This window comes from Clarias gariepinus, chromosome 1, assembly GCF_024256425.1.
Source record: "Clarias gariepinus isolate MV-2021 ecotype Netherlands chromosome 1, CGAR_prim_01v2, whole genome shotgun sequence".
NCBI lineage: Eukaryota > Metazoa > Chordata > Actinopteri > Siluriformes > Clariidae > Clarias > Clarias gariepinus.
This window is the reverse complement of record NC_071100.1, coordinates 28,728,288-28,800,376: the sequence shown is the minus strand read 5'-3', so window position 1 is coordinate 28,800,376 and position 72,089 is coordinate 28,728,288. Positions and strand designations below refer to the sequence as shown.

At 42.8% G+C, this 72,089-nt stretch overlaps 1 protein-coding gene across 1 annotated transcript; it reads left to right on the top strand.

Annotated features, from left to right (window-relative positions):
• Positions 1-12,832: 12,832 nt before the first annotated feature.
• LOC128520866 (uncharacterized) lies at positions 12,833-41,809 on the top strand. The gene is made up of 7 exons (XM_053495298.1): positions 12,833-13,040; positions 13,936-14,852; positions 15,376-15,495; positions 15,840-16,334; positions 37,925-38,001; positions 39,896-40,371; positions 41,538-41,809. Exons 1-7 carry the CDS (start codon positions 12,833-12,835, stop codon positions 41,807-41,809), a joined length of 2,565 nt encoding a protein of 854 aa, XP_053351273.1.
• The last annotated feature ends 30,280 nt before the right edge of the window (positions 41,810-72,089 follow it).

Genomic DNA, 72,089 nt, shown 5'->3' with positions numbered 1-72,089 from the left:
ATAGCTTTTTTACGCAGCATCGAGTGTAGCCTTTAAAAGGGAACACACTCTGCTCTCTGAAGAAACGTTGTCGCAAATCTTTTTAGAGGTAAGGTGCTGGGTCATTTGTTTGTTTTACTTTACAGCAGTGATTCTGTTAGTTTGCGCTCACATGAGTGTCTTTAGCGATGTTTATTGCTTTTTTTTAGATACAACGGTGTAGCGGGAGAGAGACGTTGATTTATGACCGCTGTTTACGGAAGTGTAGTCCAGTTCGGGTAATGCAGCCCGGTGTGTGTGAACGTGAAGGCCAGATTTAAGTTAGGATATAGGGCCTGAGTGTTGTTCTTCAGTAGTTTTTTTAGTTGGATTTAAGTGCAGGATCCACGGATCGGATTTGTACTATAACCTGACAATGCAGAAAAAGAAAAAGGCAGGCATCGGTGAGTTTGTTCATCTGATCATTACACGAGCATGAATTAACGGGCTGTTACGCTGTCTCGAGCAACATAAAAAAAGTGAAAAAGCTTTAATAATTACAGTCTCTCTGTTAATGTGTGTGTGAGTGTGTTTAAACGAGAGGAGAAAGTTTTAATGTGTAAGATGAGGAGGGGGAGACAGGAAGGGCTGAAAGCAAGAGTCTCCACTTACTTCTAGCCTCACACACACATACATAGCACCTGCGTGCACAAAAGGGAAACGCTTACCTGCCGGGATTTATTTTTTACTTTTTTGAAAGGTAACGTGCAGGTTAATTTGTTTTATTTGTACTTAATATTTTGTATTAATAATTTTTATGTATATATATATATAATAAGTACAACAAAGTATTGTGTATAATTAGTTAGCCTAAAACAATATTGTTTCCAATGCTGTAGCAAACATTAATTTTATTTTGTTTTACAACAGATATTTCATGATAAATGTGTGTATATGTGCTTCATATTATTTTCATAATGATGAAATGAGATGCCCAAATTTGCGCTTTAAAATTCCTAATAAGTTTCTTATATAGTTTTTGTAATGTTTTAACAGGGACAAATAATTATATAAAAATTAAGGGAAAAATTATATATATATATATAATCATATTAAGTAAATATTATTTTATGAACACGAAGGTCTTTGGGCTTTTTGTGTCCAGCTTTGAATAATTATTTTATCCATTATTTAACCACGGCTGGAAATAATAGCTGTGATGTGATTGTGAATTTAGCTGTTTGTCTTTTGTAAAGTACTTTCACTTTACAAAAGGCAGCATTTTTATTAAAAGGTTGATAAACGTGTGTTGTACAGTATATACAACGCGACAGTGTGCTCAGTTACTCACTTCTCACCTTTCATGTAGGTCTGCTCGGACTTATTAATTAATTTTAAACCCCTCAAAAATGCGTGTGCATACAGCTCAAAACCTCAATCAGTTATTAAAGATAGCATCTATTTAGAAAAAATGCCCCAGTGATTTCGGAGCTTCAGGAAATCTCCCGGCGCTCTGCGCATAACACCAGGCCAACTCATGTCGGAAAGAAGTTATAAACGGTTTCTAAACGTGGGCTATTGTTTTTTTACTTATAATATTTGTTAATTTAATTTAAATGAGGTTTGGGCTCAGGACTTCGATTCGGCATCGTGATTCTCCTCTTTAATTTACTCTATAGTTTTAATCAGCGCTCAGCCGCATGCATAAAGTTTTTCAGGCCGCACCGGCAGAAGTAGACTAATGATTATGAATGCCCTCAAGTTCACCAAAAACAATACAGAACATCACACCTTATTTGCTTTCAAACATTTACAAAATCACAACGTTTTTTCGTTATTGTGATTGCGCTTAAATAAAAGTTGAGTCTTATAAAGGTTATGTAGTCTTATATAGTTTTGTTATATAGTTTTTGCACATTAATCTGAGTCCTCATCTGTTACAGTTTTGAGGACAATAGTTCTTTCAGAAGTGCCTTATATTCCTCTTAATCCTAAATTGTTGTTCTTTTAGTGTCACTGCGCTTTACAATGCCAGACAACATTCAAATGCAAATTATTCAGTCTCCCCAAGTGTGAATCAGCTGTTCTCACCTCTACATTCAGAGGAACTTTAATGCACCTCTCCACACTTTAAAAACCTCTTGAATCTGGAGCTCTTCTGAAGACTTTCAGTGATTAAGGCCTCTTTTTAAATTTGTGTAAATTTAATCTTCTGGATTCTGGATTCTAAAGTTGACATTGTTACCGTTGTTAATCCTTGGAATAAAAGAAATTGAGATTTTCCTTATGATAGCATAAATTGGATTGTTTTTAATCACTCTATACACAATTATATTCTTTTTTTTTTTTTAACAGGTATGGGGCTATTCTGGTTTATTAATCCTTGTGCCTGGTTTAGGTTTAGTGTTCACTGTGCACCGTACATCTGTTATTTAACAACTATATCCTAACATTCCGAAAAACCTTTTATTTGGGGTTAAGTGACTGATGTGCCTAACATTTTCCTGTAAATTATATATTTTAGCAGTATTGTCTTGCATCTTTTGAAATAAATAAATTTAAAAAATCACAATCACAATACTCCGAAAATGTCACATCTGGGCCACCTCAGTCCCGGGGAGTAAGATCAGGCTCACCGGATTACTGAGCTGTGGCTTTTGTCTCCCCCTAGTGTGTCGGTATTGTTCTCCCATTTTGATTTAATCAAACACCAAACAAATATCACCTGTGTCTACCTCCTGTGTCACTCTATTTAACCCAGCCGAACCCATACCACCTCGTCTGGTCACTGATATGCACGTTAAGTTTGTTTTTTCACCCTTTGTATGTTCTCTCTCTCTCTCTCTCAGGACTGAGTGGCGTCTGCAGGAGGTGGCGGTGGATCTTAAAAGACTTTCAATCAGGTTATACGTATGTTTGTGGAACGTCAGTCCACCTATTAGTTATCTCCCGTGCAAGAAGGGAGTACTTGCAGTCTCAAGTGTGCCTTACACAGCCCCCTGCAGACCCAGCCTGGGACACGGTTGCTGAACCGTTCAGTTTTCATTTGGTTTTGTTCTGTTGTAGTTTTGTGCTGTTAAGTTTATACGAAGAAGATAATAAACCTGTGTTTTTCTCATCTAACTTGCACCTGCGTTCGCCTCCTTCAGTATGCAAGACATGACAGATGACCAGACCTTACAGAACGCAGCAAGGACCCCCCTCCCAGAAGACGAAGTCCCCATCCTTGATTACATCCGCCGGCAACAGGGGCAGATGGACAGTTTGGCCAGGGCAGTAAGTGACCTGGCTCGCAGCGTGCGCGACATCGCCGTCAACCGCCCTGCCCCTGCCTCTCCTCCACAGCGCTCCACACCATCACCACCTAGAGCCACCCCTCCGGAACGATACGCCGGAGATCCGGAGGGGTGCAAAAAGTTCCTCATGGCATGTGAGCTGTACCTCGCTGATTACCCCGATCTGCCGGATCAGAAGAAAATCAGTTTCGTCATACAACAGCTCACCGGACCAGCGATGGACTGGGCCACCGCCGTGTGGAGCGCAGGTGGGATGGTGACGTCTCACTACGGCCGGTTCCTCCACGCCTTTCGCACGGTGTTTCAACATCCAGATCATGGCAAGACGGGGGAACAACAGCTATTGAGGATTAAACAAGGACACCTCGCGGTGGCAGATTACGCCGTCAAGTTTAGAATTCTCGCCGCGGAGAGTGGCTGGTGCGAGAAAAGTTTACTCGCGCGATTCCGGGACGGGTTGCAGCCAGAACTCCAGCTAGAATTAGCCTGCCGAGACGCGGACCTCGACCTGGATGAAACTATTGAACTCGCAATCAAACTGGACCAGCACCTCCGCGGACGACGGCGCCCCCTCCTTTCTAAAGGTATAGGGGGAAAATCCGACTTTTCGCACAGAGACAGCCTCAATAAAACCCCCGTCGAACCACGCCAGGGGAATGAGGTCGAACCCATGGACGTCAGCACCTCTCGCCTGTCGGCCCAGGAGAGACGCAGGAGAATTTCGTCGGGACTTTGTCTTTACTGCGGAGGGGGCACGCATCTTCTTACGAACTGTCCTTTAATTCGAGTAACTGCACACACACCCCCACGCACACATCATACTTTTTGTTTACATGCATCACTTTCATACCTTAACCAATCTGTTTCTGTTTTCCCCTTAATAGATTCCGGTTCGGCTGGGAATTTCATTTCCTCCTCTCTTCTTTCCGCGCTGCGAGCTCCTGTGTCGAAGCTTCCAAACCCGATTCAGATCAAAGCTCTAGATGGCAAACCATTAAAACAATCGCCAGTTAAACTTCTGTCCGTGCCCCTGCGGTTAACATTCCCCGGTCACTCCGAGGAATTAAAATTCTTTGTAATTTCACGGATGGACCAAGCCGTCGTGCTGGGTCTCCCATGGCTAAGCTCCCACAATCCAAATTTTGATTGGGCAGGCTCACGCATCATTTCTTGGTCCCCCAGATGCAAGAAATTCTGTAAACCTTCCACGTTGAAGGTCCAAACTACCACCATTGAAAGCCCTATCGCCCTAATGTCTACTACAGTGCCATCTGAGTAAGTAAATTTCAGTGACGTGTTTAGTATTAGGGCAGCCGCACGACTCCCTCCTCACCGTCCGTGGGACTGCGCGATCGAGCTTCTGCCGGGGAAAACACCGCCTTGCTCGCGCATTTATCCATTGTCTGTAGCAGAAACACGGGCAATGGAGGAATACGTGAGTGAAGCTCTCCGGCAGGGACTCATCAGCAGGTCCACGTCTCCGGCGTCGGCAGGTTTTTTCTTTATTGAGAAAAAAGGGGGGGGTCTTCGACCTTGTATTGATTATAGGGAACTCAATACTATTACAGTAAAATATAAGCACCCACTGCCCTTGGTACCGGCCGCTATCGACCAGCTCCGCGGCGCGTCCATCTTCACGAAACTCGACCTCCGCAGCGCTTATAACCTCGTTCGTGTTCGCAAGGGCGACGAGTGGAAGACTGCGTTTAGCACGACATCAGGTCATTACCAATACAACGTAATGGCTTATGGACTGGTAAACGCACCTGCGGTGTTTCAGGGGTTCATGAATGACGTGTTTCGTCATATGTTAAACCGGTTTGTCATAGTATACTTGGATGATATCTTAGTATATTCTCGGTCATATGATGAACACGTCCATCATGTAATCGCCGTTCTACGTCGGCTGCGCGAACATGGGCTCTATGCGAAGGCGGAGAAATGTGAATTCCATAAGACGGAGATCGCATTTCTCGGCTATCGCATAGGACCACAGGGGGTCGAAATGGACGTCGCCAAGGTAACGGCGGTGCAATCATGGCCGGAACCTACAACAGTGAAGGCGCTACAGAGTTTCCTTGGGTTTGCCAATTTTTATCGGCGCTTCATTAGGGGATTTAGTATGCTGGCAGCGCCGCTCACAAATTTGTTAAGGGGAAAACCCCAAAGACTAGGTGCGTTCACGCCGGAAGCGCGCACGGCATTCCAGCGCTTAAAACGAGCTTTTTCCTCTGCGCCTATCTTAAAACTGCCTGACCCCACCAAGCCTTTCGTAGTGGAGGTCGATGCGTCAGAGGTAGGACTCGGAGCGGTGCTGTCACAGCGTCAGGGCCACCCAGAGAAACTCCATCCCTGCGCCTTCTTTTCTCGTAAATTAACACCTGCCGAGCGCAATTATGATATCGGCAATCGTGAACTGTTGGCAATAAAAGCGGCGTTAGAGGAGTGGAGGCATTGGTTGGAGGGAGCCGAACACCCGTTCACGGTGCTTACAGATCACCGGAACCTAGAGTACCTCCAACAAGCAAAAAGACTAAACTCTCGTCAAGCCCGATGGGCGCTGTTTTTCACGCGTTTCCACTTCATCATCACTTATCGCCCCGGCTCTAAGAATAAAAAAGCGGACGCACTTTCCCGCTGTTTTCCCACACCGGACCGAAACCACGATCCGGAGCCGATACTGCCCTCGTCACTCGTAGTGTCTCCGATCGCATGGGATATCGACTCGGAGATCGCGCAGGCGACACGGTCCCAACAGGTGCCGCCTGGCTGCCCTCCGGGTCGGACGTACGTACCGGAGACATTACGAGAACGCGTCATCATCGAAGCACATACCAACTTAGCTTCCGGTCACCCCGGTATATTAAAAACAGGGAAACTATTAAAACCGAAATACTGGTGGCCGAATATGTGGAAATCCGTGAAAACAGTAGTTTCGTCTTGCGCAGTTTGTGCACAAACTAAAACCCCTAGAAATCTACCTGTTGGTAAATTAATGCCCCTTCCGATACCGAACAGGCCGTGGTCACACCTGGCGGTGGACTTTGTGACGGACCTGCCGGTATCACGAGGGTACACAACGGTCCTGGTAGTAGTGGATCGTTTTTCTAAAGGTTGCCGGTTCATTCCATATCGCTCCCTCCCAACCGCCCTCCAGGTGGCAGAAACCCTATTCACTAAAGTGTTTCGCTACTATGGCATCCCGGAGGACATTGTTTCAGATCGTGGTCCCCAATTTATCGCAAAAGTCTGGAAAGCTTTTTTCCAGAAGTTGGGGACCACTGTTAGCCTAACGTCGGGCTATCACCCCGAGTCTAATGGGCAGGCAGAGCGGACTGTCCAGGACCTCGGGAGGTACCTCCGCGCATACTGTAGTAGTCGACAGCATGAATGGGCAGACTGTTTAATCTGGGCGGAGTATGCGCGAAATTCACTTCAACACTCCTCGACCGGCTTAACGCCGTTTCAATGCACACTCGGACACCAACCTCCGCTCTGTCCCTGGGATGCCACTCCCACTGATATCCCCGTGGTGGATCAGTGGTTCGACAGGGCGGAGAAAGTATGGGAGGATGCTCATACTAACATCTCCCAAGCAGTTCAACGATTCAAAAAATTCGCTGATAGACGGCGAGGAGAGAGTCCTCCGCTCCAGGTAGGAGATCGAGTTTGGCTCTCGACAAAGGATCTCTCTCTTAATCTCCCCTGTCGTAAGTTATCCCCTAAATACATCGGTCCTTTCCCTATTATAGCACAAGTCAATCCCGTTTCATTTAAGTTAAAACTACCCAATCACTTACGTATTAACCCTGTCTTCCATGTTTCTCTTCTCAGGCCAGTGGTCCGGGGGCCCCTAGACGGGGGTGTCACCAACCCGTCGCTCCCTGGGGCTGTGGAAATAGCGGGCGCCCCTGCATTCCGAGTCCAACAACTTCTGGACTCCCGGAGGAGAGGAGGCTCCCTTCAATATCTCGTTGATTGGGAGGGGTACGGACCCGAGGAGCGCAGTTGGGTCCCGGCCAGAGACATCCTGAGCCCAGAACTCATATCAGAATTCCATCGAGAGCGGCCGGATCGCCCAGCTCCGCGACCTCCGGGCCGACCCGCCCGCCGGCCATCCCAGCAGGTCGGTGGGTCCAGACTCCCGCGGGAACCGCAGAGAGCGCGCCCCCACCTCCCTCGGGAAGCCGGTCCTGGGGGGGGGGGTACTGTCACATCTGGGCCACCTCAGTCCCGGGGAGTAAGATCAGGCTCACCGGATTACTGAGCTGTGGCTTTTGTCTCCCCCTAGTGTGTCGGTATTGTTCTCCCATTTTGATTTAATCAAACACCAAACAAATATCACCTGTGTCTACCTCCTGTGTCACTCTATTTAACCCAGCCGAACCCATACCACCTCGTCTGGTCACTGATATGCACGTTAAGTTTGTTTTTTCACCCTTTGTATGTTCTCTCTCTCTCTCTCTCAGGACTGAGTGGCGTCTGCAGGAGGTGGCGGTGGATCTTAAAAGACTTTCAATCAGGTTATACGTATGTTTGTGGAACGTCAGTCCACCTATTAGTTATCTCCCGTGCAAGAAGGGAGTACTTGCAGTCTCAAGTGTGCCTTACACAGCCCCCTGCAGACCCAGCCTGGGACACGGTTGCTGAACCGTTCAGTTTTCATTTGGTTTTGTTCTGTTGTAGTTTTGTGCTGTTAAGTTTATACGAAGAAGATAATAAACCTGTGTTTTTCTCATCTAACTTGCACCTGCGTTCGCCTCCTTCAGTATGCAAGACATGACAGAAAATGTCTCATTTTGCAGTCAAACTGTTTATAAGCCTCCTGGGTCTCTGTGAGACTGGTGCTACTGGACACTGAAAATATTGTCTTTATACGTAGTTTTATATGTTGTTTGTCTTATTGTTCTTTCCTTTGTTTCTTTGTTTTACAAATATGACCCAATATATGTTCAGTGATACTTTTTTTTTTTTTTTACGTTTTTGTATTGTGTTATATTTTTATACTAGTAAGTAGTTTTAAAATGTAATCTCCACTTTAATGATTCAGTGTATTATGATGTGGGATGTGGTAGGCTGCTGGATCCAGCCTCGCTGTCCCTGACCAGTTACAGTTATACAGTAGGCAGAATCTGTTCATTTAAGGTAAATCACAGCATTTACCTCTAAAGCTTCTTATTTTTTGCGTAACTTTGAGCTCCACCTTTTCTTCTTCCTCCTTTTCATTTATGGAAATTATTATTAATTTGCTCAGAGAAATTCGCTGTATCAAGAAAGTATCAATATCTCTCCTAAACACGCGCTCTTTGTCGGCGGTGCACTTGCGCATCCATATGCAAAGAAAAGAGATGCAATATTATGGAGTGTGGCATGTGAGTGGGGCGATGTGACGCGCCCCAGGGACTTTAAACAAGGACACTGGAATTTCGCCCTTTGATCCCCTCGCTGAGGACAGCGCGAGAAAGAGCTGCGCGATGTGTATAAATCAGTGTGTGTGTGTGTGTGTGTATTATACTAAATTTTATTTAATATAGGTATATATTAACTCATGCTAGGATACTTTTACTATGCTAAATTTATGAATTACACTCAAAGTATCAAATCCAACTATGAAGTCTGATTTAATTGTTACCATTAAATTTTTTATATCTACTTATGTTTATTTTTCTATTTATGTTTATGTTTTGCTGGCGAAATACATTTAAGCCAAAGGCGACTGCTCGGTTTTGTTAATTTGTTTTAAAAACCCCAATTCTGCGAATTCCCCCAGCAGCTAAACCGGTTTAATTATTTACCTATCGTAAAGGTGACAAGAGGCTTTACAGAGTCTGCTGTCGCATTGTATTCAGAGAATGGACTAAAACAAAATCATGTTTGCTTCAGTATTGGAAACAATATTGTATTAGGCTAACTTTATTAAATATACATATACAAATTATACACTTTTGTATTCTTTGTAAAAAAAAATTTTTTGCACACACACATGGGCATCTTTAAATTTGAACAGAAAATAATAGTAGGCTGGTAGGTACATTATTTTTTATATAACTTAAATGGCTGAATGAAGTTAAATATACACAATAAATTAATAATTGCGTTTGCTTTACATTTGAGAACTCAGGTGTAAATGGCTTTTTCATTGCATATACCATATCATATATTTGTGTCTAATACTGTGTCATATTTTACAACATTACATGCAGTTTGTCATTTACTTGCGATTGTACTTTAAAAATGTAACCTACGTAACGCTGCCTTTTGTTAGGGCTGTGGGTTTATACACACCGATGAATGAATTTTAGATAAATTTTGAAGCATCTTTTTAGGCCTAAATATTCATTTTTATTTATGGCCAGGTGTATTACTAAGTGAAGACTTCGTAATACTTTTGTTCAGTTATTTCCTGCACGGTGTATCTGCACGAAGAGATTGTGTGTGTGGGCACGTAGAGTTTGTGTGTGTGTTTGTGTCTTCTTTAAACGTGCTTCCAACTAACCAACTCTGGCCTCCAAACTTAGAAGGCTACATGTCATAGCAGATAACTGCTCCTTTGATCTGCTGGTTACAGCGGGGCGCCGACTGTACAAGTCAATCCCTTCCCCCAAAAATTGTGTGAATGTCTGCACACTCTAAAAAAACGCTGGGTTGTTTTTTCTACCCAAGCGCTGGGTTGCCTCTGTTGGGTCATTTTTCTGGGTTATTTACAGAGAGTTGGGTAGTTTTTGTGTAACCCAGCTGCTGGGTTGAAGTTTGATTGGCTCCTCCCCCAAAGTTCACCGGTGGATTCAGCGGCTGTCAGTCAGAGCTTCGTGTTTCTCTTCAGCTCCCACACCGCTGATGACGGTTCATTTAAGGGAAAATGACGTTAAATACAAGGTCTGTATACACATGTTCACTCACCTAAGTCACATATGACTGAAAAACTATTACTATATGTGAGATTTATTACTGTTACCGTGTTAAGGTTACACTCAAACTTTCAGGCTGGTCTGAGGTAAGATAATTTAGCTGACAATAGCTGCTAGTTTCTCACCTGTGTATGAAGGAAACGGATAAGATGTCTGAGCTTTTTATCTTTCTCTGTAAAATGTTTGCAGGGTGTAAAACTGTTAACTGTAGTATTAGCATGACGCTAGCATTTAGTTAGGTTGCTAGCGTTAGCAACCACATTAACATTAGAACTTTATTAATCTCACTGTTTGAGAAAATAAAATGCTGGGGTGTTACAAAACACTGACCCGCTCACAAATATACACACCTGCTAACCTCCCGTTTTTCACTAGTTAGTAATTTACTCCGCGGTCAAAAGTCGCCCGCGTTTCTCCCGAGTTATAACAATATCTTACACCTTTCCCCCTTTGGGGTAGTATGCAAATATGACTGCCGCATGTAAGCTAACCAGGTAGCCCTCTTTAACCAAAGTTGCTTGTGACTTAATTAACTATCAGTCAGCTGTACAAATAACTACTAGATGGAAGTATTAATATTTGGGTGATTGTAATGTGCCAGTATGACCCCAGCTATGACGATGCATCTCCTCGGTAATTAGCTTAAAATCAACACAGACCACAAGACCAACTAGTCTGATAAAGCTCATATATATATGAGCTTTATCCCAAAAGCCATGCTTATTTTGCTTATTTTATTTTTGGTAGTAGCTGTTTCCATGTTTTTGTTTCAGGTTACCTATACCCTAGCTTTGTAATTTTTTTATTTAGTATAAATCCTATTACACATTAATTTGATAGTCTTATTCAGTTTAATCTTTGTTATTCAACAAATTTTTAACTTTCTTTCATTTCTTTCTAAGGTTGGCACCAAGGCCGTACCCTACATCCTGACGTTGGGAGATGATGACCAGCGCTGCTCTCAGGCATTCGTCATTCTGGTGGGACAGGCTCTGGAGCAATGCACACTACTTGGGGAGGTTGATGTGTGCTTCAAGGCATTTTATATTTTTGACATTAACTATTTAAAGTAGTGTGCACCTGTATAGGACTTTTTGTAATGTTGCTATGAAATAGCAAGGCCTACTTGAAAAGTCATAGACAGTGTTTGAATGTTAAAACGGAACCAGGGCTGGATAGTTTTGTTCTGCAGAAAAGATATCTAATGTCACAAAGAGATCCTGCTCCGTAGAAGCTGCCTCAGCCTATTTGTGTTATTACTCCATTCTGCCCTTATGAGTAATACTATAGTAATGATGTCGCTGTTGATTATCTGTTCTTGTGCTTTTGAAAAATAAAAGTTTTTTTCTATAAACATTTAATAGGATGTTGTTTATTGCATATATGTATGGTTTGCAAAACTTTTAAGTTTTTTTTTTGTAATAACCCAGTATATCAAAGTAATTTAACTGTTTAATAGACGTGGGTAGTTTTTTTTTTTTTTTTTTTTTTTTTTACAGATTCACTGTAAAACATAAAAATAATAATAACCTATTTGTGAGGTAGAATTAACCCAGCATTATAGTTAAATATGACCCAGCATTTGGGTTGTATATTTAACCCATTTTGCTGGGTTAAAAAAATAACCCATTTTGCTGGGTTAAATTAACCCAGCATTTAGTTAGTCCAATAGTTACCCAGCAGCTGGGTTAAAAACAACCCAGATTGGGTTGTTTTTAACCCAGCATTTTTTAGGGTGCAACAATCACTAACCATTAAAATGTTAAGAATTTAATTAAACACGAATACATAAATTATATTTTTTTTATACATAATATTTTCATTATATATTGTGGCGTGGGCGGGGTTTTGATGGTCTACCATCATGCTTTGCGGGAGGGATTGTTTTGTGTTCACCCTGTTGGGAAAAAGTGTTCAGGTTAGTGGCTTCGGCCATAGGTGTGTGTGTGTGGATGATGAGTGTTTTATGGAGGTTGGATGTGGTGGATTTTGTGTATACGTGAGGAGGAAGACAATAAATTACTCCCAGCCATTTGCATTGGGCAGCAAAAGCAGCTCACTCGTCTCTCCAAGTTCCTGCATAGCGGTGAAAACGCTACATTTGGTGTCAGAAGTGGGATGGAGAGTCGCGGGTTAGAGCGCACCCCGGAGGAAATCCGGCGGATCCAAATAGGCCGCCGAGTGGCAGAGCGGCTGAGGAGGAAGAAGCCCCTCCCTGATGGGGCCAGCGCGGGCAAAGAGCGGCGACCGGAGCGGAGCGGCGCGTTCCAGGTCCCGGCATTGGACCTCGGAGAGGATTCCTCCAGTGACGCGGCGCCGGCACCGGAGCAAGCTACAGCTCCGTGCCCCGTCCGCCAGCGAAGCGACCTGCAGCTGCGCCTGCCGGCCTACAACGGCGCCGGCGATCCCAACGCATACATCGCCCAAGTAGAGCTAGCCGCCAAATTCGCGGGCTGGTCCCCGGCAGAAACAGCCGTCCGGGTGGCCCTCTCGTTGGAGGGAGACGCGCTGCGGGCGCTGCAAGACCTCCGGGCTGATGAGCGGGATGACTGGGTAAAGCTGCAGCAATCGCTCCGTTTTCGCTTCGGCACAGGTGAACGTAATGAGGCTGCGGGCGAGGAGCTGGCAACCCGCGTGCGGAGCGCCTCCGAGCCATTGGGGGCGTTCGCCATGGACCTGAGAGCTCTCGCGCGCATAGGCTACCCGGAGTTTGGGCCCGCCCAGCAGGAGGAGTTAGCGCGCCGTGCTTTTCTGCGGGGAGTCCGGCCGTGGCGGCTTCGGGAGCACATCCGGCTAGCGGCACCGGCTTCCCTGGCTGAGGCGCTGCGCGAGGCTGAACGCGCCGAACCCGCCGAACCCATCATGGCGGAACGCCACGGCGAAAGAGCCGAGCGCACTCCCGTGGCTCGGGGCCGCTCGGTAGGTGAACCTGGCCGGGGACAGGGCTACCCGTCGCGGCTAGGCCTCGACACCGCTCCTGAGAGTTCGCGACGACGCCGAGGCCAGGGGCCGCCGGATTACCGCTGCAATCTTCTCCGGCCTGAGGACAACGTACCCCAGCAGCCGTTAAACTAGCTTCGGGGGGCGCCGAGGGGAAGCCGCCTCCCACAGCTTTCCTTGTTTCCCCGACTGCCGGTCTCAATCTCCGGTCAGGACGTGTAGGAAATCGCGCGGGGGTTTACGTTCAGTGTGGCCTGGACAACGTTTCGCTACGAGCGCTCGTGGACACCGGCTCTACCGTCTCGCTGCTGCGCTGGGGAGTACTGGTCGCGATCGTTTGCTGCCGGCCCCAGCCGCGAACATTCGCACCGTGTCGGGGAGTTATCTGGAGATACGGGCCTGTCGCACCGTGCGAATACAAGTAGGTGCAATCATTCTTTTTCATCCATTCTTTGTGGCCGACATTGAGGATGATTGTATCTTGGGGTTGGATATTTTGGAAAGGTGGGGTGCCGTACTGAATCTCGATGACGGAACGTTGCGTGGTAGCTTCGGGTTAGCCAGGTTGCTAGTGCCCAAAACGCAGCCGGACAGGTTAGTGGAGCGAACCCGGGGGGCGGAACTTCCGGTTGGCGCCCCATGTAAACATCCGGTAGCAGACCGAACGAGCATAATGGCCGAGCTTATGCAGCGTAGCAGCGTAGGCCTAAATCAGGCGCAGACCGATGCCGTGAAGTCCCTTTTGAACGAGTTCGCGGACATTTTCGCGGTAGATGAGCGCGAGTGCACTCATACCAATTTGGTGCAGCACAGTATCGATACGGGTAACGCAGCTCCTGTGCGGCTACATCCGAGACGGCTTCCATTAGCTAAACGGGCTATCGCCGAGCAGACGCTGCGGGAGATGGCCGACTCGGGCGTCATAGAGCCAGCGTCCGGGCCGTGGTCTTCGCCGGTTGTGCTGGTGCGGAAAAAAGACGAGTCGTGGCGGTTTTGCGTGGATTACCGGCGGTTAAACGAGGTAACGCGCAAAGATTCTTATCCGTTACCGCGAATAGATGATGCGCTTGAACACGTTGCGGGCTCGGCGTGGTTTAGCTCGCTGGATTTGCGTAGCGGGTATTGGCAGGTAGAACTCGCACCGGAAGCACGTCCTAAAACGGCGTTCTCGATCGGACAGGGGTTGTGGCAATTCCGGCGCATGCCGTTCGGCCTATGTAACGCTCCAGCTACGTTCGAACGGTTGATGGAGAAAGTGTTGGCCGATATTCCTCGCAATCGGTGTGTCGTCTACCTGGACGATTTACTGGTGCACGGCAAGGAGTTTGAGGTTGCGCTAGCTAACTTACGGGAGGTATTTCTAGCTATCCGGCGGGCGAATTTGCGGCTAAATCCCAAAAAGTGCCAGTTGTTGCGGCAGGAGACTGTCTTTCTGGGACACGTGATTAGCGCTCAAGGGATTGCCACCGATCCAGCCAAAATTGCTGCGGTACAGAATTGGCCTGAACCGGTAAATGTGTCGCAGCTACGCACCTTTCTCGGGTTAGCCTCGTACTATCGCCGGTTCGTAAAGAATTTTGCCACGATCGCCAGCCCGCTACACGAGCTCACGAGAAAGAACCAGCCGTTTCGCTGGGACTGGGTGCACGCGCGAGCGTTCACCCAGTTACGGGAAGCTCTGGTTACGTCGCCTGTTCTAGAATATCCGGACGCGTCCCGTATGTTTATCCTCGACACGGACGCAAGCGATGTAGCGATGTGAGGGCAAAGAGCGTGCTATCGCCTACTTCAGCCGCGCGTTGTCTGGACCGGAGAAGAACTACTGCGTCACGCGGCGCGAGCTGTTAGCGGTCGTCGCGGCTCTTAAGCATTTTAGGCCGTATTTATATGGGCAGTCTTTCTTGCTGCGGACCGATCACGCTTCGTTAGTTTGGCTGCTTAGCTTTAAAGAGCCTGAAGGGCAGTTAGCGCGCTGGCTCGAGCGGTTGCAAGATTACGATTTTATTGTTCAGCACCGAGCGGGGAAACTGCATGCTAACGCCGATGCTTTGTCCCGCCGGCCGTGTAGCAACGAGCGCTGTCAGCACTGCGAGAGGGTAGAAGCGCGCGCGGGCGATTGCAACGTCGAGCACTTTTCGAACCCCGTGAGTCAGAACAGTCTTCCTGCGCAGTCCTCCGGAGCCCCCGTCGGTAACCAGCCGTCCGAGCCGGCGTGCAGCCGAGTTACTGCGGTGCCTAAACCCTCGCCTATAGCCGTTGCGCCGGTGCCGCAGCTGGACTGTGAACAGTTAATCGCTGAGCAGGAGAAGGACCCGGCACTGCAGCAGGTATTAGGTTGGGTTAAAGCGGGCCGGAGACCGGAGTATAACGCTGTCGCCCACCTGGGCCTAGAGGTAAAAGCACTCCATTCGCAGTTCGACAGACTATCGTTGCGGGGGGGCCTACTCTATCGCCACTGGGAGCGGCCGTGCGGCGCTGGCGAGTATTTTCAGCTGCTGGTGCCGCGGACTTTGCGGACACGGGTGTTAGGGATGGTCCATGGGCACGCGGGCGCGGGACACTTCGGCGTAACAAAAACTTTGCGGCGGCTGCGCGCTCGTTTCTACTGGCCGGGCTGCCACACTGATAACGAACTCTTTGTGCACAGATGCGACGTCTGCACGGCAAAGAAGGGCCCTACCCAGCGCTCGCGAGCACCCCTGCAAGACTTTCGGGTGGGGGCACCTATGGGCGTATGGGCGTGGACATTCTCGGGCCGTTTCCCGTTTCCGATCGCGGGAACCGGTATGTGCTGGTGGCCATGGACTACTTCACCAAGTGGCCGGAGGCATTTGCCGTTCCTGACCAAAGCGCTTCCACCACGGCTCGAGTGCTGGTGGATGAGGTGTTCAGCCGGTTCGGCGCCCCGGAGCGGTTGCACAGCGATCAGGGGCGTAACTTCGAGGCGGAGGTGTTTGCGGCGGTGTGTGAGCGCCTCGGGGTGAAAAAGACCCGCACCACGCCCCTTCATCCGCAGAGTGACGGCCTCGTGGAGCGTTTCAACCGGACACTCACTACCCAGCTCGCCGTGCTTACCAGCGCCCGGCAGAAGGATTGGGACGAACATCTGCCCCTTGTGCTGTGGGCCTATCGCACCGCAGTGCAGGAGTCCTCACAGCTGACGCCAGCGGCGTTAATGTTCGGTCGCGAATTGCGCACGCCCGTGGACCTGGTGTTCGGCCCCCCTCCACAAGTGGATTTACCTACGAAGCCGGGGTTGGATTATTTTTGTTCGCTGAGAGACAAACTGTTCCGTGTCCACGAATTAGCGCGTAGACACTTGGCGGACGCTGGTGTTAAACAGCGCCGCGTGTATGACACCCACAGCCGGGGACGAGACTTTGCTACTGGGGAGCAGGTTTGGGTGTATTCCCCTGGAAGGAAAAGGGGGCTTTCCCCTAAGCTTATGTCTCACTGGGTGGGGCCCTGCACGGTACTGGCCCAGCTCTCTGACGTAGTCTACCGGGTGCGGTTGACGGGGCGGTCACGAGTGGTCGTGCTCCACCGGGACCGTCTCGCTCCCTATCAGCCCAACGCCAGCGAGATATCGAACTCTGTGGAGGCCGGGCCGCCTCAGGAGGACGGTTGCAACCCTCCTTCCTCTGCAAAGAGACTCTGGCGTTCGCAACGCCAGCGCCGACCACCGGCACGCCTCCTGGACTGAGTTCGCCATGATGACCGGGGACGGTCACAGCTCGGGTGGGGGCAGTGTGGCGTGGGCGGGGTTTTGATGGTCTACCATCATGCTTTGCGGGAGGGATTGTTTTGTGTTCACCCTGTTGGGAAAAAGTGTTCAGGTTAGTGGCTTCGGCCATAGGTGTGTGTGTGTGGATGATGAGTGTTTTATGGAGGTTGGATGTGGTGGATTTTGTGTATACGTGAGGAGGAAGACAATAAATTACTCCCAGCCATTTGCATTGGGCAGCAAAAGCAGCTCACTCGTCTCTCCAAGTTCCTGCATAGCGGTGAAAACGCTACAATATATAAACTCATGCTAGGGTACTTTTACTATGCTGAAGTACCATTTAAAGCTATTTATTCATTTATCTTTTATTTGCTTACTTACTAACTAGCGAATGCTTTAGTAAAGGGCTCTTGACAATGGAATATCACAGAACGTGCGAGTTAACGACCATGCACCGATCACTAACCATTAAAATGTTGGATTTGAATTAAAATGCCACTTTTTTTTTTTTTTTGCATTGAGTTTAATCATGCAGCACTTTATTCATAGCAAAAGCAATCCAACGTTTGTGATTAAAGTACCCGAAATAACAGATTTTTGACCCAGCATAAACAACCCAACAATGTGTTTACAGAAACCCAGCAATTTTTTTGGGTACTACTACAATACTAATGAATGGAGGAAGCGCAGTCAAAGTCCAGGGATTCTCGTTCTGTAACGTTGTATTCAGCAAGTAGCATATATTTTTGTGTTTTTTTTTTTTTTTTCATTTCAATTCTGTAGTTTTATCGATAAACTTGTGCGCAGATATGAGCAGATTTATCAGCCTTTTGATCAAAAAGCCACACGCGCAACTCACTTTCACTTTGCACAAGGTAGTGCTTATTATTTAGTGTATATTTAAAGCGCATAAACACAATAAAACAATAATGTTTTTATCTTTGTAGTTTTTTTGCACTTTTTAAAGGCCAGGGGCCTTATGTATAAAACTTTGCATAGATTTCATCCTTAAAGTGTGCGTACGCACATAAGGCAGAATTTGCGTACGCACAAAAGTACGACATCTACACCACATCTACACCACACGCTGCATCCGCAAAGCCAACAGCAATGTGGCTGATCGGACACACCCCTCTCACACACACTTCACACTCCTGCCATCTGGAAAAAGGTACCGAAGCATTCGGGCACACACATCCAGACTGTGCAACAGCTTTTTTCCACAAGCCATCCGTCTCCTCAACAAAAAGGGACTGAACTGATAAACACACACACACACACACACACACACACACACACACACATTATCACTCAGCTTAACTCAACTACATCAATACATCAAAACACTGAGACTGGACTGACTAATCAACACAAGCGCAGACACACTGACCCACACAAACTATCGTACACACATCTGTTAATGCCTCACTGTTTATCTCTTCTGCACAATATTCATTATTTTTTGCACAAATATCAATTCTTGCTGCTATGTTTTACTACCTCAACACCATATTTTATGTTCTGATATGTCGTTGTTGTCGCACTGTCACTTTGTTGTTGCTCGTTTTGCACATTTGCACGTGCACTTTATGTTGTTGTCTGTTGTCTGGAAAAAAACCTGTAGATAGTCTTTTAGTTAGTTAGTCTTTAGTTAGTTTTTTTGTTAATTTATGTTGTAATTTATGTTAGGAATATCTGTCTTGTCTCTGCTAGCCAGCTAACTAGGCCTCCTAGCTAGCTAGTTTAGCTTCTCTGTTAATTTATGTTGTAAGTTTATGTTGCATGTAGCACCTTGGTCCTGGAGGAACGTTGTTTCGTTTCACTGTGTACTAACTGTATATGGTTGAAGTGACAATAAAGCCTACTTGAACTTAAAAAGTTTTTAGATTTATAAAACCGTACATACGCCAGAACCTGCGCAAGGTTCGCTTTATAAATCACAATTATCTGAATATTGTGCGCAGTTGCACGTGCTTATAGCTTACCCCAGTCTCCTCACGAAATAACCATATTTGGAGGTTAAGACCGCCTATTTTGAATATGTATGATCTCCCTGCATATTAATACGACCGATAATTGTCATTGATCTGTTTGGCTAAAAATGGAAGAACAGAAACGAAAAGCAAAAAAAAGAAACTTCACCGACTGCGAGATGGAGGTACTGCTGTCTGAGGTGGAGGGCTGAAAAAAAGTTTTATTTGGTGAGCTCTCTGCAGACATTTCAAATAAAAGAAAGATGTTAGAATGGGAGCAAGTAACAGAAGCAGTCAATGCTGTTACCTCGGTGCCTCGCACAGTCCAAGAGACAAAAAAAAAATGGTCAGACTTAAAAGTAGTCGTTAAAAAAAGAATATGTGCACACAGGCGCAGTGTCGTAACAACTGGTGGTGGTCAAGGAATCACTGACCTCTCAGCCTTTGATGCAAGGGTGGGCGCGATTATAGGGTAAACAGGATTAAGTGGAGTTCTTCCAGAATTCCAAGGTGATACGGATGTGATTTGCGGTGACGATGGTAAGTAATTGATTTATCTACACATTATATACGTTTTTGTCTGTTTAAAATTCTGCTTTTTTATTGTGGATAATTTAAATCAACCAATTCAAATTCCGCAGAATTGGAAAGTCCTAAAATATCCAAGTGACAAATCTAGCAATAGAGGCAGCTGTCCCTAACATACACGTTAATTAAAATAGTCGATTTTCCTGTTTATTCATATGCAAAAAAATTAACTTAAAATGACAAAAGCAAGTTATCAAGTGCACATTTTATTTCACACATTTACAGATATGCAATACAACCTTTAATTAAACATTTTTTAATGATTAAAGGAAAAGTTAATCCTGAAATGCCTTCAAGCCCGGTGAGTGGTCCAAGTGGGGTAGACAAGGGATGTAGGCTTAGATCCTACGTGCCACCGCCGCCACCGTCCTGTGTGGCTCCACCACCATCCTGTGTGCCACCACCGGCATCTTTTGTGCCTCCACCAACGTCCAGTGTGTTGCCATCATCAAATGCCCAAGCAACCCCATCCTGTGCGCAATCCAGTGCATCATCGTCATCATCATCTTTTGTGCCACCACCGAGCACTGGTAACTCAAGGCGTGTACTGACGGAAGAAGTCATGCAGACCCGACGTCACATGGTTCATGCTGTTAATGCAGTGTGTTCCAAACTGAAAGAAATAAAAACTTCTTTGTCAGAAATGAGTGGTTCACCTAAAGAACTTGTGAAAAAATAAAAAGTTTGAATTCACTTGCCTTTTTACATTGTTCGATGGAACAGATATACCTTTCTTTTGAGCAATGTTGTGCAACACTGCGCAAGCCACCACAATGCAGCAAACCTTTATAGGGGTGTACAATACTGTGCCACCAGACGTATCCAAGCACCTCCAGCGTCCTTTTAGCAGACCAATAGTGCGTTCAACCACTGAATGCGTCCGGCAATGCTTCTCGTTATAACGCCGTTCTTGTTCGGTTTGGGGTCTAGTTAGTGGAGTTAGCAGCCACGTTCTAAGGGGATAACTACTGTCTCCTGAGAGGTAAAACATTTACAATTTTTTAAAAGGAAATATAACAAAACAATGAATGTAAATACAATGGGACAATTAATATAACATTTCAAGTGCTAGGCAGAGGTAACAATTATAAACAATATTATAAAAATACTTTGAAGAAAGTACATGCTTGTAAAATAGCCTCCAGATAGCTTTTTGTTTCCTCCAGGGCAATATTGATTCAATATAACATTTCACTTAATTTTTAAATGCTATAAAACATGTGTTTTGTTTCCTGAAAATTTACATTGATTGATGTGAAATTTTGCATTAAAAATATTAAAATAAGTGTGGGTTTGTTTATCATTGGAGATTATAATTATACCTAAAAGAAAAAACATTTTTAAAGGTATGCTTTAAACACATTTGCATCATTACTCAATTACAATTACATGCGCATTCCTGCCGACTTACCAAGAAGCCATCCATCACGCACAGCTCCTGTTTGCAGTCTGTTCCCTACACTGCTGTTGGACAAAATGTAGGAATCATGAGTTGACCCAGGCCATCTCGCAACTACATTTGTCAGAGACATATGCGGATCACATATGATCAAACAATAAAAATGTTTTCGGTTAACAAAAGCAAATTGATTCTCTGATGGTGCCTTTATTGCAACATGAGTGCAGTCAATAGCACCGATTACATTGGGAAAACCGGCGATTGCTGCAAATTGCATTTTGATGTGGGCCTGTTCAGCTTGCCTGTAAGGAAAACGGATGTATCGGGGTGCCATCCCCACTATGGCATCCCATACATATAGCATGACACGGCTCAGGGATGACTGCGACATACCCGATCGGTCTGCCAACTCTCGCTGGAAAGTACTAGTGGCCAAGTGGCCTAATGTGGTCAATACTTGTACTTGAACACACAGCGCGTGGTTTCTCCGCAAGGGTCTTTCCAATACTGGCCGTAATTTAGAACACAATTCCAAGAGGATGGCTCTTGGGAATCGAAATCGGCTCATAAGCCAATCATCATGAGCAAGGAAATCTTCACGGTCCCTGAAAACACGCTCCCTCTGTAGAGCGTCATTAGCAAGGTCTTCTAACAGCGGTAGAGCATCCATTATGATGATATGTTATATACTCACATACCTTTTTATAGCCCATTCATAAAAAAAAAAATAGTAAATTCAAAGTATTTGCACCTGGTTAAGAATGCTGATAATGATAATTCAGGTTGATGCAATTTAATTAATTGGGTGATGACTATTTTAAATCTTCTTCTTCTTTGTCTTTCGGCTGTTCCCTTTCAGGGGTCGCCACAGCGAATCATCTGCCTCCATCTAACCCTATCCTCTGCATCCTCTTCTCTCACACCAACTAACTTCATGTCCTCTCTTACTGCATCCATAAATCTCCTCTTTGGTCTTCCTCTAGACCTCCTGCCTGGCAGTTCCAACCTCAGCATCCTTCTACCGATATATTCACAATCTCTCCTCTGAACATGCCCAAACCACCTCAATCTGGCCTCTCTGACTTTATCTCCAAAACATCTAACGTGGGTTGTCCCTCTGATGAACTCATTCTTAATCCTATCCATCCTTGTCACTCCCAAAGAGAACCTCAACATCTTCAGCTCTGCTACCTCCAACTCTACCTCCTGTCTTTTCTTCAGCGCCACTGTCTCTAAGCCGTAGAGCATCGCTGGTCTCACCACTGTCCTGTACACCTTTCCTTTCATTCTCGCTGATACTCTTTTATCGCACAACACACCTGACACTTTTCTCCACCCATTCCAACCTGCCTGTACCCGCCTCTTCACCTCCTTTCCATACTCTCCGTTGCTCTGGACCGTTGACCCCAAGTACTTAAAATCCTGCACCTTCTTTACCTCTGCTCCCTGTAGCCTCACCGATCCTCCTGAGTCCCTCTCATTTACACACATGTATTCCGTCTTGCTGCGGCTAACCTTCATTCCTCTGCTTTCCAGAGCATACCTCCACCTCTCCAAATTTTCCTCCACCTGTTCCCTGCTCTCGCTACAGAGCACAATGTCATCTGCAAACATCATAGTCCATGGGGACTCCTGTCTTACCTCATCTGTCATCCTGTCCATCACCAGAGCAAACAAAAAGGGGCTTAGAGCTGATCCTTGATGCAGACCCACCTCCACCTTAAACTCTTCTGTCACACCTACAGCACATCTTACCACTGTCTTACAGCTCTCATACATGTCCTGCACCACTCTAACATACTTCTCTGCCACTCCAGACTTCCTCATACAATACCACAGCTCCTCTCTTGGCACCCTGTCATACGCTTTCTCTAAATCTAAAAAGTGATGACTATTTTAAATAGTTATTGCTATTTGGGCCAGTTGGTGTCGCCAAAACACATACTCTTTTAAAAGAGTGCGTACGCACGGTCAAGAGCATCCTTACGGTGCGCACTTATTTACGCCAAGTTTATTTTTTATAAATCCCGATATGTGCGTGGAAAAATGTGTATGCATATTTCTATGCCCATTTTGGGCGTACGCAACGTTTATACATCAGGCCCCAGATCTGTATATTTCAAACAAAACTGTGGTGAACAGAGTGCTACACCCTATAAATGAGGGCATTATGACTTTTTTTTTTTTTGCAGCACAGTAAAAACAAATGTCTCCAGATAGATTTCTAGTGAAATCGGCTGCCATGTATGACCCAGTGGCCAAGAAACAAAAAAAGAGAGAAAACCGCTGAAGGAGAATTACCCAGTGTTATTATGGAAGTGGAGTCTCCTTCCATAACACAAACCTCCTCCCCACCCATTTTCTCCTTTGTTTTTTGAGAGGGTAGCTGGATATTTATCTTGTCCAAGGAAATTCTGGAACTTGCAAAATATTTACATGTAAATAGACCTTCTCTGTGAGGGGATGTCTCTTAAATGGTTAAAAGACTCCATTTTGTCTTTGAGAGAAATCTAGAGACAGAATGCAGGTTGTCACTCTCTATTTACAAACATTATTAACATAAACCGAAATCCAAACACTGGAACTAGAGCAAAAAGTAAACAGAAAACTAAATTAGCTTAGCATTAAAAAGGAAGGATACATATGACAAAACTAAATGTTGATGCAGGGTCAAAATTAATACAGCATATTGGCATGAATGACCATAACAGTTGTATGGTTATTCATGTTAATTATTTACGCTTTCTAGCGTATTGAAACCTTTTTTTCCAATAAGCCTTTTCCAATGACCTACTTTCATGCTCCTTTAGTTTCCACATTTTATGATGCATTTTTCAGTTTTTAACACTTTTTTAACCATCTACTTAGTTGTTTTATTTTCTTAATGCAATAATTTGTTCTCTTTGCAACAAAGTAACATATTTGCCATGATCACAGATCTTTTTAAAAATTATTATTTATTTATTGGCTGGAAAATGTACTATGATTTAAATATGTATCCAACTTTTTAAGTAAGAAACAGAATCAAGAAGAATATGGGACAAATAATGCAGAAAACAGTAAAATGGTTAAAATAAAAGTCCCAAAACTGATATTAGACACAGTGCCCAGAGGGATGGGCCAGGACAGCAACTCCACCATCCAGAGCAAGTTTTTCTGATACTGAAGAGTGATAATGTGATAGTGTTTAACTGAGCAACAGAGCTGAGAAGGAGTGTGGCTTTGGGACTGTAACAGAGTTCGACATAGGGCCTGGGATTGAATCTGCAGAGGTGCTGGCAATGAAGCTGGGCCAGAACTTCACATGGTAACTGGGCTGGAACCTAGTATAAGTGCTGGGTTGGTGTCTGACCTGCTAGAACTGGACATGCATGTCAGGCAGAAAATTGGCATGAGTGCTGGGTTGGTGTTTGGCTCTCTGTATTGGCATGGGCATCAGACCGGGCCTTCACTAGCTTGTGGCCCCTTGACCTTTGGCAAGGGTTTAACCAGGACTGGACTTGAGCTCAAGGCAGGTAAGGCCACCTCATGGGCCTCCAGCATGAGGCTGACTGGGAAAAGCTGTAAGTATGGTGTCTTCAGAATGTCATACCTGTAAATAAAACAGGGCATGGCTAAGGCAGAGCAGCACATAACCCAGGCAGAGCAGAACATGGCTGTAGGTGCATGTTATTCACAAGTTCTGACGCGTGTCTTTAGTTACACAGTGTCACTGACGACATCAGACGTTTCGTTGATTTCTTTGTCTCTTGTTTATTTTCAACATCAAAAACAACGGTTGTTACAGTTTCTTGCATAAATCCACTGTAGTCACGACGAGTCGCTTGCTGTGTTCTGTAGCTTCGATAGATTACAGTTACAACAACTTATTTTACTGTATTCCTTTTAGCTTACTGTCTCACGTTATCACGATCAAAAGCTTGTGTGCTCCAAACCTTTCTGTATCCTTCCGTGTCTTAACAACAACTACAACTAACGTGCGTGATAGACATGGAACTGCATAACTGTGGGATGATGTCACAGAACAACACATGAAATGATGTCACAATACAAATTATATTTATGATACTTAATGCTTAATGTTTAACTAATAAACTGAAATAAGATAAACAACAACAAATCACAAGAATGAAATATGGCCCTTACATTTCCAGCCCCTAATTGACAGGCAGGAAGACTGACAATTACACACATTTTTTGTTTTGTTGTTTTTTCTTTTTTTTTTTTACAATTGGGCCACAACATTTACTATTGGATTAAAATTTGAATTAACTTTCTTAACACTTTAGAATTAACTTTTTTAACACTTTAAACATTTTTTTTTTTTTTTTTTAACGGTTTAACTTAAGGTATTCATATTGCTGCGTACCAAATGAAAGGAACATGACTACTTTATAAGGTAATTAACAGTCCATTTCACATATCAGGCACAGCTTATCGATGGGTCTTTCCAGGGTACTGGTTTTAGTTTTGACCAGTACACGTCTCACAAGTCCTTTTTTATCAGGGAACACTTTCGTGATCCGTCCGATGACCCATGAATTTCTTGGAGAAGACTCATCAATTATTAGAACTACGTCTCCAATCGAGAGGTTTTTTCTCACCTGAGACCATTTTTGGCGCTCCTGAAGCAAGGGCAAGTATTCACGCACCCATCGCTTCCAGAATAGGTCGGCAAGATACTGAATTTGCTTCCACTTGCGTCGTGCGTAAGTGTCCTCTTTTTTGAAAAGTCCAGGAGGCAAGTTTGGCTGTTTTTTCATCAGCAGCAGGTGGTTAGGTGTCAGGGGCTCCAGGTCTGTGGGATCGTCTGTAGCGGTGGTAAGGGGACGGTCATTTATTATAGCTTCCACCTCACACAGGAATGTGTGCAAGCTCTCATCGTTTAGTGTTTGTTCTTTTAATACAGACCTCAAGATTTTTTTAACTGACCTTATCTGCCTTTCCCATATTCCACCGAAGTGAGACCCAGCAGGAGGATTAAATATCCATTGTATCCCCTTTTGCATGAGGACGCCTTCAATTTTTGACTGATTCCACTGTTGGATAGCTTTACGCAATTCAGTCTCAGCGCCTATGAAGTTTGTTCCATTATCACTTCTCATAACTGACACCTGGCCTCTTCTGCACATGAAGCGTCGAATAGCATTTAAGCAGGAGTCTGTATCTAATGACTGCGCGACTTCAATGTGCACGGCTCTTGTTGTCAGACAAGTAAACAATACGCCATATCTTTTAACATTACTTCTACCCCGTTTGACCTCGAAGGGTCCAAAATAGTCTACCCCTACGTTAGTGAACGGTGGGTGATCTGGTGTTATTCTATCGGGTGGCAGTTCTGACATTTTTTGTTCACTATTCTTCGCTCTGATCTTTCTGCATGTCACACAACTGGACAGATACTTTCTCACAAGGGAATTTGCTGTCGGAATCCAGTATTTCTGCCGCAATTTTGAAAGCATATAATTCCTTCCACAATGTCCGACCTGTTCGTGAGTGTTTCTTAAGATTAGGGTTGTAATGTGTGAGTCTTTGGGTATAATGACAGGGTGTTTTGCATGCTCAGGCATTGCAGACCTACCAAGACGTCCTCCTACTCTTAGCACTCCATCCTGCAGTACTGGATCTAGTTTGGAGAGACAACTGTTTCTTTTTACGGAAGCATTACCCTTTTGTAACATGGAAATTTCGTCTTTGAATTTTTGGTTTTGAACGAACTTAATGACTTCGTTTTCTGCCCTTGTTAAGTCCTTAATTGTTAGAGACTTATGGTTTTCTATTATTGAGTTGTTTGCCTGTCCCTTAATCCTTCTCGTTCTCTGTTTAAGCATGTCTTTAACGCAAAGAATCCAGGCAACAGATCTTTTCAACTTATACCAGTCGGAGTGATAGTTAATCAGTTTACTCACGGCATCTGTGCTCTCTGTAGTTTTTACGAGGTTCGCTGAGGCTGAGTGTTTAATCTCAATGTCATCCTCTTTCGTCGACAGATCGTGAATGTTTTCAGGCCATTTACTCTCTGGTGTTTTAAGAAAGGGCGGACCATGGATCCAATTGTTGTTTTTCATGAATTTTTCACAGGAAACTCCTCTGGAAGCAGCGTCGGCTGGGTTTTTTAAAGTGTTGACGTACCTCCACTGCTGTGGCTTGGTTGACTCTCGTATGATGGAGATTCTGTTAGCGACAAAGGTTTTGAAGCGAAGTTTTTCATTAACAATGTATCTCAAAACAGTTGTGCTGTCGGTCCAAAACACAGAGTCCAGCAGTTCTATTTCCAGTTGACCTTTCAGCATTTTGTCGTTGTTTACGGCGACCACTGCCGCTGTCAATTCCATTCGGGGGATAGTAGTTTGTTTCAAGGGCGCTACGCGAGAATTCCCCATCATGAATGCACAGTGTGTAAGTCCATTAGCATTTACTAACCTAATATATGAGACAACTCCATATCCCATTTCACTTGCATCTGAGAAGTGGTGAAGTTGTGCTGTATTTGTGACTCCAAAGTCAACTGGTTTTACGCATCTTGCTACACTAAACTCAGACAATTGATGCAACTCTTGTAGCCAGGCCCTCCATCTTTTTATAAATTGTTCGGGAATGTCATCGTCCCAAGCGAGTCTCTCTTTACATAACTGCTGCATTAAGATCTTAGCTGGCAGTATGACTGGTGCAAGGAAGCCTAAGGGGTCATAAATTGAACTAGTGACTGACAAGATTCCTCTTCTAGTCACAGGCCGCTCTTTTAAACTAATCTTGAACTTGAGCGTGTCTGAATTAATACACCACAGCACCCCTAGAGCCCTCTCAACAGGGAGTACGTCTTTACTCAGATCTAAGTCCCTCATGTCTTTAATTCTCTCACCCTCAGGGATGGAAGCTAGCAATGTACGACTATTACTTGCCCACTTGGTGAGGTGAAACCCTCCACTTGCGCACAGTTTGGTGAGATTACTATATAGCGCAACTGCTTGACTATGACTAGAGACAGACTTCAAGCAGTCGTCTACATAAAAGTTTTTAAGTACTGTGTTGACTGCCTCGGCAGATGCATTGCTGCGGTTTTCTTCTGCTGTTTTCCTAAGGGCGAAGTTAGCTACACTTGGAGATGATTTTGCACCAAACAAATGAACAACCATTTTATACTCAACCAAGTCCTGACTCATGTCTCCATTCGGCCACCACAGGAAACGCAACAAGTCTGTGTCCTTGTCCGGAACTCTGACCTGATAGTACATGGCTTCCACATCTGCCATCATGGCAACTTCTTCTTGTCTAAAGCGTGCGAGCACCCCAATGAGTGAGTTTGTCAGGTCGGGTCCCTGCAGAAGCTCGCTATTTAATGATATTCCCTGATAGCTGGCAGCACAGTCAAAGACTACCCTTAGCTTTTTCTTCTGAGGATGGTACACACCATGGTGAGGTATGTACCACACTTGCCCGTCTTGTCGACTTAGGTGGGGTGTGGGGACCTTGACTGCGTGACCCTTTTCAAACATGTCGTTCATGAAGTTTAGATACTCTTTGTGAAAGGAGCGGTTATGCTTAAACTTCCGTTTGAGGTTCAGTGCGCGCTGCATGGCTGCGCTTCGGTTATTGGGCATTTGAATAGCTGCTTTCTTAAATGGGAGACCGATGTAGAAGTGATTATCGGTAAATTGCAGGGAGTTAGTTACAGAGTCTAAAAACTGATAGTCCTCTTGTGACAACTCAGTCTTGTCATCACAGTTCCGTTCAGGAAAATCATGGTTGTACTGTTGTATCAGCATTTGTTCCACACTTTCGATGGAGACTCTGTTGACTGCAACGCTCACTTGCTCATTGTTACATGTGCCTTCCTCGACCGACTCTCGAAGAGGTCCATTTATGGTCCATCCAAGAGCAGTCTTTACTGCATATGGCCCATTGTGCCTGCTGTTAATTACTCGCCATGGTTCTAGGAGCCTGTGCTCTTTGTTACCTATGAGAATTTCAACTCCAGCATTAATTTAAGGCAGTTTTACTTCGCTGAGGTATGGCCACTTATCAATGTCGTGCTGTTGTGGAATATTTTCCACTGAGACTGGGATACTCTTTTGTGTGAACACTTTGGGGAGTTCAACAAAGGTGTTTTCTTCCAGACTGCTAACCTCTAGATCAGTAAGCACATAGCTTTTTACTTGTTTCTTCGCGTTCAGGGTGCTTAACATGATGTCAATTTTTTTACCTTGTACGTTTAATCGCCTTGCTAGTGACTCTGTACAAAATGTAGCAGAGCTACCTGGGTCCATAAAGGCGTATACTTTTACTGTCTTGTTGCCTTTTTTGGACTTTATTTTAACAGGTACTATGGAGAGAATACAGTCATCTCCAGCCCTGATACACGCACTCGTTTCGTGACTCGCTGCAACAGGCAATGTTTGAACTGGTTCGGTTTCGTCAGCCTTTGCGATCGCTTGAGCTGTGTCTTTTGCTGCAATGTGTAGCATGCGAGGATGTTTCTTTGAGCACAACTGGCAGGTAATTTTCTTCGTGCAGTCTTTGCTTAAATGTCCTTTTACTAAACAGCCAAAGCAGAATCCATTCTTTTTTAGAAAGTCCAATTTGACCTTATATGTCTCATTGTTAAACTTGTGGCATTCGTCTAGGGTATGATCTTGCTCACAGGATGCACAAGGTTTAGTGAAGGCACTAATAACTAATGCACCACTACTCTTTACTGTGATTGAGTCTCTATGATTTTTACCAACCTGTTTTACGCCGGTCGCAAAGCTGCTGCCCCTCTTTTCTTCAGTTTTTTGCTTGAATCCTGGAGAGGATTTGCTGCTGTGTTTTTTACCACTAGTCGTTGTACCACTAGTTGAAACGTTCAGGTCTCCAAAGAGTGGGTTGGACATTACCTTTGCTTCTCGTTCTACGAATTTCATCAGCTGCACAAACCTAGCTCTTTCCTGATTGCGCTCCTCGTACTTGTATACGTGGCTTCTCCATTTTTCACGCAATTTGTATGGCAGTTTTGAGGCAACACCTCTCAAGTTGGTAGCATTGTCTAGCTCATCCATGTAGTCGATGCTTGACATGGTATTGTAACATTCTACTAGGAACAGGGAGAAGGTTTTTAGCGACTTTCCGTCCTCTGACTTTATTTCCGGCCAGTTGAGTGCCTTTTGCATCAGCGTTGTAGCGATTATTTGTCTATTTCCGAAATTGTCATGTAACAGTTTCATAGCCTCTGCGTAGCCACGATGTTCTGGCATGAGCAGGCAGCTTCTCACTAGGTTCTTAGGCTGTCCTTCAGTATACTGCTCGAGAAAGAACAGCCTATCATGATTGCTATCAGTGTTGGTTTCGATGGCGTGTTTAAAGGCTCTTACGAAGGACGTGAACTCAAGAGGGTCACCATAGAATGGAGGAACGTTGCGCGAGGGTAAGGAATGTTGCCTCTGACTCTTTGCAAACATTTCTGTAAGATCTGCCTGAAGTGGCATCCTACCCTGAGGCTCCACTATGTCAGTGTTGTAAAGTGAGTGTTCGTTACCTTGGGTGGGCCGTTCCATTAGGGTGCTTGACATTATGGGTTTGGCACTCACTGGCATGCTTAAGTGGGTTGCTCGGAGGCGTGATGGCAGCTCGAGGTATTCCGTTGCCGAACTGTGGTTGCAGTGGTCGTTTTGCTCTGGTTCCGAGGGGCGTGCACCACTCGTTTCGACGACCACGCTCCGTCTGGCAGGATGTTGTTTTTTGCGGTTCTGGTAAGAATTTAGTTCAGCATCGGCCATTGCAAGCGCCGTTTCCATTTCCAGCCTTTCCTTTTGTGCCTTTAATTGTGCTTGTTTAGCCTTTAGTTGTGCTTTCAATTGCTCTTCCTCAATCTTTAATCTTGCCTTCAATTGCTCTTCCTCAGCCTTTAATTGTGCTTCCTCCAGCTCCAGCGCCTGCCGATGGCTTAAAGTTGCTGCTTTAGCCAGCAAAGCTGCTCTATTGGCTTCTGCCTTTTTTAGTCGAGCTTCGGATGCTGCTGACGTTAAGGACCTCGTGGATGCCGATGACGTTACGCTTCCTTGCCTTTGGGGGGCGGGCGTCTTACGCTCTGCCATTGACACACTGTCGTTTGGCGAAACTCCATCGTCAACTGTTTGAGACGGCTTAAAGCGATTACTAGTGTCGGCGATCCACGACTCCACTCTTACCATGAATTCTGAGCAGCGCGTTAATCTAGGGTGAAACCAGTGTTGCTGATCAGTTTCACGCTCTTCAACCTTTGCGCACGATCGCACTTTTACATTACTTTCAATAAAGTCGTTTAGCAGCGCTTTGTATTGGCGGCGCTTGGCTTTAACGTCATGCAAATTACAAGCATTGTCCATAAGCGCCTCTAGTTCATTGTATAATACAGTCAACTGACTCCACTTGCCTTCTCTGGCGCTCTTCAGTTCGTCGAGCACCATCACCTGCTCAAATTCGGCGATAGCGGCGTCGTCCTCGCCGTGTGACATGGTGAAGTTTAAGGCAGGCAAGTCCTCTTCTCGCTTTCGGTTTCGGTTGATGCGCGTTTTTGAAGTCGCACGCGCGCTCTTCACAATCTTAAGTCACTTATCTTCATTTCTGCGGCGGAGACAAGCTTTTGACTTTATTGTAGGTGCATGTTATTCACAAGTTCTGACGCGTGTCTTTAGTTACACAGTGTCACTGACGACATCAGACGTTTCGTTGATTTCTTTGTCTCTTGTTTATTTTCAACATCAAAAACAACGGTTGTTACAGTTTCTTGCATAAATCCACTGTAGTCACGACGAGTCGCTTGCTGTGTTCTGTAGCTTCGATAGATTACAGTTACAACAACTTATTTTACTGTATTCCTTTTAGCTTACTGTCTCACGTTATCACGATCAAAAGCTTGTGTGCTCCAAACCTTTCTGTATCCTTCCGTGTCTTAACAACAACTACAACTAACGTGCGTGATAGACATGGAACTGCATAACTGTGGGATGATGTCACAGAACAACACATGAAATGATGTCACAATACAAATTATATTTATGATACTTAATGCTTAATGTTTAACTAATAAACTGAAATAAGATAAACAACAACAAATCACAAGAATGAAATATGGCCCTTACAATGGCTTCAACTGAGCAATGCATTGTTCAGGTAGGGATCTTTCTAGGGTACTGGGCTGTTGAGTGCCAATTTGACATCCACCGTGTGGTCCAAGAGAGCGGTGCTGTCAGTATTGCTTAGAGCCCTTGTAAAACTCAGCCTTTAGTCTGTTCTATCATACTCTCATTGGAACATATATGTTATATAGTGCATGGTGCACCAACCAGTGCAATATGAAAACCATAAGATGGCTGCACATATACCTTGAGTGGTAATAAAAACAAGTAAGATGAACACTGCTATATTTCCTCAGCTCTTATGTTAGCGGACAATGAGAAGCTGTGGTCATAAATGTACTGTGTTGTAGGTAGGGATAGGATAAATGAAATCCACTTCTGCTCACCTGGCTTGGGATCTGGTAAATGGTAATTTGATATTGTCATATGGGGCCACCACTAAATTCCTGGTGTTGTACCCTTCCTCTATCTGTTGCATCCTTCTGTAGGTATGTGAAGGGAGTATGCAAGTGAAGACTTCCTTTTATTTACAAACATTATTTTACACAGATCGAAAACCAAACACTGGACCTTTAGCATTCTTTAGTGTAGCATTAGTAGCATTACTTTTTTCATTTCTGCTGTATGAACTTTATTGTTTAATCTTTATAAAAGCATTAGTTTACTATACATTTTTTGCTCAGTGTTGTTAGAAAAAAATATACCAAACACTGAATTCTATTAAACAAACAAAAAAAAAAAGTATACAGAAATCTCAACTTCTGTAACAGTGGGTTATTTAGTGGATTTGTGTAACAAATAGTAAAAAAAAAAAAAATAATTCCATTATAATGTAAGTTCATTGCTCTTATCTCAGAAATAGATCTAGGGCAGACTGGCAGCACATTCAAATGGCTATCATCTTTGTGTCCATCACTCTGTTTTTCAAAAGCCCATAATTGTTATTATTTAACTATTTGGCAGTTGCAGAATGGCTCCTGCCATTCACTTTCAATCTGGGCCTAATTGCTTGCCGTCTGTTATGCATGATGCAAAACGCCTGTCCACAAAATAATCAGCAAATAAAACCAACAAAAAGATGACACACAATATGATCTTGTCATCTTGCAGACTAACCAGCACCTTGGAATAACTGTAATTCAAGTTGCCACAGTGATGACCTGATTGTGCTCCAAACAATGCACAACTATGATTTTTCTTTTTTTCTCTTCAGCTAACACACTTCCGCTGTCCTAAAGATGGCTGATGATATATCTCTTGGCAGCAGAGTTAATTATAACATAGCACCATGTATTGCACCAGAGGCTTGCCATGTAAGAAGCCTTCCTACTGGAGGCCCACTATAATCCTCGCTGTCAGATTTGGACTGTCATTTTAGTGGACTGGCGAGCTAGGCTGTGTTTAGAACACATTGTCTACATCCATCTTATTCTCCCTCTCTCCTCTCCTAGATTTGTTCTCAGTCATTGAGATCTGTAAACTGAATCTTGTAACTTAGTGTAACTCCTTGCTAATGCATTAATTTCAGCAGAAACACAGTAAAGCTGACATGAACTGCATAAACTACAATGCTACAACACAGAAAATTCAGTTAGAGTTAACTCAAAATGTACAAAACCTGTCAGGACATACTGTCAAACAAAGTCTGATTATAGAGCAACAATCTGCAATTACTGTGACATAAACAGTGCATAACAAAATCCATAGCAGTCCCACACTCACTGCCAAAGTAACTGATTTAAGGAATTAATGTACTTTAAAATGTCAGGACATTTCTCTACGGTCTCTAGTGTTGAGTGAATAGTCCTATCATGCAATAAAGCCTAACATAACACCTTGTTATGGCAGACACTTGATTCAGCTAGTTAGTAATCCACAAAGCGATAAATTTCAATAATGTTGATGGCAGTTTTGAAAAATGTTTAAGATCGGAAGCTGATCTTTGTGAGCAAAGTGTGTGCAAATGTGGAGATGAGAGCACTAATAGGCTAAAGGACTAAAACACTGCTGCATCATGCATTTCACTGGTAGAAAGGGGTAATTCTTACGATTAGCAGTCAGCTAAACTGTAGTATTGGAAATTAACCACTTGGGCAGAGAAAGAAACTTAAATAAGTAAATTTAGAAATTAATTGGGAAAAGTAAACACTAAAGATTAATATGCAAGTAATAAAATGAGGATGGCGGCGAATATTCCTTAGGTGGATTTTATCAGGATTTTTTCATTATAGTCTTGAATGTTGTGTGCCGGTAGCAGATATATAAATACAATATACTTCTGTCAGTCAGGAAATATAATATCTTCTTTAGTTAGCCTGATGGATTTTATTTCCCAGAAAATATGCACATCTTCCTAGGCCTAAGAACAGAGAACAAAGAAGCAGCAATGTCATAAAAAATGTCAGGTAAATTATGGCTTAAAAATCTTTGACACAGAATCTTTCCATCCACAGTTGTGTTATGGTTGTTATAGTGAAACGAACATCTCAATTAATTGCATTGCTGTTGAGAGCAAAAAAAAAAGGGTAAGTATTCGGTTTAAGATAAGTATTCGGTATAGTAAACTAATCTTTATAAAAGCATTAGTTTACTGTACATTTTTTGCTCAGTGTTGTTAGAAAAAAATATACCAAACACTGAATTCTATTAAACAAACAAAAAAAAAAGTATACAGAAATCTCAACTTCTGTAACAGTGGGTTATTTAGTGGATTTGTGTAACAAATAGTAAAAAAAAAAATTAAATCCATTATTTTTGCAGAAAAAGTTAAAAGCTTAAAGCTAAAAATAAGCTGATCAACTTTAATGTAGTCATTGATATTATTATTTCAGGTTAAAGCACACATACATATCTGCCTGTATTTCTGTATGGCAGAGCGCTCTGCCTAACTTATTAGTACAAAGAAGTATATTTTCTAAGGTTAAGTATCTTCTGCCTTGTTTGCTCGAAGTTGTACTTTTTCGCAGCAGCCAAATACACTCCCTGTTCCATTATCGAAGAGTGAATCACAGATGAGAAATTGCTAAAGTAGATCAGATAAAAATTAAGTTTGGTCTTAAAAGTGCTTTAAAATTTACTTTTACCACTTTAGTGCTGTTATGTTAGCTGTGAAATTATTAACTAATCCCAGGAAAAATATAAAAAATTTTTTTTCAAATTAATATCTATTTGCAAGTGTTTGTTGACATTGATCAAGTAGCTTATTAAAAGCTTTTTTTTTTAAGTAGATAAATAAATCAGCCAAAACTGTTTTTACTGAACATTTTGATTTCACTTATGGTGCAGGTTAAACTTTAGGAATTTGTTTTTGTCAATTTTTATGGCTAGTGGTTGATTTAAGATGCTCCCACAGTGATGCATGTGCAGTATGCTGTTAAAACATTTTGGTTTATAATCTAATGGTTAATTTAAGACATGCCCACAATTTGACGCACGTACAGTATATCTGTCAAAACCTGCAGTTAATATCTGGCACATAACTGCTCATAAGTTTCCTTCTACTAAACATTTTGATTTCATTTATGGCACAGGTTTAACTTCAGGAAAATACAGAAGGACTGGCAAAATTTCATTAAATCATGTCGAACTTTATCGTGGTGCTGTGACAAATCTGACTGGACATACCTGCATACCTTCATACATACATACATACATACATACAGACAATTTTTGTAACTGGTAACATTTTGTAACATTTTAAAACTGGTTTTGGGTCCTCCAATGTATGAAACCCAAAGACACAGTATTATTCAAAGAGCGGGTTCTGAGCAATGTACAGAGAAAACCTTCCTTTTATATACTGAGGTAGGTGTGATGACAAAAAAACTTTGACCAAAATAAAGAAATCAGTCTGGAGGATTTTTGTTTAGTATTTATCCCTAAATCTACTATGTCAATCTTATTCTGTGTCAAAGAAAAAAAAACTGTATCTGCTTTTAAATTTAATTGAACATCGGTGAGAGAGAATGAAACAGTCCAAAATAAGCTAAATAAAAGATCAGAATTAATATTAGCTCTCAAATAAGTAAATAAATGCTAGCAGTCCAATATTTCTTCTCAATTTCAGCTGTAAAAAAAGGAGTAATAAAAAGCACTTATAAAAAAGTCAGCTTCTAATATCACTTCTCTCATTCTAATCTACTTCACAACATGCATCACTTCAGCATAGCTGTCTAGACGGAGTGCAGATTCACTCTCTTGAATTTAATTTAAACAGCTGTTCCCTCAAAACCCATATACACTTTGTGTGTGTGGGTGTGTGTGTGTGTGTTGGAGGGGATAACCTTGCAAATGTAAATTTGAGCTTCTCAGATTTAAGAGCAATAATTGCTTCTATGGTAGTACTGTAGTGCAGTGAAATGCTACAGTATTTACCACAATGGTGGAAACAGGACTGTTTTGACAATTTGCCAAGAATTGGAAAGTGTGGAAATTACCAATTTGAACCATCACAATCAATTGATAAATAATTGCTCAGTGAATAAACACAAGCAGTTTTAGTCATTCTGACTATTGCAACTGACATTTAAAGGCATCAAAACATAAACTTCTTTGTTCATTCACCTTTTCCATGTCCAATAATTTTGCATTCCTAATATCAAGCTAATATCACAATTCTACAATTTTTGCCTGAGATTTCCTCAATGTCAGCCATAGTGAGTAACCATGTCCATATGTGTTAGCCATCCATGTAAGTAAGTAAGTCATAAGTAATGGAGAGGAAAAGAAAAGGTTGAGATTAGTGAGGTAAGTTAGAGGGGGACATAAAAAATTAAAAGTTGTAGCCAGAATAGCATTTTTGGGTTCTAAATATCATTTATTGATTAAAGATAAGTAAGGTTGTTTATGAAGTTTATGTTTGTTTTAATTAAGTGAAAAATATTTCACAGTTATAGTAACACAAAATTAATAAAAGCACTTTGTAATATTGAGTCAGTGAATTCATTTGACATATTTTAAGAATGATGGAAGAGTAGTTACGGTATAAATTACATAAAATAATAAAAGAAAAAAACAACAAACAAAAAACAGTAGATATATCTCTCTCTCCCTCTCTCTACCAATAACCAATCATTGCTGTCTGTGAGCTAACCCATAGCAAAGAAACTCCAAGATGAGATCTCATGTAAATCTTGTATTTGTCTCCTAAATAGAAATGAGCTGTCTTTAAAACTTAGGCATTATCTGCATCTTCTCAAAGGTGTCTCAAATGTGGCTCATTACCTTTAAATTTCAGAGATAATTTACATTTGTCTTGTGTGCACATCACATATGCAGAAATGAGCCGTCTTTAAGACTTGAATGAGATTTCAGCTGTTTTCTCAATCTTCTCAAATGTGACTCAAATATGGCTCATTACCTCTAAATCTCAGAGATAGTTCATATTTCTCTCATTTGCGACTTACATATTTTTATATTCCCCAAAGCAGTGTTTTCCACACATAAAGTATACAGTAATTGTGAACTGTGCATTTGGGTTTTCTGTTATGTTCTGTTATGCTCTGTTCCTTAGTCATGTGTGTATAGTTAGTTAAAATTAAATAAAATTGAGTTCATTATTTTAAAAAATATGTTATGCTGTGAAAAAATATCACCCCATATTGCACAATCCTTACTCATATACAGTATATTTATTAAAACATAATGCAAAGAATGGCTAAAAGTGCTTTGGTTTAAGGGCTAGGGTTCTCTGACAAACAGTGCCATTTTTCTCTGTGTGTTCTTTGAGTGTTCCTCTGGGGTAACTCTTAAAAGTTTTACACAATGTCTCCAAGCAAACATCATATTGAAATCTAAAAATACTTAAGAATCCAGCAAGCCTAAAGAATCCTGGAAGAACCTTTTTTTTTTTTTAACCACTAATAGTGTACTGTGTAATGCTCTGTGTATGTATTTTCAGCTTCAAACTGAGCATGGCAGAGAGTCAGGCAGCTCTGAAATGCTTACTGATACCCAGCCAGAATGAGCAGTGATAAAAAGATTTGGATTATCTTTCAAATGTCAGTGTGTGTTTGCATGCGTGTGCCTCTGTGTGTGGGACAGATTGTCTGGCTGCTAAAAAGGGGTGAGGGCCTGTGGCGTTCTCTTCAGCTCAACCGTGACCAGCAGCTCATGATCAGGTAGCTGCTCTGTGGAGAACAGAACGTGTGCGTGTGACTTGCCAAATAAGTGCTGCTGAGAGGAGAGGAGAGACATTATTGGCCACGTGCTGAGCTCCAAGCTGTCCCTTCCTGTAGACAAGAAACACCCAACTGCAGCAGGATGCTACAGAGGGACCAGAGACTAAGGACGTCCTTCAGTGGGAAATAAGAAGCTGTTACCTGCAACATCTATGGGGTAATGGAGTTCACAGTGTATAACATACCAGTCACATGCTATACCTAGTATTTTATCCTTTATTTCAAGTAAATTAATTGCTTACCCAACATGTAGTCTAATGTACTGCAATAACCTGCACGATTCTGTTTAAGTGTTCTGTTTATGTGGCACGCACATGACCACTCACAAAGTTTGCTCTTTACTGTTATACAGATTATATGCATTTGAGAGTCAGCATCACACAAATGATTAGCATATGCAATTAGAAAAGCTAAATGATTGACCATTTCTTTCATCTCAGAAATATTAAGCCATGTGTATTCAAGTGCATTTAGTAAATAGAACTTGATGGTATGCCGGAATCCTGCAGGACACTATACACACATGTTCGCACAGTCACCTATACCTGAAGCAATTTATTTTATCAAAAACACCTACTGGTATGTTTTCTGGACAGTTGGAAGAAACAAGAAAGTGCCCACGGAATCCAATGTTTGAAAAAAGAGATAGAGATAGAGCCACTACCCATACTGTATACCCATATATACAGTATATACAACATAGAAAAAAGAGTAAACTGACACAACAAATCTTTGTCTCAAGTGCATACTTATAACAAACCAGTTATTGAAATATTAAAACTTAAACTTACTCATGGAAAACTTTGAGAAAGTACAGATAGTAAGAAAGAACCTGAATGCCAAATGCAAGTAGGAGAGAATTTGCCGGCTGTTTGCAGGCTGTTTTGTTGGTTGGCCACCAATTGCTCTTTGGCTGAGTAGATTGTGTGTCTTGTGTGTGTATATATCTGTCTGTCTTTGACACATGCATGGTCCAGGGAAGAGTGACAGGCCCTGAGATGGGACATGTCTGAATGCTACTGTGAAACAGCACATATGGCCACCATGTGGAGGAACACAGGCAGGGGGCTATGGTGAGGCAGAGGGAAAGAGGAAAAAAATAGAGAAAATTCAAGAAAAGACATTGCAAGATAGTAATAGAGGGATGTCATTCTAGCACTTCATTGAACCCACATTCTGATATGGAGCAGACTGGAGAAAAGAAAAACATAAATTAAGAAATGATAAATAAAAAGTTTATGAACTTTCTCATAATTGAGAAATTATGAAGTGGATTACCTTTCCTTTTGTGCCTGTATAGAACCTTAAGTAGTCTTTAATAGGCCTTTGTAAGTCAGAATTGTTAATCATGCGCTCTCAACTGAATAAACCAGTCTACTTTCATTTACAGTTCATTGACAAATCAGCTCAAACCACCACCTTAGCTATTCCTTTAGTATTCAGTGAGTCAAAGTTCAGAGTTTATTAAAGCCCATTTTTGCCTCTTAGGGTGTGCGCATGCGTTATCACTCACTCACTCATCTTCTATGCCACTTTATCCTGTCAGGGTCGCGGGGACCTGGAGCCTATCCCAGGAGGCTTAGGGCATGAGGCAGGGTACACTGTGGACAGGGTGCCAATCTATTGCGGGGCACACACACTCACACACTACGGGTAATTTTTGGGAACGCAATTTTAGCCTAACTTGCATATCTTTGGACTGTCGGAGGAAACCGGAGTACCCGAAGGGAAACCCACCAAGCACGGGGAGAACATGCAAACTCCATGCACACAGAGGCGGGAATTGAGCCTGGCCGGGAATTCGAACCCAGACTCTGGAGGTACAAAGCGATAGTGCTAACCACTACGCCACCGTAAAAAAAACTCCTTGTACTCCTCCGCCGCTGGTCGACATCGAGGAAGACGTGCTTCCACCGCCACTTGGCTTTAAGGACATCTGGCCAGCTCCTCAGCTCAACATAGAGGATGTCGAGCTTCCTCCTCCTCCTCTAGAGGATGCCACGCTTCCTCCTCCTCTGCTCGACATCAGGGACATCACGCTTGCTTCTCCTCTGCCGCTACTCGAATACGAGGACGTCGCGCTTTTTTCTCTAAATCCCCGCTTCGAGGACGTCATGCCAACCCCTCTGCTCGACGTCACACTTCTTCCTCCTCAGCCCGGCGCTGAGTACGTCGTGTTTGCTCCTCAGCCTGACCCAGCAGACGTCGTGCCAGCTGGGCGCCCCAATGCCAGCCACATTACTCTGCTTCAGAGACATAGGCCCGGTGCCGTTTCAGCCGACGTGGGGCTTTGGGGATCTGGTTATGCAGGCACTGCAGCCCTGCTCAGGGAAAAAAAAAAAAAAAACGCCTCTGGGTTAAGGGGCAAGTCTCGGAAGTTTAAAGTAAAGTATTCTGTTGAGAGTCAGAAGCCTGGAGGCCGCTGGCTCTAGTGGTTCGAAAGGAGTGTCATCAGACCTTTGAGCACAATATATACAGTAAGGCTCAAGAAGGGACCTTTGCTCTAGGGGGCGGTCTTAATCGTTTAGTTCCACGAATAAAACAGGCAACTAAAGGGTGCTTTCCTACAGAAACCCCATCTGTCAGAACATGACAAGCCGAAATAGCGGCTATGTATATTCTGAGAGTACTAGGACATAAGCCTGAGAACAACTTTTTTTGCAGGAACTCCAGCACTGAAACGATTCGGCAGTGGACTGGGTCTTCATGTTTTGCCTTGCACCAACTTTCAAATACACTTCATTTGACGGCATAAGTTCTTCTAGTGGAGGGAGCCCTAGTACTTAAAATAGTTTCGATTACGCTGGCTGGAAGACCAACATCTCTTAATTGGTCCCCCTCAGGGTCCAGACATGAAGGATCCAGAGCTCGGGCCGGGGATGAAATATTGTCCCCTGCGCCTGAGACAAAAGATCCCTCCTCACTGGAATCACCCACTGTGAGCCATCGAGGAGAGATATTAGATCCGAGAACCACACTCAGGTCGGCCAACATGGCGCTATCAATAAAAGGCGCAAACCCTGTTGACGGACCCTCGCCAGGACACCCGGGAGCAGAGCTATCCGGGGAAACGCATAAAGGCATAATCTGGGCCAAGTATGGGCCATGGCATCCAGACCCAGGGGAGCTGGAGGAGTCAGAGAGTAGTAATGCGGACATTGTGCTGTTTCTTGCGTGGAAAAAAGGTCCACCTCTGCTACATAAAATTTTTCCAGATTTAACTGACTACTTTAGGGTGGAGTTTCCATTCCCCGTGTGTCACAGTCTGGACAGCCAATCTGTCCCCCCCAATGTGATACATCTGTTATGTAAACAGACAGATCGGATTTCCTGAGGCATTGTGTTCTGTACGCCATTAAAACAGCGACTTCTTCGCAGTTTAATGATGTAATGTTATTTAAAAAAAAACACATATAGGCAACAAATCAGAATTGGCATTGCCATTGTTAGATGTTTGGCATCCGAAAACCTGGCAGGAAGTGAACAAACAACTAACATCTTGTTGGAGACCGGTGTTCCCCGAAACATCAATGGTGGCGGGCTTAAGCACAGGCCTCCTGGAGGTGCCATGGAGAAGGCTTTTCTCAGAAGGAATTCTACAAGCCTCTCCCCGGGGGGTGCCAGCCCCACATCCTGGGTGCATGAGCCTCAGGACTTCCTCTTTGAGAAGATGACAGTGCGCAGGTCCGGCCTCTTTAAGAGGGATTGCGAAGAGCAGCGAGTCCCACCCCAGTCTACAAGGGGGTGACAGGCTTACCACACTCTCCTTCTGCGCTTCGCGCCTCGAGAGAGCCAAACCAGGTCAGGACTGGGTGGCCGAAAGTCCCGACTGTTGAGCGCGGCTGGGGAGAAACTTCCCAAAGGCTTGCTTATGTAGCTTTGCCTCCCAAAACCTAGTAGTGACGGAATTAACAGCGTTGCCGAACAGGCCGGAAAGCGAGATGGGTGCATCAAGGAGGAACGCACAATCCTTATCCACAGATGTCTCTCCGTAGACACCATTGCAGCCTGGCTCGACGCAACTCCAAACACCCTATCCTCAATAGCCCCGCCAGTGCTCAAGGCTTTGAACCTGCTGCCTGAAAGCTTTTCCCCACCAAGGAAGATGTCAGTCTATGCGGCTTGGTGGGGAATGTGGGCTTTTTCAGGGAGGATGATGTCCCAGGAGAAAGATAGCCCGCAAGCGTCTCTTCTATCTGCCGTGTGTAATATCTTCGTTGGTGGGAAAAGCTTTTTTAGGCAACAGGTCAGGCTGGTGCTGAGAGATCTGAGCACTGGCGGGTCTATTGATGACATGGCATTTGCAGGGCTATGCCGAACCGCAGATTTATTTCTCCGTGCCACCAAGCAGACGGCCCGTGCTATCAACCATTCCATGGCTGCCATGGTTGCCATGGAGAGACAGCTGTGGCCTAATCTCACGGACATCAAGAACAGGGATCGCGTCTTCCTCTTTGATGCCCCGATCTCGCCATAAACCCCGCGGCCACTAGGTTTCGGAAGGGGAAGCTCTACGAGCAGGCCTTTGTGAGGTTTCTCCCCTACCGTGCTCAGGGGTCGGGACTGTCGTCCACCCAGTCGTCCGCCCCACCAGATAGAAAGACCAGGTCCGGTTCTGGCCAGGTGTGAAGCGCAAAAGGATAGTGTGGCGAGCCGAGCACCCCCTCGTAGAGATTGGGGCGGGACTGGCCGTGCTCTGCAGTCTGCCTCAAGGAGGCCAGACCTGAGGAGCATCATCTTCTCTAAAAATAAATGCACTTTGGTACAGTCTATTATAAGTTGCAAAAATGACAATTAAATCAACAAAATTCAATAACTTTTTTGATATAGAAATTTTGCATTTAGAAAATGTAAAACCAACTGTACTATAATGCACTCTATCCTTGCTAATAACTACAATCCATCCCTTTGCAATATTCAGTTTGATATTAATTCAGTTAATTTTTTATTCATTTTTTAAAAAAAATTAATAAAAATGAAATCAAACTAAAACTGAGAGTGGATTATAGTACAACTGGTTTTTACATGTGTAATCCACATAAAGAAAAAGCTATTGATTTTTTTTTTCAATTTTATGTGCTAAAACATAAAGTTAATAATATGTTTGATAATAATAATAATAATAATACTATAAATTTTTCATTATGATGTCCTAAGATATTTGATAGAGATTTTGTGGGGGGGTGCAATTCATGACAGGGGGCATTTGAACGCATAACACAACTTTACTGCGGTTCACCTCCATTGCTCAAATTCGCCCTCTTGGTCGGCGACTGCGAGTGACGTCATTCCCCACACAATCCTGCCCCACAGTATAGACCCGCCCCTGACGCTGTTTGACAGGTTTCTGTGTAACGTGTTAGAAATGCAATTGCAAATGGATTAGCGATTGCGTTTGAATTTTGGCCGGCTTGACGCGCGGCGCAGAGAAAGTGAAAAAGCAAACGTGGTCATTAATTTTGCTATTTAAATATGGCAGGCTCATGAATGTAAGACATGGAAAATATAAATGCAAATGGCCCCTTTTTTTTATTTAAAATTTGGCAGTCAGTGTGCGTTCACGAAGGCGAAACAGCAAACGGTAATGCAAAGTTTGCAATTGCATTTGAACTATGGCACACTTTGTGCATCCACATATGGGAAACGCAATTGCAAATGCAATTAGCAATTCCTTTTGAATATTGTCCGGGATATCACCCATAGGTGCGTTCACAATGACGAAAAAACTTTATGATTTTGTTAAATAAAGAAAGTAAACAGGGTTCTGTATTGTTTTCCATTAACTTAAGCGCGTCAGAAAATTTCATGTATACTCGCCTCACAGACATGAAAAATATATTTACGTATGGAAAGCGAAATATCTATAAAAAAGAAATTATTAGATTATTTAATTTGTATGAAAAGTGAATTGTAGGCGCGCTCACTGCTTCTGAGACGACGGAATGGAAGAGATAGAAAGTTTCCTCATCATAACATGCCTTGTATTGTTTTTAATCACTCTATACACAACCCGTGATTTTTATGCTATTTTAGAGATGGGAAATACAAATGGAATATTTTTTGTTTTTTTAATTTAAATTTTTTATAAAATATTAACTTTCAATATTTTATAAAAAAATACCAAAGACTGTGTATAGAGTGAATACAACCAATACAATTTATTTTATGATAAGGAAAATCTCCATGTTTTTTTATTCCAGTGAAACAGTAATAATGTCAATTTTAGAATCTAGAATCCAGAAGATGAAATTTGCAAAAATTTAACAAGAGGCCTGAATCACTGCAGGTCTTCAAAATCCAGGTCTTAAAGTGGGGAGGGGTGCATTTTAGTTTCTCTGAATGTATAAGTGAGAACAGCTGATTCACACCTGGAGAGGGTAAATAATTAGCATTTGAATGTTGCCTGCCATTGTAAAGCACACACAGTAACACTAAAAGAGCAACATCCCAGGACAAATAGGAATAAGAGCCCCTGATTATATGGCATAAATATTATTAAATATTACAACAAAATTGCTCCGCGTTCGAGAAAACTTTATGCGTGCGGGTGTGTGCTGTTTAGACTTTGTAGGATATTAAACAGGAGGAGATAAACAACGATGGCCCACGTTTAGAAAAGCAGTTTTATTTAGACTATATAAAATAATCCTGCATCTTTTTTTAGGCATCACAATGACGAAAAAACTTTTTTTGTTAAATAATTAAAGTGAACCCTATTCTGTATTGTTTTCGGTGAACTTGAGCGCGTCAGAAAATTTACCGAAACTCGGTTGGTCAGAGTCAGTCTCCTTGCTGTTTTTCCCCCAACGCATTTTTTCACTTTATGTTTGCGGCTAAGCGCTGATAAGACTATGTAGGAAGTTAAAGACAAGGATCACGATATGTCACAACATAGCGCCTGTGATGGGTGTGCGCCGAAATCTACTATCGCTTCTCGCTCACTCCTTAGGCTACCTAGATAAGTGGCAGGTATGTAAAGGGACAGAGCCAGCTATTCGGGCCGGCTGGTGATAATTAACGTAAGGATCTCGAGCTTTTTCCGCATTATAAAAGCAAGGCGCGAAGTTGAGTCCGGGAAGTACAAGATGCGCTGGAGCAGGACAGAGTGGCATGCGAGTGGGGCGATGAGACGTGCCCCAGGGACTTCAAACAGGATACTGGAATTACGCCCTTTGATCCTCGCGCTTGTGCACGTGCACTTCATCTCTTCCCCTTTCTTTGCGTCCTACCTCCTTTAACCCTTTCCTTCCATATTTTACCTAAATAAATTGTCCCTTTTCCTGTAAGACCTTGCCTTGTGTCCATGCTTCATGGTGCCACCTGTGCAAATAGGCTCGAACCCATTACAGATACCAAATCCCGAGGCCAGACCCCATATAAATGAAATTACCAAATATTGTAAATAAACTACAATAGCCCACAATTAGAAATTCGTCCCTAAGCTGCATTGGGCCGGTGTTATGCGCAGAGCGCCGGGAGATTTTCTGAAGCTCAAATCTCCAAAAACTACACTTGTGACACAATAACAGTAATATTTTTTTAATTTTGCAGGCTGCCGTTTGAAGAAACCAGGGAATAAAAAATAAACCAGTTGTTGGGTCAAAATAACCCCACCAGGTGTTCATTTGTAAATTTGACTTACTACATCTCATTTGACCCAACATAAGCAACACAACAATGTGTTTAAATTACCCGAAATAAACCAGAATTTTGACCCAGCATGAACCACCCAACAATGTGCTTACAGAAACAACACAGCATTTTTAGTGCGTCTTTTTAAAATTATAATGTTTTATTTTGAAAGGCTATTTTACTAGTTATTTCTATAATTAAAGTTTTATGTATTTTTGAATTTATTTATTTTTTAATAACAATACACAGATACAAACAGAGATAGGCTATATAACAGTTCATTTTTAGTGAACTTGATATTCTGTCCAAACAACATTTAACTAATGTTTGTTTTTTTGACTCATTATTCAAGTTCAAGTTCAAGTAGGCTTTATTGTCATTACAACCATATACAGTTAGTACACAGTGAAACGAAACAACGTTCCTCCAGGACCAAGGTGCTACATGCAACATAAATTTAGAACATAAATTAACGTAGACACTAAACTAGCTAACCAAGAGGCCTAGTTAACTGGCTAGCAGAGACAGGACAGAGAGACCTAACATAAATTACAACATAAATTAACAAAATCTAACTAGCTAAGTACAGTATAACTATTTTTACAGACAACATAAAGTGCATGTGCAAATGTGCAAACAAGAGCAACAACAAAGTGACAGTGCGCAACCATGACATAATAGAACATAAAATATGGTGTTGAGGTAGTGGGTAAACATAAACATTCTTTAAAAACAGCAGCAAGAATTGAGGAATTAGTGCAAAAATTAGTCCAGTAATGATCATTGTGCAAAAGATAAACAGTGAAGCATTTACAGGTTGGTGTGTATGATAATTTGGTGGTGTAGGTCAGTGTGTCTGCACTTGTGTTGATTAGTCAGTCCAGTCCCAGGCCCTCAAACTATTTTGAGGTAGTTGAGTTAAGCTGTGTGATAATGTTTGTGTTTGTGTGTGTGTGTGTGTTTGTGTTTATTAGTCCAGTCCCTTTTTGTTGAGGAGATGGATGGCTTGTGGAAAAAAACTGTTGCACAATCTGGATGTGTGTGCCCGAATGCTTCGGTACCTTTTTCCAGATGGCAGGAGTGTGAAGTGTGTGTGAGAGGGGTGTGTCCGATCAGCCACAATGCTGGTGGCTTTGCGGATGCAGCGTGTGGTGTAGATGTCTTCAATAGAGGGGAGAGAGACCCGATGATCTTCTCCGCTGTCCTCACTATCCGCTGTAGGGTTTTGCGGTCCGATATGGCACAATTCCCAAACCAGACAGTGATGCAGCCGCTCAGAATGCTCTCGATAGTCCCTCTATAGAAGGTGGTCAGGATCGGTGGTGGAAGCTGGGCCTTTCTTAGTTTTCCCAGAAAGAAGAGACGTTGTTGGGCTTTCTAGTGTAGGGAGCTGGTGTTGAGGGACCAGCTTAGGTCCTTCTCTAGGTGGACACCCAGGAATTTGGTGCTTTCGACGATTCCCACAGAGGAGCCGTTGATGCTCAGCGGAGAATGGTCGCCTCGTGTCCTCCTAAAGTCAACAACCATCTCCTTTGTCTTGTCAACATTTAGAGACAGGTTGTTGTCTTTACACCAGTCCGTTAGCCTCTGCACTTCCTCTCAGTACGCTGACTCGTCATTTTTGCTAATGAGACCCACCACGGTCGTGTCATCATCGAACTTAATGATGTGGTTCGAACTGTGTGTTGCTACACAGTCATGAGTCAGCAGGGTGAACAGCAGGGGACTGAGCACACAGCCTTGTGGGGCCCCAGTGCTCAGTGTGGTGGTGCTGGAGGTGCAGTTTCCGATCCGTACTGACTGAGGCCTACCGGTCAGAAAGTCCAGGATCCAGTTGCAGAGGGAGGTGTTCAGGCCCAACAGGTTCAGCTTCCCAATCAGTTGTTGGGGGATGATAGTGTTGAATGCTGAGCTGAAATCTATGTACAGCATTCGAATATATGTGTCCTTCTTGTCCAAGTGTGTGAGGGCAAGATGTAGTGTAGTGGAGATGGCGTCGTCCGTTGAGCGGTTAGGACGGTATGCAAATTGCAGTGGGTCCAGTGAGGAGGGCAGCAGGGTCTTGATGTGTCTCATAATGAGCCGCTCAAAGCACTTTATGATGGTGGGTGTGAGTGCAATGGGACAGTAGTCATTGAGACAGGACACAGTAGACTTCTTGGGCACGGGGATGATGGTGGTGGCCTTGAAGCATGGGGGAACGACGGCGCTGCTTAGAGAGATGTTAAAGATGTCGGTAAGAACATCTGCCAGCTGTTTAGCATATTCTCTAAGCACTCTGCCTGGGATGTTGTCTGGTCCAGCAGCTTTACGTGGGTTGACTCTGCGTAGAGTTTTCCTCACCTCAGCTGTAGTGAGACACAGTACCTGGTCGTTCGGAGAAGGGGTCTTTCTCGCCGCCACGTCGTTCTGCTTGTCAAACCGAGCATAGTAGTTGTTCAGCGCATCTGGGAGGTAGCCGTCACTGTCACAGGCAGGTGATGTCGTCCTGTAGTTTATGTGATGGCTTGTAAGCCCTGCCACATGCGCCGTGTGTCGCCGCTGTCCCTGAAGTGATTGTGGATTCTCTGGGCGTGTGCGCGCTTCGCCTCTCTGATGGCCCGAGAAAGTTTGGCCCTTGCTGTTCTGAGGGCCACCTTGTCTCCCGCTTTGAAGGCAGAGTCTCTGGTCCTCAGAAGTGCACGCACTTCCGCAGTAATCCACGGTTTCTGGTTGGATCGTGAGATGATGCTTTTGGAGACAGTGATGTCATCGGTGCACTTGTTGATGTAGCTGGTCACTGATAACGTGTACTCCTCCAAGTCAGTGAAGTCGCCATAAGTTGCAGCCTCCCTAAACATGTTCCAGTCAGTGCTCTCGAAACAGTCCTGAAAAGCAGAGATGGCTCCTGCTGGCCAGGTTTTCACCTGCTTCAGAACCGGTTTTGAGCGCCTGACGAGTGGTCTGTATGCTGGAATTAGCATAACAGAGATGTGGTCTGAGTAGCCGAGGTGGGGGCGGTGCTCTGCCCGATATGCCCCGGGGATGTTTGTGTAAACAAGATCCAGCGTGTTTTTCCCTCTCGTTGCAAAGTCCACATACTGATGGAATCTAGGAAGCACTGACTTGAGATTTGCATGGTTGAAATCTCCAGCAACAATAAACTGTCCATCCGGGTGTGTATTTTGCAGTTCACTGATCTTTGTATACAGTTCCCATAGCGCTTCCTTAGCATTAGCGCGAGGTGGAATGTACACTTCGATAATGAAAACAGTGGTGAATTCCTGTGGTAAATAAAAAGGTCTGCATCTAACAATCACAAACTCCACTAGCAATGAGCAATAACTAGAAACTAGCACAGAGTTCTTGCACCATTTCGTGTTGATGTAAACACATAAGCCGCCACCGCGAGTCTTACCGCACAGAGCTGCATTTCTGTCGGCGCGAAACGAGATTAGCCCGTCTAGCTGAATAGCGGCGTCCGGTACTCTGTCGCTGAGCCATGTCTCCGTGAAAACAAAGACACAGCAGTCTCTAACCTCATGCTGTGTAGACCGCTGGAGTCGGATGTAGTCCAGTTTATTGTCCAGGAAACAGACGTTAGATAAGATGATGGACGGGAGAGCCGGCCGCTAGGGTTTGTTTTTAGCCTAGCACAGACTCCTGCCCGCTTGCCGCGTTTCTGCTTTCTCGCGCACCACTTCCGATGACCCTTTCTCCGGCCTCCGGCCTCTGGCATCAGGCAATGCCGAGGCTTCGAGGCCTGGTTCACGCAGCAAGCCGAGGTTGCGTAGCTTTTCCCGCAGCTCATCGTCGATATTATTAACCGGGTTATTTAGGTTGAAAAGTGTCTGGCTGTTGTATGTACGGACACCAGTTGTGAAGATATCCATACACATAGGAAAATAAACGCGCTACACACAAAACGTAAACAACGTAGCACCATTTTGGCTCCGGAGCGGCCGCTGCGTGCTACTGCCGCGCCACCATCATTATTATACAATAAATATCAATATCTTTGGCTCAGATTTTTTATTTTTGTTGTATATAGTTCTCAGATGTAAAAATTACAATCACTGTAGTATTTCTTCGATACAACATATTGTTAAGACTTTTTTTATGACTTGATTCTATTTAAAACTGCGTAGAGTGAAAAATGTCACTTTGTGCCACCTGGCGGTCATTTCACGAATGACTTTAAAATGCAACTGATTTATTTTGCCTGCTGCCGTTTTCCCACGGCAGTGAGCGCGACGGTAATAACCATTCTGGTTGTCCACCTACTGTAAAACGTCCCCCCCCCCCCCCCCCGATGTACAACAAACACAAATATATAGGCTACTTAATAGATAAACGACTGACAATACAGTAAATAAAAAGAAAAGTATCAAATCCAACTATTAAGTCTGATTTAATTGTTATCATCATTTGTTTTAATTTTTTTTTAATCTATTTGATGTTTTGCTGGGGGGAAATTTTTTATTTAGGCAAAGTCGTCCGCTTTGTCTTATTAATTCATCTAAACCCCATCTACAGTATTTGCCAACAGCGCACACAGTTTGATCAATTCACACCTATCGTGTATGAAAGGTGAGAAGAGAGTTTGCAGAATCTTCTGACACAGTGCTTGCTCTGAAGGACTATACTCGACAAGAATATAGAGGATAACAATCATATTTATAATAAAATAATTAATTGAATAATAAAATTATATTAAGTAAGGACTTTATCTAAGAGCCAGACCGACCAAATTTCTTATTCACTGCAGTACTAACACTGAAGTAGTTAAATATGCTTATACTGTAGATGCGTAGGTTACATTTTGAAGGTACAATTGCAAGTAAATTATAAACTGCATGTAATGTAAAATATGAATAACAGTATTGGACACAAATATATGATATGGTAGTATATACAATGAAAGAGCTAAGTACACGAGTGCTCAAATGTAAAGCAAATGAAATTATTAATTTATTGTGTATATTTAACTTCATTCAGCCGTTTAAGTTATATGAAAAATACCGTGCCCCCCTGCCCACTATTATTCTCTGTTCAAATTTAAAGATGCCCGCGCTTTGCAAAAAGACGAAGTACAACAAAGAATACAAAAGTGAATAATCTTTAATAAAGTTAGCCCAATACAATATTGGTTTCAATGCTGAAGCAAACATGATTTTGTTTAAGTCTATTCGCTGAATACAATGCAAAAGCGCACTCCAAGGTGAACCCCCACAGAACCCTAGTTACTGTAATCCCTCTTCTTACCTTTTAATCATCATAGGTGTGAGGTTTTCAAACAGGTTTCGCTGATGGAGAAATTTGCAGAATTGAGGGGTTTAAAACAATTTAACAAGACCGAGCAGACGTCTCTGCCCAAAATGTATTTTGCCAGCAAAACATAAGCATAAATAAAAATAGAATGTTTATTGGTAACAATTAAATCACACTTTATAGGTGGATTTGATACTTTTGAGTATAACTTATAAATTTACTAAATATATTCTGGTGGAATATGTCTGCATTTTATCGATAAATCGCACACATTTAGTCATGAATACACAATCACATTCCAGCTATTCCAGTGACCATTTGCCATATACTGTCTGCTATATTCTATATTTAATAAAACTGTACTGAAATAAAATTGTGTATTTTCCTTATTTAAAATCTCTTCCGGAACATTGTTGTCTATACGTTTTATGTATATGGAAAACAGCAAAACCTAAACACAAACAAAAAGGACAAATAAAGGCATTTACAAAACATTAACACCTTTACCATGTTCAAATGAATAAAATAGTTACTGCATTATGTTTTAAGACATCCTTAATTTACATTTTTTTCCTAATTATAATGTTATGGGGTGCGGTGTAGAGAGCCACACCACGAGATGTTTTACTGATTATAAGAGCCCTGACGCAGGGCTTTAGAGAGGGTCAGTGAAATATGAGTTGTAAGAGTGCTTATGACAGGCACGAGAAGACCTTTTCGTTTGGAGATAGCGTGAGATTATTAATTAAGAAACTTAAAAGGAAACTAAAAGAAAACATAAAACAAAATAAATAGAGCCCCACGTCTACACGAGAATGGACGGGATTCTGGAAACTAAAACAAAAAACTAAAGATTATTTCGGGGCTTATGCCCTTACCGAGGATTTATAGGAAGAAAGAGTAGAGTTTGTGCTTTGTGCACTTTAACCTGAGAGCGCGCGCTAAACTGATGCATGTCGCTTTTTTTTTCTCACTTTCTCGCTCTTTCTCTCTCTCTCACCTAATGATCACACGCTGCCAGGTGCGGCTCATTCAGGCTGATTGCGGGCATGTTATTCACAAGTTCTGACGTGTACCTTCCTTGTTAAAATGGTTTACTCACAACTCAAGTCCGTTGAATTCTTTGTCCCTTGTTTTATTTTCAACATGAAAGTTCAACAGTTCTTGCAGTTTCCTGCATAAATCCACTGTGGTTACAACAAGGTGTTTGCTGTGTCGTGTAGCTTGCGGTCTTAAATTATCGTTACAATAACCTATTTGTTGTATTTTTTAGCTTACGGTATAACGGTCAAAAGCATGTGTTTTCCACACTTCCGTATCAACTAACGTGCGTGATAGACATGCAGCTACACAACTATGGAATAATGTCACAGAACATATAAAGAGATGTCACAGTACAACTTACGAGTATCGTACTAAGTGCTTAGCTAATAAACTAAATGCTTAATTAATAAACTTAATGCGTAATGCTTAACTAACGAAATAAAAGTAATCACAACAACAAATTTATGAAAAAATGAAACATGGCTCTAACATTTCCAGCCCCTAATTGACAGGCAGGGAGACTGACAATTACACACATTTTTTGTTGTTTTGTTGTTGTTGTTTTTTTAACAATAGAGCCACAAAATTAAACCTTCTTAACCTTTTAAACCTTTTTGTTTACTATTTAACTTAAGGTATTCATATCGTTACGTACCAAAGGAGATAACCATATTAATTATGTAATAGTTGGCAGTCCATTTCACATATGAGGCACAACTTGTCAATGGGTCTATCCAGTGTATTGGTCTTAGTTTTAACCAGCACACGCCTCACAAGTCCTTTTTTATCAGGGAACACTTTCGTGATTCGTCCGATGACCCATGAATTTCTTGGAGAAGACTCATTAGAACTACATCTCTGTTACTTATCGAGAGATTTTTTCTCACTTGAAACTATTTTTAACGCTCCTGCAAGGAGGCAAGTTTGACGCTCCTGCAAGGAGGCTGTTTTTTCAGCAGCAGCAGGTGGTTAGGTGTCAGGGGCTCCAGGTCTGTGGAATCATCCATAGCAGTGGTAAGGGGACGGTCGTTCGTTATTGCTTCCACCTCACACAGGAAAGCATGCAAGCTCTTATCGTTTAGTGTTTGTTCTTTTAGTACAGACCTCAAGATCTTTCTGACTGATCTTATCTGCCTTTCCCATATTCCACCGAAATGAGACCCAGCAGGAGGATTAAATATCTATTGTATCCCCTTTTGCATGAGGACGCCTTCAATTTTTGACTGATTCCACTGTTGAATAGCTTTACGCAATTCAATCTCAGCATCTATAAAGTTTGTTCCATGAACACTTCTCATGACTGACACCTGGCCTCTTTTGCACATAAAGCGTTGAATAGCATTTAAGCAGGAGTCTGTATCTAATGAAACAATACTCCATATCTTTTAACATTACTTCTATCTCGTTTGACCTCGAAGGGTCCAAAATTGTCTACCCCTACGTTAGTGAATGGTGGATGATCTGGTGTTATTCTATCACGTGGCAGTTTTGACACTTTTTGTTTACTAGTCTTTGCTCTGATCTTTCTACATGTCACACAGCTGGACAGAAACTTTCTCACAAGGGAATTTGCAGTCGGAATCCAGTGTTTCTGCCGCAATTTTGAAAGCATATACTGTAATTCCTTCCACAATGTCTGACCTGTTCGTGAATATCTCTTAAGATTAAAGTTGTAATGTGTAAGTCTTTGGGTATAATGACTGGGTGTTTTACATGCTCAGGCATTGCAGACTACCATGACGTTCTTTAACTCTTAGCACTCCATTCTGCAGTACTGGGTTGACTGCCTCAGCAGATGCATTACTGCGGTTTTCTTCTGCTGTTTGCCTAAGGGCGAAGTTAGCTACACTTGGAGATGATTTTGCACCAAACAAATGAACGACAATTTTATACTCGACCAAGTCCTGACTCACATCTCCATTTAGCCACCATAGGAAACGCAACAAATCTGTGTCCTTTTCCGGAACTCTAACCTAATAGTACATGGCTTGCCACATCATGGCGAGTTCCTCTTGTCTAAAGCGTGTGAGCAATCCAATGAGTGAGTTTGTCAGGTCGGGTCCCTGTAGGAGCTCGCTATTTAATGATACTCCCTGATAGCTAGCAGCACAGTCGAAGACTACCCTTAGCTTTTTCTTTTGGGGATGATATACACCATGTTGAGGTATATACCACACTTGCCCGTCTTGTCGACTTAGGTGAGGTGTAGGGACCTTGACTGCATGACCCTTTTCAAACATGTCGTTCATGGAGTTTGAATACTCTTCATAAAAAGAGCGGTTATTCTAAAAATTCCTTTTGAGGTTCAGTGCGCACTGCATGGCTACACTTCGGTTATTGGGCATTTGAATAGCTGCTTTCTTAAATGGGAGGCCTATGTAGAAGTGATTATCGGTAAACTGCAGGGAGCTAGTTACAGAGTCTAGAAACTGATAGTCCTCTTGTGACAACTCAGCTTTGTCATCACGATTCCGTTCAGGAAAATCATGATTGTACTGTTTTATCAGCATTTGTTCTACACTTTCGATGGAAACTCTGTTGACTGCAACGCTCGCTTGCTCATTGTCACACGTGCCTTTCTTGACCGACTCTCGAAGAGGTCCATTTATGGTCCATCCAAGAGCGGTCTTTACTGCATATGGCTCATTGTGCCTGCTGTTAAATACTTACCATGGTTCTAGGAGCCTATGCTCTTTGATACCTATGAGAATTTCGACTCTAGCATTAATCTGAGGCAATTTTACTTCGCTGAAGTATGACCACTTATCAATGTCGTGCTGTTGTAGAATGTTTTCCACTGAGACTGGGATGCTCTTTTGTGTGAACACTTTGGGGAGTTTAACAAAGGTGTTTTCTTCCAGACCACTAACCTCTAGGTCAGTAAGCACATAACTTTCTACTTGTTTCCTCGCGTTCATGGTGCTTAACATGATGTCAATTTTTGATGTCAATTTTTCTGTCTTGCTAATGACTCTGTACAAAAAGTAGCAGAACTACCTGGGTCCATAAAGGCATACACTTCTACTGTCTTATTACTTTTCTTGGACTTTATTTTAACAGGTACAATAGAAAGAATACAATCATCTCACACGCTTGTTTCATGACTCACTGTAGCAGGCAAGGTATTAACTGTTTCAGTCTCATCAACTTTACTATCGCCTGAGCTGTATCTTGTGCGTCAGAGTCTAGCATGTGATGATTTGTCTTTGAGCACGACTGACATGTGATTCTTCTTGTGCAGTCTCTGCTTAGGTGTCCTTTTACTAAACAACCAAAGCAGAATCCATTCTTTTTCAAAAAGTCCAATTTGTCCTTATATGTTTTGTCGTTTAACTGGTGGCATTCGTCTAATGCACAAGGTTTAGTGAAGGCACTGATAACTAATGCACCACTACTCTTTACTGTGGTCAAGTTTTTATGAGTTTCACCAACCTTTTTTTTTCCAGTTGCGAAGCTGTCCCCTTTTTTTTCCTTCCCTTTTTTGCTTGAGTCCTTGGGGATATTTGTCACAGTGTTTATCACTAGTTGAAATGTTCAGGTCACCGAAAAGTGGGTTGGACATTACCGTTGCTTCTTGCTCTACGAATTCCATCAACTGCACAAACTTGTCTCTTTTCTGGGTGCGCCTTTCGTGCTTGTATGCATGGTTCCTCCATCTTTCACGCAATTTGTAGGGCAGTTTTGAGACAACAGTCCTCAGGTAACAGTTTACCAGGAACAGGGAGAAAGTGGTCAGCGACTTTCCGTCCTCTGAGTTTTAATTTCCTGCCAGTTGAGTGCTTTTTGCATCAGCGTTGTAGCGATTACTTGTTTATTTCCAAACTTATCATGTAACAGTCTCATGGCATGAGCTGGCAGCTTCTCACAAGGTTTCTAGGCTGTCCTCTAGTATACTGCTCAAGAAAGTACAGCCTATCCGCATCGCTATCAGTTCTGGTTTCAATGACATGTTTAAAGGCTCTTACAAAGGACGTGAACTCAAGAGGGTCACCATCGAACGAAGAAACATCACGGGAAGGTAAGGGAGATTGACTCTTCGCAAACATTTCTGTAATATCTGCCTGAAGTGGCATCCTACCCTGAGAATCTACTGTATCAGTATTGTAAAGTGAGTGTTCGTTACCTTCGGTAGGCTGTTCCATTAAGGTGCTGGACATTATGGGTTTGGCACTTACGGGCACGCTTAAGTGTGTTGCCTGGAGACGTGATGGCAGTCCTAGATAGTCCGTTGACGTGCTGTGCTCGTGAATCTCGTCGTGTTCCGGTTCGAGAGCGCATGCACGACTTATTTTGATGACCACACTCCGTCTCGCAGGATGTTTTTTTTTTTTTACAGTTCTGGTACGATTTTATTTCAGCATTGACCAACGACCATTGACCAGCGGCAATCGCCGTTTCCATTTCCAGCCTTTCTTTTTGTGCCTTTAATTGTGCTTGTTTAGCCTTTATTTGTGCTTTCAATTGCTCTTCCTCAGCCTTTAATTGTGCTTCCTTCAGTTCTAGCGCCTGCCAATCTCCTAAGGTTGCTGCCTTAGCCAACAAAGCTGCTCTGTTAGCTTCTGCCTTCTTTAGTCGAGCTGAGGATGCTGTAGATGTTGAGGACCTTTTGGATGCCGCCGAAGCTATGCTTTCGTGCTTGTTAGGAGCGGGCGTCTTAAACTCCACCATTGACACGTTGTCGTTTGGCGAAACTCCATCGTCAAATGTTTGAGACGGCTTAAAGCGATTACCAGTTTCCGCAATCCACACCTTCACTCTTACCATGAATTCTGTGCAGCGCAGCATTTCAGGCTGATACCAGTCGTGCTGATCGGTTTCATGCTCTTCATCCTTTACACACAATCGCACATCTACATTGCTTCCAATAAAGTCATTTAGCAGCCTTTTGTATGCGCAGTGCTTATTTTTAATGTTATTCAAATTACAAGCATTGTCCATAAGCACCTCTAGTTGGTTGTATAATACAGTCAACTGTCTCCACTTGCCTTCTCTGGCGTTCCTCAGTTTGTGAAGCTTGTCTGCAGAATCGTTGTCGTCAAGCACCATTACACGCTCAGATTCGACAATAGCAGCATTGTCCTTGCCGTCTGACATAGTGAAATTTAAAGCAGGCAAGTCCTCTTATCGCTTTCGGTTGCTTGTCGACAGTCGATGCGCTTTTTTTTTTTTATCGCACACACGCTCTTCACTCCACGTTTACACTCTTAATTCTCTTATCTTTATTTTTGCAGTGGAAGAAGCTTTTGACTTTACATGTACATGCATGTTGTTCACAAGTTCTGACGTGTATCTTTCTTGTTACACAGTTTTACTCACGACTCCAGACGTCAGTTAATTTCTTTGTTTCTTGTTTTATTTTCAACATCAAAGTACAATGGGTGTTACAGTTTCTTGCATAAATCCACTGTAGTCACGACAAGTCATTTGCTGTGTTCTTTAGCTTCGGTAAATTACAGTTACAACGACTTATTTTACTGTATCCTTTTGCTTACAGTATCATAGTCAAAAGCTTGTGTTCTCCACACCTTTCCGTATCCTTCCGTGTCTTAACAACAACTGAACAGCTAACTTGCATAATATACATGCAGCTACACAACTGTGGGATGATGTCACAGAACAACTTATGAAATTATGTCACAATACAACTTACGAGTATAATACTAAATGCTTAAACTCATAAACTTAATGGACTTAATGTATAATGCTTAACTAACAAACTTAATGCTTAACCAATAAATTTAAATGAAATAAACAAAACAACAAATTACAAGAATGAAATATGGCCCTTACATGGAGCAGGAGTGTGCAGGTGATCATGTACTTGACTGAGATATGGGCATAACCTGGCGTACCGTGACAAGTTTTCATTGTTATGCTGATGACACACAGTTATACGTCTCAGCAGAACCAGATAAGAAAAAACAGCTTACTAAAGTTGAGCAATGTGTACAAGACATAAAAGACTGGATGTTAATTAACTTTCTTCTGCTTTATCCTGATAAAATAGAAGTTCTAGTCATAGAACCACAAGCAGTTAGAAGCAAGGTTTTTGATCACATTGTAACTTTAAATGGCCTTTCTGTTCCATTAAGTACAACAGTGAAAGACCTTAGTGTGATTATAGATTCCAGCCTTTAATTTGAAGCACATGTAGGTAATATTACCAGAATACTATTCTGAAATATTGCCAAGATAAGGAATGTAATGTCACTAAACGATGCAGAAAGAAAAGCATGAACTAATATCACTTCTAGGTTAGGCTATTGTAACGCCTTTTTGTCTGGTTGTTTATGCACTAGGTGCATAAACAAGCTTTAGTTAGACCAGAATGCCACAGACTCCTCACTAGAACCAGAAGATACAAGCACATTATCCCTATCTTATCCACACTGCATTGGCTCCCTGTAAAATTTTGCATCGTTTTTAAAATACTACTACAGTATCTGTGTGAACTGCTAGTGCCTTACGATCCGCCATGCCTACTTCAAAGGAACAGTGGTGCAGGCTGCTTGACAGTACCACACATTATAAAAACTACAGCAGGGGGCAGAGCTTTTTCTTACAAAGCCTCAAAGTTATGGAATAGTCTTTCAATTAATGTTCGGGACTCAGATACAGTCTCACTGTTTCCCTCTAGGCTAAAAACCTATTTATTCAGCCAAGCATTTTTGTAAATAGATTTGCCTTAGGTAAAGGAGCAGACCTGAGGGACTCATTGACGTAGAGTATTATGGTGAACTGGTATGTTTAGATGCTGTTTTCCCCACTCTCATTGGTCAGTCAGATTTGTTGACGGTGAAGTGATTGGTCGCTTTACATCTTAGGGAGCCCTCATGTTTGTTTTTCCTTCTGGCTCTCCCTTTTATTTATGCTGTCATAGTTAGTCCTGCCGGAGTCCGCATGCTTGTATTCAGAACTAAATACACATTCACTTTATACATTGTGTGTCAGTGACCATACCTAACTGCCATCTCTCCTTCTCGGTTGATGCTGACAGCTGTTTTCTGAGGACTCATAACTGAGTTATGAGATACAAAACGATATGTTAATGTGCATTAGGCAACCTGCATTTATGAGTTACAATAAGTTAAGTAAGTTTAAAATTTGTTACACTGAATAAATGTTTTAAGTACAGAAGGTAGTCTGATTATACTGTGCGATTTCTCCTTGTGTGGTGCACAAGGAGGTAAGGGGGCGGAGCCAAGGAGAGGGAAAAGAATGGCGTGCAGTGAAGCTGGACATATTTGGTTGCAGCGTGGATTATCGAAAACGTTCGTGCAATCGCGATATCGCGAGGAACGTTTGTTTGCGACACGCTGTGGATCCTTCGCGAGGAGAAGTGCTCAAGAGAGTGTGTCTTTGGAGTTTTGGGTTTTGCCGAACGCGGAATGAGTTTTTGAGGGCCGCGTGCTTCGTGTCCGCGGACGCAGGTGATGGAGGACGGAGGTTGGGGCTGCTGCACGTCGAAAGACATTCGCTGACTGACTGGAAGTTTGGTTCTGGTGAAGCGGTAAGAGCTGTTCTAAATTCATGTAACGCATGGACATCCTACAGTTTCTTTATGAGCTCCAACGTTAAGCGCGCCAACGAAATCTTTTTTTTTTGGTTGTCTAAAGAACATTCCGGAACAAAGTGCACTAAGGTTATTCGAGTTTAAAGACTGAGTCATTTATTCAATGTTGTTTGTCATCTTCTGTGTTTGCTGGTCTGTGCAAGGCATATTTTATTTTAAAAACAATTGTGTTAAAGTATTTGGTTTCTCAATACAAGTGTTAAACCAATGTATGTCATCGATGTTGTTTTCACCTAATTCGAAAAGTTAAACAGATGGGTCCTTTATGTAAATTACTCCTTTGGGTTGTTAGGAGTTAGGTACCCTTGGGTTTCTATTTAGTACCTGGATCAAGCGAGAGTTATAATTTACCCTAGACAGTTTATTTTACAATGGGATGTCCCTTTTACTATTTGTATTGATAACAGAATCAAGACGGTGGGTTAAATTGTCCTAATCACGGCATCCAGGACCCTAACACTCACGAGCCTATGGTAAAAAGGGTTACATTTTGGGGACATCGTCCGGGATTGTTTATGTTTAATTTTGAAAGTTTGTGTGCAAGCAGACTTATGTCTTGCTTAGTATAGATCATTCAGTTGGGCTGTGCTGAATAACACTTTCACAGTGTGCTTGAACATTTAAAAAAAAAAAATTCTTCTTCTTTTCTTTCAAAAAGTGCACAATGGATGTCATTGAAATAGAAGCTTGGTGTAAAAGAGTGCAGTTGGCTCCTGAAAATGCACTAGTTTTAGGGAATGTTTACAATGTCACTGATGATATTTTGCTTGAAGCTCTGAATTTGGTTAAGGTAATTGGGAAAGCTAAGATAGTTGACCGCTGCTTAGACACAGTTTCTAAAACGCAGTTTGTGTTGATTCAGACATCCTGTGATCTAACTATGCAAACTGTACCAGATCATGTTGGACTTCCTGGAAGTGCTGGTCCTTGGCCTGTTCAAGTGCTCTCTGCTTCTATTGAGGGTGAAAGGTTTGAAACTAAATTGATGTCATTCCTCAGGCATGAGGGAAAGACTATTACTGATATAAAGGGTTTACTTGATCCCTCACCCTTAGACACGAACACTGCGCTGATTAATGCTATTAGTTCTTTAGTGGACAAATGTAATGCAGTGCCCGCGGATACACAGAGTTATAGAAAACTTCGCTTATTTTCTGGTGTAAAACCCACTCCAAGTAGGGAAGAGGCGTATGAAGCCTGGGCAGAACAGACAATGCATTTATTGGAGAAATGGCTATGTAGTGACAAGGCAAAGAAACAGAGGATAGTTGAAAGTCTAAAAGGTCCTGCTGCTGACATTGTCAGGTCATTAAGAACCCAGAACCCCACTGCTACATCTAGTGATTATATGCATACTCTTGAAACAGCATTTGGGACTACTGAAAGTGCGTCTGACCTCCTTGTTAGATTCCGACACACATTCCAATGTGAAGGAGAAAAACTGTCAGCCTACTTGCTTAGGTTAGATAAACTTTTACACTGTGTGTTTAGGAAAGGAGGTGTGGTGCTATCAGACCTGAACCGGTTACGTATTGAGCAAATTGTGAGAGGTGCATTACCTCAAGATATGATTGCTCTTCGTATTCGCATGACACACAAGCTGAGAGACCCTCCTACGTTCAATGAGTTATTGAGAGAGGTTAGGGAGGAAGAGGATATGCTCCAAGGTAGAAGTGACACTAAGAGCACTGTGGTGTCAAGGACTATAATCCCAGTTGCTCAGCCTGTTCCTGAAAGTAAAGTCGACTCTGGAGTGGAACAGTTGAGGAAGGATATTAGCGTGATGAAAGCTGAAATGAGTAACCTTAAAGCTGTCACAGCTACTCCTCAGCCTGATACTAGAGGTCCACGGCCTGAAATTTCTGTCAAGGCTAGGCATAGGAGATTTGAACCCTCCTTGAGGACAAATTCTGAGGAAGTGAGACCTGGAGTGTTCTGCTACAGGTGTGGGGAGGATGGACATTTTAAGCGAGATTGTGAAGGTGAAGAGAATTTGAAAAAGGTCAACAAGTGTCTCATAAAACTTTCAAAGAGGTCGGGAAACTCTCACGGGGCCCAGTAGAGGAATGGCCTGGTGTCCCGGTGGTGAAGACACGTTCCACAAAGTGCATCAACTCAGTGAAGGAAGCAGAAAATGCTATACCCAAAGGCTTAGTGGGCCCAAGCTCAGCAGTAACAGTGCAGATTGAGGGCATATATGCTAAAGCTATAATTGACACTGGTTCTCAAGTGACCTTGCTGTACAGATCCTTTTTGCGATCAATATTTGGCACATCTGCCATTGACATCCATTAGTGCTTTGCAAATATGGGGTCTCAGTCCTGCTGATTACCCTTACGATGGTTATTTGTTGCTTAAGCTGGAGTTTTTGGAATCTGATGTAGGAGTCGCAGAGACTTTTGATGCCCTTGTGCTGGTCTGCCCCGACCCAGTTGTGAAAGGTGACACCTCTATTCTTGTTGGCACAAACACACCAACAGTGAGACGACTGCTAAAGAGATGTAGAGAGAAGGGAGGAGAAAGCCTCATAAGATCAAAGCACATTCATCCTGTTTTTAAAAAAGTTTTAAATGGAATTATCAGCACCTTTGTCTGATGGTAACGATCAGGAGAGAGGAGCTGTGTGGTTCACACAAACTCAACCTGTTACTTTATGGAGGCGTGGTTAGAGTAATGGGCGTACCCAAGTTTCAGAGACAGCCATGCACTAAAGCTGTTTTAGTAGATTCACCTGATGAACCTGTTGAGGGGACGAGGTTCCATGAGGAGCTTTTAGTAAGGCCAGAGTTACAGGCAGCCACCGTTGGGAAAGGTAAAAAGATTTCTGTTATGGTTAGGAATGTGTCTGCCTGAGAAGTCACATTGACCAGAGGGACCCAGATTGCTCACCTTTTCCCGGTCGATTTGGTTCCATTGCCTCTCGTTAATACGGAGCCTAGCACAGAATCAGTTGAAGCACTGAATCCAAATTCTTTCAATTTTGGAGACTCTCCAGTCCCCAAGCAGTGGAAGGAAAGGTTAGTAGAGAAAATGATGGAGCGCAGCAATGTTTTCTCTGCCCAAGAATTTGATGTGGGCTGTTGTACGAGTGTTCGCCACAGTATTGAAACCACTGAGAACAAACCTTTTCGAGAAAGATCTCGTCGACTGCCACCAGCTGATTTGGAGGCTTTAAGACAGCATCTTTGGGATTTTAAGAATGCTGGAATAATTACAGCATCAAGAAGCCCTTATGCCTCGCCTATAGTTGTCAGTAGGAAGAGGGATGGGAGGATGCGGATGTGTGTGGACTTTAGAACGCTAAACAAACGCACTATTCCTGACCAATACACAGTGCCAAGAATCGAGGATGCACTGGCTTGTCTTAATGGCAGCAAATGGTTCAGCGTGTTGGACCTCCGAAGTGGGTATTACCAAGTTCCTATGAATGAAGCTGGTAAGGAGAAAACTGCTTTCATTTGCCCAGCCGGTTTCTATCAGTTTGAGAGAATGCCACAAGGAGTATCCGGGGCTCCGGCTACCTTTCAGCGACTTATGGAACAGACTGTTGGTGACATGAATCTTCTTGAGGTTCTAGTCTATCTTGATATTATCGTGTTTGGTTCTACGCTCGAGGAGCATGAAACGAGACTCTTAAAGGTGCTTGATCGCTTGAGAGATGAAGGTCTCAAACTGTCATTAGACAAATGCCAGTTTTGTCAACCGTCAGTGACTTATTTGGGACATATTATCTCTCAGGATGGAGTATCTGCTGACCCAAAAAAAACAGAGGCAGTAACCACCTGGCCACGACCGACCAGTGTTTCTGTGGGTATTATAGGCGGTTTGTGAGGGATTATTCCAAAGTGGCATACCCCTTGAACCAATTGCTGTCAGGTTATCCCCCAACTGGCAAGAGGTCCAGAGTAAAGCTGGAAAAAACCTACCTAAGTCCATTAGAGCCTTTTGGAAAAAGGTGGGATGAAAAATGTGAGCAGGCCTTTGAGGAGCTGAAGCAGATGCTTACTCAAGCACCTGCGTTGGCTTTTGCAAACCCACAGTTACCCTATGTATTGCATGTAGACGCTAGCCGAGAAGGTCTAGGTGGTGTGGTGTACCAAGATCAAGGTGAAGGTTTGAGACCAGTTGCTTTTATTAGTCGGAGCCTTGCACCCTCTGAGCGACACTATCCTGCTCATAAATTAGAATTTTTGGCTTTGAAGTGGGCAGTAGTTGACAAGCTGCATGATTATCTGTATGGGGCAAAGTTTGAGGTGAGAACTGACAACAACCCGTTAACCTACGTGTTGACGTCTGCAAAATTGGATGCGACAGGCCACCGCTGGCTTGCTGCTTTATCCACCTACAATTTCAACCTTAAATACAGAGCAGGAGTTCAAAACATTGACGCAGATGCTCTGTCTCGGCGTCCACACCCTGTACCTGTAGCAGAACAACAGTGGGAGGACATATCTCCAGGGGGAGTAAAAGCTCTATGTCAAATGTCTGGTGTGATGAAGCATAGAAATTCTGGCAAGAAGATAAGTCATTTGGGGTTTTCTGTGCATGCTATTCCCCAAGCTTATTGTAACTTGTCTACTTTGTGTGCAAAGGAGATGCCTGTTCTGAGTCCATTGGAATTGTCTAATGCTCAGCAACAGGATCCTGGTATAGGTGAAGTATGGTCAGCTCTCAGCCATGGAGATGTGACAAAGGTTAACAAGGCGAAGGGTTGAACCACTGCTCTGCTAGTGAGAGAGTGGGGACGGTTGAGGCTAAGCAAAGGGGTCATGTACAGAATCACCAGTCCACCTGGAAAGCGACGCCAGTCCCGATTGGTTTTGCCAGACAAATACAGGAGGATGGTGATGAAATCACTGCATGATGATTCCGGTCATTTAGGCTGTGAGAAATCATAGGGTTTGATTAGAGACCGATTCTATTGGCCAGGTATGAAGTCAGATGTGGAAGGCTATTGTAAATCTTGTGTGCGGTGCATAAAGAGGAAGACCCTGCCAAAAAAGGTTGCCCCACTATCTCACTTGCAGAGTAATGAACCATTAGATCTTGTGTGCATGGACTTTTTGTACATTGAGCCAGATTTGAGTAACACAGGAAATGTCTTAGTCATTACTGATCACTATACACGGTATGCACAAGCCTTTCCGACAAAGGACCAAAAAGCATCTACAGTGGCAAAAGTCTTGGTAGACAAGTACTTCGTTCATTATGGATTACCAAAGCAGATACATAGTGATCAGGGAAGGGACTTTGAAAGTCGGCTAATTCATGAGTTGTTGAGTGTGCTTGGGGTTGAGAAGTCAAGGACTACTCCCTATCACCCACAAGGTGATCCCCAGCCGGAAAGGTTTAATAGGACCTTGCTAGATATGCTTGGAACCTTAGAGCTGAATAAGAAAAGGAGGTGGAGTCAACATATCGCACATCTCGTTCATGCCTACAATTGTACATCTAATGAAGCCACTGGATTTTCTCCCTATTACCTTATGTTCGGGCGTGAGGCAAGACTGCCTGTGGACCTTTGTTTTGGAACTTCCAGTGACAACACACCAAAGAGAACATACGTTGCTACGTTTAAGTATGTTGCTGAAGTGAAGAAGGAGCTGAAAGCAGCATATGAACTTGCTGAGTCTATTGCTGCCAAGCAAAACCAAGGCAATAAACAGAGGTATGACAGAAAGATCCGTTGTTCACAGTTACTGCCTGGGGACAGGGTTTTAATCAGGAATTTGGGATTACAAGGGAAGCACAAGTTGGCCGATCGCTGGGGGTCAACAGCGTATGTAGTAGACAGCCAAATGGCAGACTTGCCCGTGTTCCGTTTGAAACCCGAAGATGGAAATGGACCTGTTAAAGTCCGTCATCGGAACCACCTTCTGCCTTTGGGACAAAAAGTGTGTCTTGAGCCAGTGCTTGATGCCGAACCTGTACAAAGTGAAAGAGTTCGCCAGAGAAGGAGAAAGAGATTTCTAAGAGATAAGTTAGACAAGGATTTGCAGGTATTAACCGAGAAGTCTGGTGCTGAAGGGAACAAATCAGGTTTTCGCAATGAGGGGGAGTACACTGACTCAGAAGACGAAGAGAGTGGTGTGTGGTATGACATGCTGCCTAGAATTTCCCTAAGTAGACAGGAGGAGGAGCTGTCAGAGCCATTCAGTTTTGATCTAAATGTTGTCAGGAATGAACTGATTAGGCAGCCAGAGGTAGTTGAGTCAGATGGGTTGTCTTTAGAGGCAGAGGTAGTTACAGAAAGAAGAGAAACTGAGTCACAGGAAGCCAATGAGCTACAAGCAAAGGTTTCAGATGATGGGACAATAAAAGCAGAGAGTCATTTGTCTGAAGAGGGTGCCAAAAGACCCAAAGAGTCAAGAAAGCTCGACTCAAATTGACTTATGATACATTGGGACATCCAAGTTTGGTAGCTGCTCCCATAGTAAAATATGTCTCTTGTTTTTTTAAGTGGATAGGTACCCCTGTAATAACCTTATGACGTGTATTTGGTAGAGGTCACTGAGATATGGTTCTCACTGTAGTTTTCACTGTAGTTTTTTAAGAAAAAGATCTTTTTTCTGGAAGCTTGCTGCTTGAATGTTTTGGAGCATGTTTTATGTATATTCTTTTGTTTGGTGTTCCCAATTTTGAAGATCTGTACTTTGTTATTTTTTTTTTACATTTTAAAATACAGTTCTAAAACAGATGCATATGTGTAATGGAAACATTGAGAAGTAACTAGTATTTTTTTAACTAACAGTGAATTACCAATTCAGGTTGTGATTATCATTGATCTTTAGGACATTAATGGCAGTGTTTCTTTTAATGTGCCGAATGGGTTTGTTCATGACAAAACATTGTATTGTGAATTTGTCTATGTTGTAGAGTTACTAAGCCCTGAGGACATGTCTTGTTCGGTGGGGGGAGAGTGTAACAGCCTGATTTGCATCGGGCATTTATTTTTCTTTAAGGATTATGGAAGAGATACAAAACGATATGTTAATGTGCATTAGGCAACCTGCATTTATGAGTTACAATAAGTTAAGTAAGTTTAAAATTTGTTACACTGAATAAATGTTTTAAGTACAGAAGGTAGTCTGATTATACTGTGCGATTCCTCCTTGTGTGGTGCACAAGGAGGTACGGGGGCGGAGCCAAGGAGAGGGAAAAGAATGGCGTGCAGTGAAGCTGGACATATTTGGTTGCAGCGTGGATTATCGAAAACGTTCGTGCAACGCCGCGTTTCGGTTTGATATCGCGAGGAACGTTTGCGACACGCTGTGGATCCTTCATGATCCTTCATGTAATGCATGGACGTCCTACAGTTTCTTCATGAGCTCCAACGTTAAGCGTGCCCACGAAATCTTTTTTTTTTTTGGTTGTCTAAAGAACATTCCGGAACAAAGTGCACTAAGGTTATTCGAGTTTAAAGACTGAGTCATTTATTCAATGTTGTTTGTCATCTTCTGTGTTTGCTGGTCTGTGCAAGGCATATTTTATTTTGAAAACAATTGTGTTAAAGTATTTGGTTTCTCAATACAAGTGTTAAACCAATGTATGTCGTCGATGTTGTTTTCACCTAATTCGAAAAGTTAAACAGATGGGTCCTTTATGTAAATTACTCCTTTGGGTTGTTAGGAGTTAGGTACCCTTGGGTTTCTATTTAGTACCTGGATCAAGCGAGAGTTATAATTTACCCTAGAAAGTTTATTTTACAATGGAATGTCCCTTTTACCATTTGCATTAATAACAGAATCAAGACGGTGGGTTAAATTGTCCTAATCACGGCATCCAGGACCCTAACACTCACGAGCCTATGGTAAAAAGGGTTACATAAAATTTTATTGAATTGAATTTCCTGCCACCTAATATGTGCAAAAATCATTTCAGACACCTCCAGCTGCCTAACGTGCTTTATGAACGTGACCATGTCTTGCAGGGATAGGTAAGCATGGGGATGTAATGTAACACAGGGATCATTATGTTAGTTTGAATGTCTTTGTTGCTAAAGACCAGCTTTTGATCAGCTTATTGCATGCTATGGCAACAGCATTAAAGTAGTTCTGAATTTCCATATCAAGAGAGACATGGATGGAGACTGCCAAGAATTTTCTAACTTATGGCCATTTTAAGTAAATTGCCACTAATTTGGAATGGGATCAGTAGGAGATGGACAGCCTCTCAAATAAATATCCCCAATGTTGAGTGTGAGTGCCTGCCTGCTAACAATGGTAAGCATTGTTCCTGGATCTGCCAAAGGGTGAAAATCATGTTGATGGTATGGCTGGTGGTACAAAAACCCCACTGGACTTTCTGGTAATTCCTCTCGGACAAGTGGAGTCAAATGGAGTATTTTTTAAAAAAGTTTTCCTGCTGCAGAATGAAGAGAGATGCCACAATAATTACCACAGGTTGACTGGTTACCTTTTTTTTTTTTTTAAACAAGATTATAATTAGGACACTTTTGAAGGCAGGGAGTGTTTGCTTTTCTGAACAAAGACTGTGGGTTATCAAAAGTCAGTGGATAAACTCTGAGGTATGTGAATTCTGAACCACCAAACTTCAGTGATAATGCTATCAGGTCCAGAAATCCTGTCAAGTCTTGAGTTCCATAGTAACCTTTTTAAAGGTTGTGGCTTAGCCAGCTCATATCTGAAAAAGGTCACATCCTACAGTATGATCAACTTAAACTTGTGGTTGAACAGATTGAAGCATTTTAAGTTGGTCAATGAATACTAGAACCATATACTGTCTTGATGGCCATAAAATGCTATTGTGACTGTTGGCAAGCTGCTGTAGTTTGGCTGCTTTCTTCTGCCAGTATTGTGGTTTTAAATCTCTAGTGTGCTTCTGTAGTTCTGACCTTACCAAAGATAGTTCCTGTCTGGAGGATCAAGTTTTTGAATGCTGTTGCCTGTAAATGAAGGCAGTTTATTCAAGTTTAAGCAGTTCTTTATCATTATTGTCAAACCAATCTCAATTTTTCTTCTGTTTTGCACCAATTGTCTTAAAAGAATCCTATTCCAGAGATCATTTAAGTCTTCACAACAGGCTTATCCTGTCACAGGACGAAGTAATGCCTGTAGCCCAATCTTGACCATGGGCTATCTGAGGGCATCAACATCTAGTTTGAGGCAGTGGAGACACCTTAAAAGTCAAGTAACTTCTTTAAGAAAGGTGCTTTATACAACATAAATTAACAAAACTAGCTAAAACACCTAATTAGCCTACTAGCTAAGACAACAAATTTTTACACCATCTCAGTTTGAAGACTGACTTGAACAAATGATAAACAGTAAAACAGCTGTCAGTAAAAATGCTTGGCTAAATAAATAGGTTTTTAGCCCAAACTTAAACACTGAGTCTGAGTCCCGAACACTATTTGGAAGACTATTCCATAACTTTGGGGTTTTGTAAGAAAAAGCTCTGCCCCCAGCTGTAGTTTTCATAATACTCCGTACTGACAAGCAGCCTGCATCCTTTGATCGAAGTAGGCGTGGCGGATTGTAAGACACTAGCATTTCACTCAGATACTGCGATGCGAGACCATTTACTGCTTTATACGTCAAGAGTAGTATTTTAAAATCGATGCAAAATTTCACAGGAAGCCAATGCAATGTGGATAAGATAGGAGTGATGTGCACGTATCTTCTGGTTTGAGTGAGGATTCTCGCTACTGCGTTCTGGACTAATTGAAGCTTGTTTAAGCATCTTGTTGAACAACCAGACAGTAAGGCGTTACAATAATCCAACCTAGACGTGATAAACGCATGAACAAGTCTTTCTGCATCATTTGGTGACAATATATTTCTTATCTTGGCAATATTTCTGAGGTGAAAGAATGCTGGAATCTATAATCACACTGAGGTCTTTTACTGTTGCACTTGATGAAACAAAAAAGCCATTTAAAATCACAGTGTGATCAAAAAGCTCACTTCTAGCTGTGTGTGGTCCTATGACTAGAACTTCTGTCTTATCAGGATTAAGCAGAAGAAAATTAATTAACATCCAATCTCTTATGTCCTGCACACATTGCTCAACTTTAGTAAACTGTTTTTTCTCATCTGGTTTTGCTGAAACATATACTTGTCAGCATAACAATGAAAACTAATACCATGTTTACGAAGTATGTTGCCCAGAGTAAGCATGTAAAGGGAAAATAGCAGTGGGCCTAAAACAGAACCCTGTGGAACACCAAACTTGAGAACATGAGGAATGGTCACCATCTAAATCTACAAACTGATAATGATTAGTCAAATAGGATCTGAGCCATAAGTGGGTCGTTCGCTTAATTCCTACTACATTCTCTAATCTGTGAAGGAGAATACTATGATCAATAGTGTCAAAAGCTGAACTGAGGTCGAGTAACACAAGTATAGTGACGCAACCCTGATCAGAGGCCACTAGGAGGTCATTTACTACTTTAACGAGTGCTGTCTCTGTGCTTTGAGTGTTAGCCACTGCACTTGGGGACTGCTGGATAGCAGAGTTAAGTAACTGGGACAAAGCATGTAAATGCTCACGGAAATCCTCCCCTTCCACTTGTCTACAAGCATAAATTTAAATTTGCAATGGTTGTTAGTACCTCATCATGTCTTCTGCCTAACTCTTAAATCTGTGACTGGAGTTGATCTGATGACATAGGATTAGCTACATCACCATGATCTGGAACAGCTGCATTGCCCTCCTTGCGACTGGTGCCAGCCTGGGCATATGGAATGTCCACATTTTTATTCATGACACTTGAATGTCGTAACGGATGTGTAACAGTCTTCACTGTCCATTTCACAGGATCTCTGGGGTAAATCTCCTTCAATGTTGGAACGCAGACTCCTTGCCTCCCTTTAGGGCCTCCAGGCACGCCACACCATCTAGTGCTGGACCAATCTTCACTGCTACTGTTGTCTATGTGCCACCCACTTCTTTCTCCAACCTAGCTAGAACCCCTAAGACTAGCAAAGAATCCCACTTCTGACACCAAAACTGTGTGGCCCTATGTTGGTATGATTAAGATAGAGGGACAATCACACAAGCAATATTTTTATGTGGGGATCTTTTATTCCTGACTGCATCTTACAAAGAAAATACAGCATTAAATATATTAGCCTTAAACAACCATTTAGTGTATACAGTTTATACCTCTAGACCCCCAAAAAATTTAATCCTCTAAAGACAAAGGTAGCAGCCTCTAAAATAAATAAAACAACAATTAGGAACTGCTAACACACTTTGCACAGATTATGTATACATGCAAAATAGGATTTAAACCCAGTTAATAAAACTTTTACATTAACAATGGCATTAAGTAAAAATAAAACAAACTCACAATCATTCTTGTACCGCAGAAATACATGAAATTCTCCCAGAACTTTCTCCCCTCTGCATACAATATTAATTGTCATTAGCCTTGGTCATGCTAATAAGCTATCTAGGCCACATAGAGCATTTTATAGCGATATATTAAATACACTTACACACTCTCCCCTGGATACACAAAGCACCTGCTCACAATATCTAACCTGCGCTGAACGAGAAAAATCTTGGGCTTGCTTCACTCTTTAAAGGGGAGGCATAATGCTTAGCTTAGGGTTTAGATGTCTGGAGAGAGCATGTGGACATTACATTAAAAATGGCTTGTGGGGACTTTAAAGGTGGGCAAACTGCGCACCGCTGTTTGATCACAGAGAAAGAGGCAGTTGCTGAAGGGCTGCACGAGCTGCCCTGGCACTTTCACTTTTATTTGGAGCCAGCCATCACGACACAGACCCCCTCCCCAGTTGGGATCGACAATGCTGCTCATGGAAAAGCAAAATACGTTGTCTGTGTCATGTTTGGACTCCTGTCTTCGGCTGCACCAAAAGAGGTCTGGGTGGGGCTGGCTGGCTGCAACAGTAACTATGCCACTGAGGAGGCTGCAAGAACCGGTCTCTACAAAAAACCCATTCTGCATCTCTGTCACTGTCATTGGTCACCACTCCAGGGACTACATTCTGTCTGGGCACTATTTTGACCTGCACATGCACAACTTAACTCTTCTCCTTCATTTCTTTCCTCCCTCCCTCCCTCCCTAAATGTCCTATTTTCTTAATAAAACTACACTTTTCTGTAAAACCTCACCTGTATGTCTGTGGCCGTTCCAGACAAATCTTACACATATTGTTGGTCCCTCTTTCTTGTGATCACATTATAAATAATGTGCCAGGGCAAGATGTTGGGCCTTGCCATTGACTCTTGTGTCTGTCTTTGATGCCAAATAGCATGTTGGTGATCGGCAGGATGTCCTCTACTCATTCGGTAAGTACAACCTCAATTCCAAAAGCATAAATATTATTTCTCTGGGATCTGTCCCATCAGTATTTTGTGGTACAACAAGTCAAAATTTCAATTTCAAAATTTTCATGTATTTTTTTGGAAACGGCAACCATTGTGTACTCTTGGTCAAAGAGAGGAAAGAACATCAAGGCTGGTCCAAAAGACATCAGAAATAGTATAGGGGTTTGCCAATGCCCATGACATGGGAAAATTGCATATCTGTGAG

Coding starts and splice junctions, on each gene's coding strand:
- LOC128520866 (XM_053495298.1), top strand. CDS start 12,833: ATGGACCTGAGAGCTCTCGCGCGCATAGGCTACCCGGAGTTTGGGCCC. Junction 14,853..15,375: donor TCGACACGGACGCAAGCGAT/GTAGCGATGTGA, acceptor CCGGTGCCGCAG/CTGGACTGTGAACAGTTAAT. Junction 40,372..41,537: donor TTGGGGATCTGGTTATGCAG/GCACTGCAGCCC, acceptor AAAACCTGGCAG/GAAGTGAACAAACAACTAAC.